The sequence below is a fragment of the Humulus lupulus genome, chromosome 2 (genome assembly GCF_963169125.1).
Source record: "Humulus lupulus chromosome 2, drHumLupu1.1, whole genome shotgun sequence".
Classification (NCBI taxonomy): Eukaryota; Viridiplantae; Streptophyta; class Magnoliopsida; order Rosales; family Cannabaceae; genus Humulus; species Humulus lupulus.
This window is the reverse complement of record NC_084794.1, coordinates 90962743-91034831: the sequence shown is the minus strand read 5'-3', so window position 1 is coordinate 91034831 and position 72089 is coordinate 90962743. Positions and strand designations below refer to the sequence as shown.

General features: G+C 36.6%; 1 protein-coding gene and 2 non-coding genes across 3 annotated transcripts; all 3 read right to left on the bottom strand.

The window, feature by feature from the left end:
- Positions 1-22656: 22656 nt before the first annotated feature.
- LOC133820277 (small nucleolar RNA R71) lies at positions 22657-22763 on the bottom strand. The gene has a single exon (XR_009886697.1). It is a non-coding gene; the product is annotated as a small nucleolar RNA R71 (small nucleolar RNA).
- A 10144-nt stretch (positions 22764-32907) lies between these two features.
- LOC133814510 (uncharacterized) lies at positions 32908-36271 on the bottom strand. The gene is made up of 3 exons (XM_062247459.1): positions 35364-36271; positions 34429-35176; positions 32908-34278 (listed from the first exon to the last, which is right to left on the bottom strand). Exons 1-3 carry the CDS (start codon positions 36269-36271, stop codon positions 32908-32910), a joined length of 3027 nt encoding a protein of 1008 aa, XP_062103443.1.
- A 31365-nt stretch (positions 36272-67636) lies between these two features.
- On the bottom strand, positions 67637-67743 carry LOC133820665 (small nucleolar RNA R71). The gene has a single exon (XR_009887068.1). It is a non-coding gene; the product is annotated as a small nucleolar RNA R71 (small nucleolar RNA).
- Positions 67744-72089: the final 4346 nt, after the last annotated feature.

Genomic DNA, 72089 nt, shown 5'->3' with positions numbered 1-72089 from the left:
TCCACCGGGCTGGTTGTTCTGTGTGACATTTTGGGTCGCTGCCACGACCTCCGTCCCCACTCCAGCGGGCTGTTCGGGGACCTGGCTGGTTCCCGCAGTTGAGGCTTCGGCTTCCTCTAAGTTTATCCATTCTTGGGCCCTGTTAAGGAATTCGTTAACCGAGCTGACTCCCTTTCTTTGTATATCCTTCCAGAGATCTCCTCCGACGAGGATTCCAGTTCTCATGGCCATGAGCTTGGAGCTATCATCTGCGTCTCTGGCTCGAGCAGCGACGTTCACAAATCTACTCAGGTAGGCCTTCAGAGTCTCACCGGGCTGCTGCCTCACGTTAGCCAGGGAGTCGGCCTGAACACGGGCGGCCTGGGAGGCTCGGAATGCCCTTTTGAAATCTGCCGAGAAAGTCTTCCAGGAGCTGATTGACTGTCTTTTACTTTGCTTGAACCACTGCTTGGCAGGTCCAGTCAGTGTGGAAGGGAAGATTAAACATCTCAGCTCTGGGCCAATGTTGTGGGCCATCATTAGGGTGTTGAACATCCCTAGATGGTCCGATGGGTCTTCGTCCCCATTGAACTTTGACAGGTGCGGCATACAGAAACCAGATGGGTATGCCGTTGCTGCTATGCTGGGGGCGAAGAGCTCCATCTCGTCCCCTGAATCATATTCATCTTTTTCTTTTTCTGATAGGAACTTCCTCATCAGCTCTTCCATCCGAGCCAGGCGCTCGAGGGTTTGGTCCTGATGTTCGTTGTTATTCCGGGGTTGTTCAACAGCTCCGACCCCATTGTACATATTTGGTGGGTTATTGCCCCTCTTATCTTGAGATAGGTTATTTGGGGCATTCCCTCCGTTACGTACTTCAGATAGGGCCCCCCCTGAGCGAGCGTGGCTGTCTCCTCCTACTTGTTCCCCCCTATGGGAGTTAAGGCGGTCCCGTAGGTCGCTCCCCTGGGTGACTTGAGGACTTTGCGCCGAACTCAGACGCTGACACAGGTCTCCCCTAGAGAGATCACTCCGGCGACTGCCGGTCCAGTGGCTCCTACTAGAGATATTTGGAGCTCGCCTTTGGTGCTGAGGATCTGGGCTTTCCCTGGGCACCCTGCTACGCCAGGAAGGTCCAGCTGATGGCGGATCTCTCCTGCTACTTCCATAGGAAGGAATATCTCGAACAGGCCAAGGAGGAGATGGATATCTGATTGGAGACGGAGGATGCCTGACTGGAGAGGCGATCCTAGTTCCGTCAGGACGGATCAAGTTTGGTGGGGGCTTTTGGCCTTGCGCCTGGCGATCTGGACGAGGCGCAGGACGGTTGTTGGGGACGGGCTGATGCTGCGGGCCCTCACCGGATCTCCTTCGAGAATTTCCTCGAGCTCCCCTGGGCGCTCTCGAGGATGGTTGGGAGCTAGGAGTCGACGTTCTGACCGAACGACTATACTGCTGTTGTCCGGCTCTAGGCACTTCTTCGAAGTTTGCCTCTCGGTGGTGTGATGAAGGAGTGGAGTTGGCTGTCGGAAGTCTATCTGAGCGGCTATGACTGGACCAGTTACCCCGGTGAGACTTAGGAGCCTCGCCTTGCCTCTCTCCGACGTTAGCGTCGGTTATGAGAGGGGGTAGTCGGGCTAGCACATCCTTGATCTGCTGGTTAGCTATTGCTAGCTGGCTCCTCACCTGAGCGTTCTCCATCTCCACTGCCGTGTAATAACACGGGTTTGGATTAGGTGGCCGGGGGGCCGAACTTCCGGTGTCATCTTGGCCCACCGGCTGCTTTCCTGGCCGCTGCTGGGTCTCAGGAACTTGTTCACCAGGGGTGGCAGTATGATGAGCCTCCTGCCCATCATGCTATTCTGTCTCGTCACCATGCCTGGATCGAGTAGTCACCATAGTTGGACGTTTGCGACAACACTAATCGAACTTGCTCTCAATGAAAGCACCAAACTGTTGACGCGGTTCTTCGCCAACAGGTAATTAAGAAAAGAAGAGAAAGGGATTAGTGCTAATGTTGAACCGAAACAGATATAAGATCTTAGAAATGAAAAGATGACTCAAAACACGTTTTTTAAGTGGTTCAAAGGTTAAAATCCTTCTACTCCACTAGTCAGTATTATTGCTATATACTGGATATTTGATTACAGGGTATTTCTTACAAGAGAGAATCCAACCCTTATTAACTCCCAGGGTCTCCATATTTATAGGAGAAGGCACCTGGGAGTTGGTAAGAAGGTCATCCCGTGACCTTCTTACCTATCTTATCAACTCTGTGACATTCATGATTAATTCCTAAACCTGACACATAAGTGTGGTCAAATCAATAGGTAAGGAGATAATGGGCCGCACGGCCCAACCCAGTTGTGGGTGTCTGAATACGCACGTTCCTGCTGCGTGTTCGAGAAGTCAGGGGCATATCAGACACGTGATGTCTGATATATGCACGTTTACCTTGCGTGTGTTGACTTTACAAAGAGTCATAGCCTCCAAATCTAGCTCGTACCACGAGCTGGATACCTAACTCGACCTTCGGCCTTCAGAGTCTGGACTCAGTTCTTAGGCAATCTTGGCGAACCCTTGGGTTACCTCGAGCTAAGGAGGTATGATCTTATGACGGCAGCTCCGGTTTTGGGGATATCCACGAGGTAATCATGATTAGGCCGCAGCTCAGCTCGCTAATCAGCCCGTGGGAAAATCAGGGTGTACAAAGTTATATTATAGTGTCTTATTATTTAAGATACTCTTACATTACATTTAAACTTATTTTAGGAACTAATGAGTTATAATTAGGGCTGAGCATAAAATCAGAAAAACCGAAAAAACCGTATACACCGACCTTCCGAATACCGAAAAAACCGAAGCCCATTAAACCGAACACCGAAAAAACCGCCACTATTCGGTCGGTTTGAAAAAAATTTCCGGACTGACCGGCGGAACCGAAACCGACCGAACAATATAATATATAATATTATATAATTATTAATTATTAAAATTATTAAATAAAAATAAAAAAAATGAAATTATGTTCTATATATTTATGTTTTAAAAATGCACAAAAATTGATTCCAACAATCCAAAAATTTTAGTTTTTTAACTAAAACTTTCAAAATTTTATTTTAAAAAAAATAAGAAATTCGGTTTGGTCGGTTTAACCGATCAAACCGCGGTCCAAAACAGTCGGTTTTTTCTTTTAACTGGTTTGGTCGATCGGTTTTTGGATTGCACCAATCCAGACCAAAAACTGAATTCTGGATTTTATGTTATGAAAAAACCGCCCAAACTGACCAATGCTCACCCCTAGTGTAATGACCCACTACTCTAGACTTTGGACCATTAACGAAAACTATACATAGACCCTAATCTTTAATAGAACTTACAAGTGAAAAAGATCATATTTTATTAAAAACTTGTAAAAAAACCAATGTTTAAACTTACATAACTCAAAGCAGGATATGGGATCCCATTGTTTTAAAAAGAAAACATATCTTAATTGAAATGAAAAGTGATTACATAAATAGGTGCGAAAAATACACATAAACCATAAATAAAGACTACATCCTCGAAATCGAACTCTCGACTCCTTGAATCCATTCATCACCAATACACATTCCCCAAGCATCCACGAACCTTACCCGCCACTATAGCTATTTTCCTGCACATATAAACAAAAAGGAATGAGCCTAATGCCCAGCAAGGAAAATCTACCACATAGTTCATATACATAAATTTCATAAGAAACATAAAAACATAACATAACATAACATAACATAACACTTATATCATACACATATTATAATGGTCATTATTACTTGGGGTCCCATAGACTAAACAAGTCATATGCCCATTAGATTAGTGGGGTCCTACTAGCTAAGCAGGTCATATGCCCATAATCTATTTGGGGCTTGTTAGTCATATGGGTCATATGCCCAAGCTTACATAAATACATAACATAACACATTTCATAACATAAAAACATAAGATAACATATAAAACATATAACATATGAATTCTACCCTATTTTCCTTACCAAAAATACCGGGATAAGATGACAGAGTTGGGACTTTGGAACACTCCTAAGAACCATTTGAAAAAGAGTGAGTATAGTGAAGAAGAGAAATGAAAGGAATGGAAGGACTAAACCATTGAGAAAATACTTACCAAAAACTTATGTGCAAATTCTTAGATTTCCTAACCAAAATAAGAATAAGGTTAGAATGAGTAAAAGGCTATGAGAACTTAAAATAAAATAATACCAATGAACTAAGGTGTGGAAATACCTTGAAGACTTGTAAGACCAATCTAAACCTCGAACCGAAATACTATAAAACCTTACTTCCCAAGTGTTTGATAAGCTTATGATGATCAAGCTTATGATTCCCAACCCAAGTGTTTACACTCTCACACTCACCTAGCAACTTGCAGCCTCTGAACTTAGAGCAAAAGATGAATAATAGCTGGGTACTAGGTCCTATTTATAGAGTTTAGGAATGAAAGGATCTTAATTTTACTTGAATAAAAATAATGGCTTTTTAGGTGAAAATAATTTGAATTGTTGTTCAGCAGAGGCTGAAGACTCGTTCAAAAAGGTGCTGGACTTATCAAGAGGTTGAAGGGTTGAATGGAAAACGATTTCAAAACTTTTCAAATTATGCTGAGAGGGGCGATATATCGCCCCCTGTAGGCGATATATCGCCTGGGCCAGTATGCCCGAGGCAGTCGTGCATCGTTTCGTGTTTTCCGTATCTACGTGCTGCGATATATCGCCCCCTATAGCTGCGATATATCGACATACGTTGAATATTTAAACACGAAATTATACATTTTTAGCTTAATTCAAATTGAGTAAACAGCCTTGACTAAGCCCTCAAACGTTTTCAAAGCTGCTGACTGACCTTAGAGCATCAAATTTTACCTTATTAAATTAAATCCTCAAAATACTTAATCCTTAATCACCCATACATAACATGTGCTTAAAATCCTATTGGTTCTTATCTAAACCTTATAGTATAATAAATATTATCCTCAATATCAGCCATATTAATCAAACCTTAGGTTAAAATTAATATTCTTAAACTATAGGTTAAACTTAGAAAATCTACAAGTACTACTATGAGTGTCCAAATATATCCCGGTCTGAACCAAAAATCCACAATCATAAAGATAATACTACTATAATACTACCATCTAACTTAGCTAAGTAAAGTTCTTGGAATCTACACCTAGTTATAATAAAGTATAACAAATTACTATATAACTTATCATCAAAAATTAGTATACTATATAGTAACTTTTTTTAGTAAAAAGTTTTAATTCACTTTTTAGTCATTAATGTAATTTACATGTAAATAATATTGTTTCTTTTATTAATCAAACAAAAAGAAACTTAGAAGTTACTTTCAAATTAAAAAAAAAATACACATTTTTGGTTTTTTATCATGAATTTTGTTTAACCAAATTAAAAAAAGTAACACATAAATTACTTATTACAATAACTAAAGATACCTTTCTGTATATATATATATATATATATAACCAAAGTAGACAGAGAAACTTTTTGGTTAACCAAATATAAAAGAAATTGAAATATTACTTTTAATTCCGATCATCTTCTCCAACAACAGTGAAAAAACCTATGTTTCCCACATATCAAAACGATCATCTTGAAGAGTAGGTCGTAATGATATCACTCTTGAGTCCAAACGACCAGTGGTGTGGTTATATTGCACGTTGCTTGCATCTAATAATATTATATATATATATATAGTTATCCATAGAATTCTGATAGTTTTGTAAATAAAAAAAGTGACGTTATTATTGTAAATAAAATTTATTGTTTGCTGTAAATTTCTCTTTCGCAAAGTTACTCTTGGTCTCTCTTTGTAAAAGATATTTTGTTATTTAATTAAAAGCTACTTGTGGTCATTGAATTCAGAACATTAAAATCTATATAATGTCATTTTTAAGTGGATGTAGATGATTAAATAAATGAGTATACTATTTTAATTGATACTTGATTAAATATTATTGTATAGATGTATTTTCAATTTTGATTACCAGGTTGACTAAGTTAACTAAACTTAAACCTAAACCTAATGAAGAGAACATAAATCAATAAACTAAACCTAATGTCTATCAACTCGACCACAAGTTAGTATGTATCTACAACAGTTACCAAACTATACTTTTGGGAAACTCTCAAGTTCATACAAGTCTTAACATTCATCCAAATTGATTTTTAAGTTATAATAATAAACAAACATATTTATCTGAGCCAAACCCCATTAGCAAGAAATAAATAACTGAAAAAAATGACGAGCATTCATAAATATATACATTCATGACTTCACTTAATCAAACAAAACAAAATATAAGAAAGAATATGTGACTTAAATAAGAAATTGTAACGCCCCAACTCCAAGGACCGTTACAGTGTGCCTTGTAAACAGTACTAAACTCGCTAATCGAGTCATTTGGACAAAATCGTGTAACTAAGTATGATTAGCAGTTTAGGGATTAAAATTTTTGGTTAAGATATAATGTTTCATTAGAACATTTATTATATACATTGGGACCCCAAAAATATAATTTAGAGGTCTATTACAAGAAAATATTTACAAGCAGTCGATCTAGGCGGCAAAACAAGGTTTAACCCTAGTTCCCCTACAAACCTCGGCCGTGGTGGTCGAGCAGTTGCATATGTACACGTCATCACCTAAGCTCTCCAACTCAAGGATGGTCCAGCTTTCTTTTGCCTTTACCTGCACCACATAGCACCCGTGAGCCGAAGCCCAACAAGAAAACTTAATATACTCATGAACAGTAATAACATGTCATCATCATAAGGCACACGCCTAGCAGATATAGCCCTATTCAAGCAGGCAAATGAGTCCACGTAATGTTGATTATAACACATCAACCAATGATCATAATAATCATCCAGGGCTTTTAGCCCCAAATAGCAGAGTGACAGTTGTAATAGTCACTAACGTGGGTTTATTCCCAATAGCCATGTGATGATAGGGTCACCGGGGCTTTATAGATAAGTGAACCTTTCACTAGCTTAAACAGGATAGGTGCATGATGACTAGTCATCAACATAACCTTCCTCATGACCCTAGAGTCATAACTATGGAACACTGTTCCCTAGCCATGTGACAAGCAGTCACCTAGGCCTTAGGCCCTAGCTCTGAGTAACTAGTCTTAGACTAGCCAAACGCTTATAGGTTTCATCGACCTTAGGTCGGTCCAACGTTAATGCCTTAGAGTCATTCAACGCTGATATCAATTAGATCTAATCTTCATTTGGCCCTGCGTTCAGGACGCTTATGCCATTTCTGACTCTTAGGTTAGTATCCCTGACTAGTCAGTACCATATACATGTAACCAATATTCGCTAGCATTTAATATGCAATCCATGTCCACATTTATCAACCAACATACCTCAACAACAACCATGCATGTCATATACACAGGGTGCAGTTTTCTTACCTCGGGTTCGAGCAAGAATTAGTAAAAGAACAACCCTTGAGAACGATCAATCCTTTGATCCTTTAGCAGTCATCTAGTCATGACCAAATATGGAATCCCATCAATAAAATAAATCATAAAAAGGTTTATAATCTAAAACCATGCTCTCGGGATCCATCCCACACTCTCAGGACTCTCAATCTACCCAGACGGGGTAAATGAACCCATCCCCGAGCCTTAAAAGTCATCTCGAGCCCTAAATTAGGCTTGCTGGAAAATGGACCAGTGCTGCAGCCCTATTAAATGGCGCTGAGGCGCTATTTCAAGTCAGAGAGGCCCAGCTCTCTGCCCTGCCTAGCGCTGCTGCGCCAACTACAAACCAGAAACTTTCTGGTTTTCCCTCCTTGCGATTTCCATTGAAACCAACCCTTCAAACCAGCCCCAAACATGCCACTCAACCCCTAAACTTCATACATATCAAAACCTCATCAAAACCCAATCAATCTTACTCAAAACTTCCACTAATTCCTAACTACCCACATCAAAATCTCCTTGACTGAAAACTAAAAGAAAAACAGAGTAAAGCTTAAAGTTCATGGATGATTTCTTACCTCAAGCTGGTTTTGGGTCCTCTTCAATGAATGAATCAAGTTTATAGACTCCAAACTTTGATCTCCTAGCTTGTTTCTTTAAGTTAGCTTTCAAAAATCAAAAGGAAGAAGGAGAGAAGAATATGTATGGGAGGGAAAGATATGAGGATGATGATGCTCTATTTTCTTACATTTTCTACAACATCAAGGATTGATATATATATTAGGGGTGAAAAGACCATTTTTCCCCTAGGTCAAATAAATCCCTCTAAAGACTTCCAAGGGTAAAATCGTCCTTTCCCACCTATCTCGTTAATTATAATTAACACCCTCCAATTCCTGTTATTCTCAATATTCTCAAATGCTAATAATTCATATCCCGTTACCCTTTAATTCCCGGCAGCGTTCTAATCATTAAAACATCCCGAGACTCACCTCGAGCCTTGAACTTAATCCCGTTATGACTAGACCAATAACTTGCATTCCATGATCGTCTCATGCCGAATGGCTCGAACCAATCCACATATAATGTGGTATTATCTATAATTCACCCACATGCATGAAAATACACAATCACGCCCTCAACGGGCCAAATTACCAAAATGCCCTTATAATAAAATGTGGACCCATATGCATGCATTTATCATCATATAATAATATAATTCACATAAACATGCACATTAACATTAAATAGCATAATAAATCAATTATGGCCCTCCCGGCCTCCTAATCAAGGTCCTAAACCTTATTAGGAAATTTGGGAAATTTGGGGTGAAGCGCTTTTAACCGCTTGTCACATTCTTAATCGAATACCGATGAAGAAAAATGAGATATCTCCATATGAGTTATGGAAAGGAAGAAAACCCAACGTAGGGTACTTCAAAGTGTGGGGGTGTCTTGCATATTGCAAGAAAAACGAACCTAATAGAACAAAGTTAGGTTCAAGAGCCATAAAGTGTGCTTTTGTTGGTTATGCCAAAAATAGTAAAGCTTATAGGCTATTAGACTTAGAGTCTAATATTGTGATTGAATCTAGAGAAGTTGAATTTTTTGAGAATATGTTATGTGACAACAATTCTCAAGCTTCAACATCTCTAAAGGAGAATTTGTTATATGAGAATAATTCTCATGCTTCTACATCCAAAGTTGATTCTCAAGAGGAGAATTCTCAAAAGGAGGTAAAGCAACCCTTTGAACCTAGAAGAAGTCAAAGGCTTAAAGATCATAAAAGTCTAGCAGTGGATGAGATATATTCTCAACGAATTTCATTCTACATGGTAGAAGGAAATAGAGAGAAAGTCATTAGGAAAATTCCTATTGTACTTCTCGTTGAGGATGATCCTAAGACTTATAGAGAAGCTATGCAATCGAGAGATAGTGCATTTTGGAAAGAAGCCATCAATGATGAGATGGATTCCATTCTTTCCAATAACACTTGGGAATTGGTAGATCTCCCACCGGGGTTTAAGTCAATTGGGTGTAAGTGGGTATTTAGGAGAAAATACCACACTGACGGCACTATCCAAACCTTTAATGCTAGATTAGTAGCTAAAGGGTTTAGGCAAAAAGAGGGTATCGATTATTTTGATACCTATGCGCTTGTTGCAAGAACAACTTCTATAAGAATTTTGTTCGCTTTAGCTTCTATACACAACTTGTATGTTCATCAAATGGATGTCAAAACGGCATTCCTTAATGGTGACCTCAATGAGGAGGTCTATATGGAACAACCCGAAGGGTTTGTCCTACCAAAATATGAACATAAAGTTTGTAGACTTGTAAAATCCTTATATGGATTGAAACAAGCTCCTAAGCAATAGCATGAGAAATTTGATCAAGCCATCATGTCTAATGGGTTTAGACATAACAATGGAGACAAGTGTTTGTATTCCAAAACTTGTAAGGGATATGTGATCATTGTTTGCTTATATGTGGATGACATGCTTATTCTAAGTAATAGCATGAAAGGGATAGATGAAATGAAGAGGTTTCTATCATTAACCTTCAAGATGAAAGATCTTGGAGAAGTTGATACCATACTCGGTATCAAAGTAAAGTAACATAGTGGGGGTTTTGCGTTAGGGCAAGCCCACTATGTTGAGAAAGTATTGAATAAATTTAACCATATCAAGGTTAAAGATGCCAATACTCCATTCGATCATAGTGTAAAACTAGAGAAGAATGAAGGAAGAGCGGTGGCTCAATTGGAGTACGCTAGTGCTATAGGGAGTCTAATGTACGCTGCCCAGTGTACTAGACCTGATATAGCATTTGCGGTAAGTAAACTTAGTAGGTTTACAAGTAATCCAAGTGTGGATCACTGGAAGGCAATTGGAAGAGTCCTAGGTTATCTCAAGAAAGCCAAAGGACTAAGCCTTCACTACTCCAAATTTCCTTCGATATTAGAAGGATATACAGATGCAAGTTGGATATCCAATCTTGGGGACAACTTGTCCACAACTGGTTGGGTATTTACACTTGGTGGAGGTGCAATTTCTTGGGGTTCCAAGAAACAAACCTGTATATCTCATTCCACTATGGAAGCAGAGTTCATAGCTCTAGCTACTACCGGCAAAGAGGCCGAATGGTTAAGGGATCTGTTGATAGAGATTCCCCTAATCAAAGATAATGTATCTACTATATCGATACATTGTGATAGCCAAGCGACATTGGCTAGAGCATACAACAGAGTGTATAATGGGAAGTCTAGACATATTAGTCTAAGACATGGATATGTAAGAGAATTGATTCAAAGAGGAGTCATCTCAATATCCTATGTGAGAATAAGTGAAAATCTGGCGGAGCCTTTCACTAAGCCACTAACAAGGGATTTAGTGGCTGCATCATCTTGAGGGATGGGACTTAAACTCCCTAAAGATATTCACGATTGATGGTAACCTATCTTAACACTAGTTATTCAACTAGTGTTAGGTTCAATAGGTAATAACAAGTCAATCAAGTGAATATTAGTTGTACTCAAAACAAGTCCCATATGAGATATTGAGTACTTGTGTGTTACCAAGTGGAGGGTTAAAACCGAAAGATTTTTTAATAGAATTCAGTCTTGTAAAGACAAGTATTTTTGGTAACAAAATACTGTAAGAATTCTACCTATATGGACCTAGGGGTGGTGTCGCCTCTCATGAGAATTGGGAGTATTCTCAAGAACGTCCATGAATGGAAAGTGCACATGGCCATTAACGGTGCAAAGCGAGACATAGAGGTCTCAAGTGAACATCACAAAGGTGTGTATGTTATCACCGATTTGTTATCATGAAAAGATGGTTCAATGCCTAGTGCAACCAAATTTTCGACAAATTTTGTGATAATTACACTATAGTAAAGTTCAAGTTGAAAAATACTTTGCTTTATGCACTAATGCAATGACTCCTATAAGAGAGAGTTCTTATTTAATCAAGTGGGGGATGTGTTATATTTCAATATATAATGATTGATTAGATAAGTGTTACAATAGATAAACTATTTAATCTAGTGGGGGAATTTTATATTATTTTATAATATAATGTAATATTATATTATATTATAATATAATGTTTTAGATTAAATAAATGTGACAAAGAGTGTCACATATTGTAACATATAATAGAGAGTTACAATATTCAGATATATGAGATATATCCAAATAATGTAACATATTTGGTGTTACAAATTTGTAACTTCCAAATATTACCATTTATTGTGTAAATTTGTTGTTACACAATATTGAGATGAATTTCATAAAACCATACGTGAAATGGCTGTTAGAGATATGATTTTAACCCCAATAATGTGTTTTGGGAATTACAAAATCATTTGGGAGGGTTTTGAACCATTTGGAAAAACATCACATTTTTTGTGCTGAAATTGGTCGGTGGCCGTGGCCACTGAATGTTGGTGGTCGTGACCTGTGGGACAGAGACTAGTGGCCACGGCCACAGGCCAAAAACTGACCAGTTTTTCAGTTTTTTCAATCTTTGTTGAACGGCTCAAAAAACCCAAATAACTCCCAAATCTCTTTTTTAATTCCATATTAATCTAATTAAACATTGGTAACAGCCATGGGGGTTGGTGGAATTTGAAATTCAAAGGGTGTCTCTAAATTCTATAAATAGGAGCCTATAGCTCACTTGTAAGACACAATTTTTCTATCCATTAGAGCACTTGGCTAGAAACACCTTGAGGCTTGATAATTCCAGAAAGCTTTTCCAATATCTGTGAGAGATCCCTTAATGCTTGAGTTAGGGGGAAATAAGATTTTGGAAAAAGGTTTCAAACCTTGTTCAAGTTGGTGATCCCCAACACTCTTCACTTTGGTTGTGTGAGTGAGAGTTTATTGTTTTCATTCTTGTTCTTATTTTCTTCCATTTGCTTTTCTACTATTTCTTCTTGTTCTATTTACTTGTACCTTTTGTTTAAGAGTTGTAATCTTTTTAATTCCTTTTGTTCAAACACTTATAGTTTATTTGTATCTTTTGTAATAGAGTTGTATTTTCTATTTTTATCATCTTACATCTCCTTCTTCTTTATTTGTAATTTTCAGTTATAGAGTTGTAACTCTTTTTAAATCAATCATTATTATTTGTAATATATTGCATAGATTTGTAATATTATTATCAATTTTCATTGAGGCAAATCTATTTTTTCCTAACAATAACTACAGAAATAGTTACCATTCCCTGAGTGAAGCTATCTTCAGTGACGAGTGTACATGCCCAGCTTGTCTTTAGGAACCATAAACCTTGGCTCGCTCTGATACCAAAGTTGTAACGCCCTAACTCCAGGGACCGTTACAGTGTGCCTTGTAAGCAGTGCTAAACTCGCTAATCGAGTCATTTGGCCAAAATCGTGTAACTAAGTATGATTAGCGGTTTAGGGATTAAAAATTTTGGTTAAGATATAACGTTTCATTAGAACGTTTATTATATACATTGGGATCCCAAAAATAAAATTTAGAGGTCTATTACAAGAAAATATTTACAACCGGCCGATTTAGGCGGCAAAACAGGGTTTAACCTTAGTTCCCCTTCAAACCTCGGCCGTGGTGGTCGAGCAGCTGCATATGTACACATCATCACGTAAGCTCTCCAACTCAAGGATGGTCCAGCTTTCTTTTGCCTTTACCTGCACCACATAGCACCCGTGAGCCGAAGCCCAGCAAGAAAACTTAATATGCTCATGAACAGTAATAACATGTCATCAAATCATAAGGCACACACCTAGCAGATATAGCCCTATTCAAGCAGGCAAATGAGTCCACGTAATTTTGAGTATAACACATCAACCAATGATCATAATAATTATCCAGGGCTTTTAGCCCCAAATAGCAGAGTGACAGTTGTAATAGTCACTAAGGTGGATTTATTCCCAATAGCCATGTGACGATAGGGTCACCGAGGCTTTATAGATAAGTGAACCTTTCACTAGCTTAAACAGGATAGGTGCATGATGACTAGTCATCAACATAACCTTCCTCATGACCCTAGAGTCATAAGTATGGAACACTGTTCCCTAGCCATGTGACAAGCAGTCACCTAGGCCTTAGGCCCTAGCTCTGAGTACTAGTCTTAGACTAGCCAAGCGCTTATAGGTTTCATCGACCTTAGGGTCGGTCCAACGTTAATACCTTAGAGTCATTCAACGCTGATATCGATTAGATCTAATCTTCATTCGGCCCTGCGTTCAGGACACTTATGCCATTTCTGACTCTTAGGTCAGTATCCCTGACTAGTCAGTACCATATACAAGTAACCAATATTCGCTAGCATTTAATATGCAATCAATGTCCACATTTATCAACCAACATATCTCAACAACAACCATGCATGTCATATACACAGGGTGCAGTTTTCTTACCTCGGGTTCGAGCAAGAATTAGTAAAAGAACAGCCCTTGAGAATGATCAATCCTTTGATCCTTTAGCGGTCACCTAGTCATGACCAAATATGGAATCCCATCAATAAAATAAATCATAAAAAGGTTTATAATCTAAAACCACGCTCTTGGGATCCATCCCGCACTCTCAATCTACCCAGACGGGGTAAAGGAACCTATCCCTGAGCCTTAAAAGTCATCCCGAGCCCTAAAATAGGCTTGCTGGAAAATGGACCAGTGCTGCAGCCCTATTGAATGGTGCTGAGGTGCTATTTCAAGTCAGAGAGGCCCAGCTCTCTGCCCTGCCTAGCACTACCGCGCCAGCAATGGCGCTGCTGCGCCAACTACAGACCATAAACTTTCTGGTTTTCCCTCCTTGCGATTTCCATTGAAACCAAACCTTCAAACCAGCCCCAAACATCACCCAAACATGCCACTCAACCCCTAAACTTCATACATATCACAACCTCATCAAAACCCAATCAATCTTACTCAAAACTTCCACTAATTCCTAACTATCCACATCAAAATCTCCTTGACTGAAAACTAAAAGAAAAATAGAGTAAAGATTAAAGTTCATGGATGATTTCTTACCTCAAGCTGGTTTTGGGTCCTCTTCAATGAATGAATCAAGTTTATAGACTCCAAACTTTGATCTCCTAGCTTGTTTCTTTTATTTAGCTTTCAAAAATCAAAAGGAAGAAGGAGAGAAGAATATGTACGAGAGGGAGAGATATGAGGATGATGATGCTCTGTTTTCTTACATTTTCTACAACATCAAGGATTGATATATATCTTAGAGGTGAAAAGACCATTTTGCCCCTAGGTCAAATAAATCCCTCTAAAGACTTCCAAGGGTAAAATCGTCCTTTCCCACCTATCTCGTTAATTATAATTAACACCCTCGAATTCCCGTTATTCTCAATATTCTCAAATGCTAATAATTCATATCCCGTTACCCTTTAATTCCCGGCAACGTTCTAATCATTAAAACATCCTGAGACTCACCCCGAGCCTTGAACTTAATCCCGTTATGACTAGACCGATAACTTGCATTCCATGATCGTCTCATGCCGAATGGCTCGAAGCAATCCACATATAATGTGGTATTATCTATAATTCACCCACATGCATGAAAATACACAATCACGCCCTCAACGGGCCAAATTACCAAAATGCCCTTATAATAAAATGTGGACCCATATGCATGCATTTATCATCATATAATAATATAATTCACATAAACATGCACATTAACATTATATAGCATAATAAATCAATTATGGCCCTCCCAGCCTCCTAATCAAGATCCTAAACCTTATTAGGAAATTTGGGACATTACAGAAATGATATATGAATATTGGGGACCTAATTTTATCTCATTAGAAGATGCATTTTGTTCACCCAATAATAACCATCAATCATAGTTCGATTGATCAAACAATTATTACTTAATGTAAGTCTAACTACAAATTGAGCTGAAATGGTCTCTTCTCACAAATAAACAACTAATAGCGTTTGAAACTTAACCTAGCTGGATATAGAAGCGTAAAATATGATGTATTAAACCATGATATATACACAACCTGCCCATGTTCCTAAAATGGACGTCGAGCTATGCCCTCCATTTTCAGGGAAAAGTTGAAAACTACCAACTTTTAGGAGTAGTTAACTAAAATTAGACACTAAATATATTTAGTTGAACTTTATCCATTATTATCATGAGACTTCTCAAATTACTCTTATTTGAGCACATGGTTCTAAGTGTTGTTATAATATGTATTATATGTGTCATATTATAGTTAAATTGGAAATGCATTCTAATTGTAGCGTGTTTAAGGAGAAAAAAAAGCATGTAATTGAAGGGATATAATGGGTACATTAATTGAAAATTTGGGTACTTAAATAAGAGTTAAAATTAAAGTGGATCATTTAAAATGGGTACCGGGTCTAATTTCCACCCCTTTTCATGACAAGCATTAACATTGGTCTTCTATAAAACAAAAAAAATAATATATATATTTTAAGAAATTATGTAAATTTGAAGCAGTGAAAATTATGTAATTTATAAATCAAATAATTATAAATAAATAAATTTACTTTTGATATTATTTAAAAATACAGAAGTTATATACATACGTCAAACAGACCAAGAAAAGACTTTTGCTAGTGCAAAAGTCCACAATTGCGTCGACAAAATTCCATACACTTTTCGTGATGTGTTTTTGTATCGACAAAGACCGTTAGGAAAGGTTTGTCACTTAATGTACTTTTTCCAGCACAAAATACAATGCGTTGGCAAAAATAGCTATCACTGATGTGTAAACGCATAAAGAAAAATAACACACGATCAAAAAAATTCATAGCTGAGATTGTGAAAAGGACCTTTACAAGTGCATTTTTGTGCCGATAATTTTACACACTTTTACCGACGCTATTAATTTTGCACGCAGGAAAAGATTCTCAGTAAATTTTTTCTAACAATAAAAGTTGGCCCAATGCAAAAAAAATGTTGGGAAAAGTCGCTGACATTAGACTTTTTCCAGCACAAAAAAATGCACCGGTAAAAGTATGGTCTCCGACAAAAAAATAAGTGGCTTTTCTCGGCGAAAAAAAGCATCGGGAAAAGCCTTTGATTATTTATTTTTTATACTTTTATGAAAAATACCAATTTGACCCTGTGATTTTTCCAAATATGCGATCGGCCCCTATATTTTATTGAATGACAATTCATATCTTGTGTTTTACAAAATTGATCAAAATAGTAACATAAACTCAATTTTGGTCAAAATATTTTCAAATATAAAATTTTTTCTCAACTCCTTAACCACCTTCTCCGCTTCTCTGAACCAATCACATTGCCAATGACCTAAGAATTGATCTTATAATTGAAAATATTTTGATCAAAATTGAATATAGGGTACTATTTTGATCTATTTTGTAAAACATACGGTCCAAATTGTCATTTAACAAAACACATGTTGGTAGCATCATCGTCCTCATCATTGAATTCTAGTTGGGTGGATACAACATCATCGAACTCTAGTAAGACATTCACGAATAATCTTTGACGAATGACCTCGATATCACTCGAGGCCACATCATGCCAACGTGTGACTATCCGGGATATGGTATCTCACATGAGTCGAACAACATAGTTGTTAAACCACTTCCCGTAAGTCTTTACAACTTTTCCGGTGTGTGGATTTGATAACGCCCAATAAACTTCTAAGTGGTCGCGATGATAATTGGGCTATGTCGTATCCTAGAGAGACAAAACATAACTAAAGATTAGATTAGTAAAGTTAAAGACAAAAATTGAAAAGAGAAAAAAAAAGCTAAAAATAATAAAATGATAGATGAAAAAGATTGATCAGATAAAGAGCTTGATAATGTATGCATTACTGTAAATCCTATTTAACATTGATATTAATTCAAAACACAGTTGCAATTCTACATCATTAATTGCATCTGGAAGATGTATATGTTAAAGACACAAATTAATTGAACTCGATTAAATTGATTCTAACTTTTAATTTGTCAGGACATCATACCATATATAAAAAAGCGGCAAAATACCACTGGCAGAATGCTGTAATATACATACAATATGATGAATACACCAAAATTAATAAACAATCTAAGTTACATAAAAAATGTGTGACTGGACTTATATAAAAGATGCTCACGAAAATAAGAACAATTTAATTGATGAGATGTGAAAATGAAGCATGAGAAGAAAATGAAATTACATGTTTTATGGCTTTTTTTTAACAAGTATACAAAAATATGGCTTTTTAAAAAAAAAAAAAACTTATTTTATGGCTTTTTTTTAATGAATTTTCAATTTTATGAATTTAATTTCCCATATTTTTGTATAAAAATTGTTTTATGTCATAGTTTTACTATTAATTAAGTTTATTTAAATTAAGAAATTATTTTAATTATTTAAGTATTTTTCATTTGATTGTTTTTATATTAGTTTCATTATACAATATTGACTTGGTATTTTAAAAATAGAACTTAATTTATTTTATTGTTTTTATATCGTTTAATGTTTATTTTTCATAATTTAATGTTACAATTTAAAATCACAAATACATTTTCACTTTACTATATTTAGTTTTCATCTCTTCAACTTCTCTTCTCTACGACGTCTTATTTCTCCTCCCTCTTTGTTAAACCTTTTTGGAAAAAGCTTCTTATTCAATCACCTCCCCTTCAACTCAAAATATTTATTATCATTTTTTTACTACTGTACTTATTTTTTTTACTATACATAAAAAAATCAAATTAATTTTTTTGTTCTAGCTTTTTTTTTACATTTTTTTTAAAGACCGTGACTATTTTTTGCTTATTTAGGTTAAGTAACTAATTACAATCACGTTTTCAGATATGATTTTTTTTTCAAATTTGGATGTTCCCATCAGGATAACCGGGTACCCATTCACATTTTCATATCATTTTTTTTTAATTTGAATGCTTACATTAGGGTAACATTCATGTTTTTTATATCTATTTTTTCTTTCCGAATTTGGACGTTCCTATCAGGGTTACTGGTTACCCATTCAAGTTTTCAAATCTATTTTTTTACCAATTTTGGATGTTTCCACTAGGGTAACTGGTTACCTATTCATATTTTTATCATATTTTGTTTTTCTGCATAGTTGAATGTTCCCATCAGGGTAACTGGTTATCCATTCACGTTTTCATATCTATTTTTTTCTTTCCGAATTTGGATGTTCCTATCAAGGTTACTCATTCAAGTTTTCATATATATTTTTTTCTTTCCAGATTTGGATGTTCCCACTAGGATAACTAGTTACCCATTCACATTTTCATGTAATTTTTTTTTCTAGATTTGAATGTTCTCATCAGGTTAATTGGTTATCTATTCATGTTTTCATAGTTTTATTGTTTTTTTCCCAAATTTGGATGTTCCTATAAGAGTTACGGTAAAAAGAAAAGGCTACAAAAAATTGATTTGAATTTTTTTACATATAGTGGAAAAAACTGTAAGAAATAATTACAATAATAAAAGAATGTAAATAATAAAATAGTAAGATAATCATGTAATGTTAAACTAAACGTGTGAAAAATAGAAAAAAAAAAATTGAAGGAGAAAAAAATAAGTACAAAAAAAGAAGAAAAATGGAAGTGATAAGTATCGAATTTGACTATTTTTAATTCATTATTCTTCTATAATTATGCACTTTATTATTTATTTATATATGTTTAATAAGTTTATTTTGTGTTTTTAGGATTTTCAAGTTATTTGGATGAAAAAGAATGAATTTGGGATGTTTTTACAAGCAATGGTTAAGCTCAGAATTACAAGTCTGAAACTTCACACTTTATTTTGATAATTTTTTAATACTTTTTGAAAATATTTCTAGAAATACAAGTTTGATATATTTTTCTTAGCTTTCCATAGATTTTTAAATTGTCTAATTCCGAGTTATATCGAGGAAGTTATGGTTAAAATATCGTCAGGGGTTGCAGTTGAAGAAACACAAAAAAATGAAGAAAAATGTAAGCACGCTGGAAAAGTGTGCTGGCCGCGGCGAGGATTATTCCAGGCCCCAGCCTAGGAGTCAAAGAGTGGTGGTCGCGGCCACCATAAACCCCTGACCATGGCCGATTTATTAGTTTTAAAGTTCAAAATAAATTAAGTTTTAATTAGTATTTTCATGAATTTATTGCAATATTTTTTTATTGGAAAATATTAATTGTAATTTATTTTGTGTTTAATTTTCAGGAATAAATTGCATTTTTGGCATTTGGGAAAGTAAAAGAACTGAAATTATTAAAACTGAAAAAGAAAAATGAAAAAATGGCATTTTCGTGGTCCAAACCCAACAAGAATCGACCCAAAGCAGCCCCAGGCCCACTACTTCTCCTCTGCTAGTAGCGCGCCATGGTGCTCTGCCTGCTCGCCACCTGTCCATGCTGCCAGCAGCCCCACGCCCGGACCGACCCGCGAGCAGCCCTGCCTGACCCGGACCCGTGTCTAACCCAGCCCGCCTGCCTTCTTTTTTCCCTTGCTAACAGTCGCGACACGTGGCGTTTTTCTATTGGCTGCGACTTGGTCAAAGTTCCAGCTGCCACCTTCCAGCCCATTTTGTGTGCACTTTGGGCCTTGGACCCTTCCATTTTGAGCTTTAAAGCTCATATTTTGTATTGATTTAGAAAAATGGGCATGATGACCATTCACTAAAATAACTAGGTTAATATTAATAATAAGATTTGATTTTTCAAAATCATATTTTATTATTAATGTTTCAGATTTATTTTGTAAACCCCATTTGTAGTTTAATTTCTTTTTAGTCATTTTCTTCTTCTATAAATATGGACTTTTCTTTCATATTTGGTATGTAATTTTTGGAGAGTAAAGAAACTATAGCAAAATTTCTACTCACTTTCTTCTCATACTTTCTTCTTAGAATTTTGTGAGACTAATCTTCCTAGGAAGGTTAAGAATGATTCCATATGCTAGAGGTGTTATTTTGCTACTTTGATTTACTATGTTCTTAATATAATGCATTTGAGTTGTTTATGTTATTTCAATCTCATCTTTATTTTGTTATATTTATTTACTTGTGCTAATGATATATAGGATTAGTCATGCTCTTTTTATATGTTTCTAATTAGTAAAAGTAATATTGATATATAATTTTATTTCTAATCTTCTATTACATTATTGCCCTTGGGTATTTTGTCATTTTATATTTTTCATAAGATTAACATTGTGCTCCTAAAGTAAAGAACTTTATAACTCAAATGGACTTTTGTTAGAAAATAAGATGGACTTTAATGTTAGACTTTCCAAGTAAATGTTGGGATGTGACTTATTTACTTGTGTAGTTTTGTAAATCAAGTAACTAAGTAACTAAACAAGCATATGAATGATTCTTGAAACATTTCTACTTTTCAACTCTTGATTACATCTTATTTTTATTTCACTTGTCTCATTTTATCATTTCATAAAAAAGACAACAAAAAAAATCTCAAATCTCTATTTCCATACTTTGTACTAATCTTTTGTGTTTATTTTTCTACTAATACTTTTGTTCTTACCTCCTTGTGGAATCAACAACCCATATACAGTACAACCACTGCTTAGTGGATGGACGTTTTGGGCGTTAATCAAATTTTGGCATCGTTGACGGGGAGGTAGTTTTTCAAGAGTTTTAGTGGAATTTTTACCAAGATGTTAGTAGCTTTACTTATATTTTTGTTGGTATTAATATTGTGTTAGCGTAGTGTTCTTCCTATTGTGTGTGTGTGTGTGTTTTTTTTTCCTATTTGCTAATCTTTGGTTAATTTTAATAATGTTAAAACAAATTAAAAAAAAAAAGAGAAAAGCGTAAAAAAAGAGAGCAAAAATATATAGTTATTTTCTTTCTTTCTTTTCGGTTACATAAAAAAAAACTATATAAAAAACTTATATTTTTTTTTCTTTTTAGTTAACTCTAATTTCATTTTTCTTTCTTAATTTTTAATTTTAATTTTTTTTAAGTTTAATAAATATTTGTAAAAAAAAATTAAGCTTGTTATTTTATCTTTAAAAAATTACATCTTTCTTGATAAATATTGTTAAGTAGATTGCTTTCTCTCTTTACTTTATTTTTGTGTTGATTATTTTGTTGCTTTAGGTTTCTTAGTTTAGACTTTACATTCTCTTTGTCTTAGCTTTCCTTAAAATTTAGTTCCCCCTTGAAAAAAAAAGCATAGAATTGCATAAAATTGTTCATAAAATTTCAATCATAAAACGCTTAGTATTGAGAACAATTGTGTAATATTACAAATGGTAAAAACTGATATTGTTTTGTTTAGAAAGATTGGTTGTTAAATAAGGTTTGTGATAGTGTTACCCTCCACACTTACCTAAGAACCTCAGGGAGTTCTGTCTAAGGAAAGTGTGAGTCTAAAGTGGTACCTTAACAACCTTCCCATTCGGCCTGGGAACATTTCGAGCAAATACATTTGCACTGTTAAATTTTTGAACTTATTACTATAAGAAAATCAAGCTTGTTCTGTCAAAATAAGCAATTTTACTCTGCTTAAAAATTATTTGGTCGAAAATGTTTAACTTCTGATCCACCATAATTACTTAGTAACCTCGGGGAGTTCTAGTAAGGCGTTGGGGATCACCCCAAAACCTCCAAATCTACCTGGGAACAAGTTCAACAAAAAAAATTAAAAAAATAAAAACATAAAATAAATTTAATTCTCATTTCTGATAATAGATGAATCATCACGAAACTTCTAGTGAAACTTCTTCCAATTCATCCACCACTCCTTCTGAACTCCTTCCACCATTTCTGCTTCTCCACACACATTAGTTGATAATAATCCATTTGCAATGGCTCACAATGATGAAATCCAACCAAGAACTCTCAATGAATACCTCTATCATACTCACACTTCCACGCCTTCATGCATTATATTCCCTCCTAATATGCCTGTGTTAGACTTTAAACCTGGCATGATTCAACTCTTGCCCGCATTTCATGGAATGGAAAACGAAAGCCCATACGTGCATATTAGAGAATTCGAGGAGGTGGTAGCCACGTTCTATAACCAAGATGAAAATGTCAATTCTGTGCGACTAATGTTCTTCCTTTTCTCCTTGAAGAACAAAGCCAAAAGCTGGTTATACTCTTTGAGACCTAGGTCTATTGGAACATGGAAGGAAATGACCAAATCTTTCTTTCTGAAATACTTCCCTAGCCACAAGACCAAAAGTCTAAAACGACCGATTTCCACATTTTCCCAAAAGGACAATGAAACTTTCGATCAAGTCTGGGAAAGATTCAAGGATCTGTTGAATTAGTGCCCGCACCTATGAGAACTGGCGTTTGGTCAGTTACTTCTATGAAGGCCTCACAAGTTGTGAGTGCTAGTTTGTAGAAATGTTATGCAATTGATTCCTTTAAAAAGAGTTAGATGATGCTCTTGAATATCTCGAAGAAACCGCAAAAAATCTCACACCTGGACTATTGGTCCAAGTGCGACTGATAGCACCAACCGACATAAACCATTTGAGATCTATCAACTTTGAGAGGAAGATAGTGTTAAAGCCCAGCTCGAAGCTTTGAAAAAATAGTTTGACATCTTAGTGACAAAAAATGGTTAGGGGCATATAACAAGCCATTCTCCCATACATATAACCCTGGTTGGAGAAACCGCCCAAATTTCAGTTGGAGAGATTCTAACCAAGCTCAGTTGTCCAGAAACCAATGGAGAAACGATCTTCAAGCTCAACCACCAAAGGCGTATTCTGCACCTCAATACAATGCTCATCCACAACAAAATTCTCTCAAGAATACCCTTCATGCATTCATAAAGGAACAAACAAAAATAAATCGCCAAATGATGGAGGAAATCAAAGAAATGAAATGACAATTCTCAAAATTGACTGAATCCTTGGCCATTCCGGAAAAAGGAAAACTTCCTTCCCAACCTAAATTCAATGTGTAAGGCCAACACATGGCCCAATCCTCCAACTCCAACGATCAAAATGTTAAGGAGGTCAATGCCATCACAGCTATAAGTGGTAAAACTTTAGAAGATACATCCATTAAGACCACTACTTCAAGCATTCCAAATGATATTCCTGTGAGTGCACCAACCAATGCTTCTGCAAAAGTTCCATTTCCTCAGGCTTTGAACCCTATTGGGAAAATTCTTGATAACCGAGTTGAAATCCTTGAGCACTTGACACAAGTGAAGATTAATCTTCCTTTGCTTCACATCATAAAACAAGTGTCGGCTTATGCCAAAATCATCAAGGATCTATGCACTGCAAAAAGGAAGCATCATGTCAAAAAGTCTACTTTCTTAATAGAACAAGTGAGTGCGGTAATTGAGCAAAAGACACTGCCAAAATAAAAAGATCCGGGTTGTCCCACCATCTCTTGTCACATTAGGACCCATGAAGTCAGTCGAGCCTTACTTGACCTTAGTGCGAGCATAAAATCTCATGCCTTATTCTATGTACTCGCAACTTGGTCATAGAGAAATGAAGCCAACATCTGTTGTGCTACAACTTGTTGACCGCTCCATTAAAAAGCCTTAGGGTATTGTTGAGGATGTTTTAGTTCAAATTGAAAAATTCTATTACCCCATGGATTTCCTTGTTCTTGATACTCAATCTGTGGTTAATATGGAGTCAAATATTCCTATTATCCTTGGAAGACCTTTCCTTGCTACTGCCAATGCTCTCATAAATTGTAGGAATGGTCTAATGAAAATTTCATTTGGAAATATGACTCTTGTAACGCCCTACTTCCTTAGAGCCGTTACTAAGTGAGTTTAAAAACGTGCTTTCATCTCGCTAATCGAGGTTTTAGATCAAACAGTGTAATTAAGCTATAAACAGAGGAAAAACCTTAGAAATATTAGTTTTCATAAAAAGATCATAAAAGGTTTACACTTGGGATCCCAAAATACAGTTTAGAAATGTTTACAACATATTAATTAAACCAAGTCGACTAGACGACAAAATCAGAGTTTATTTACAAGCATCTCCCAAAATCCTCTGGCCGTGGCAGCCAGGCTGGCCAAACATGTACACGCCGCCCCACGCCTGCTATACTCATGGTTGGTTGCTCTTCTCTTTACCCTTACCTGCACCACAGAGCATCTGTGAGCCGAAGTCTAGCAAGAAAACCCACAAACAAATAACAAATGCAACACATATATCAAGCATATAAATGGGCCACCAGTTGGCTAAACACATACGGCCTAGTCGTCCCAGGCGTTTACCAAGCCTTGGATTCGCGGACCACGCCGTGAGGATATCCCAGGTATCCTTCTAGGGACTCGCCCTGGCAACTCGCACCCCACGTGCTCAACGCTACTCCCGGCCCCTTGTCATTCTTGGCCTTGCACTCAACGTGCCTGACGCCGTTCCCGGCCCCTTGTCGTCCTCGGTCTACACCGTTCCCGGCTCTTGCCGATCACTCACATAATATCATACATGATATAACAACAAGTACAGAATTCTAGCATAAACAGATAAAGAGCTACGCTCAGCAGTTCTAACATATTGGGCTCGGCCCTGCATATCAATCCATTCAAACACATTGGGCTCAGCCCTGCACATAAGCTCTATGGGAACAGGGGTTTTCTTACTTGAGTCCCGAGCTCTCCGAGCACCGATGTCCTGAGCACAGTCCTCTAACTGGAGCCTCGCCGAAATCCCTAGTCACAACACATCACCAATATCCAGTCATCAAGTTCTAATCCAATGAATAACTTCGAGCCACAACCCTAACCTCTGGAACCTTGAATTCTATCAATCCGGGTGATAAAATCCATCCCGAGCCTTAACCATTGAATTCTCAAGCCTAAACACCCTTAAAAATGCAAACTGGCACTAAGGGCCGCGGCCCCACCCTCAAGAGCCACGACTAGCCTCGAAACAGAGGCTAGCACCTCACTGAACCCCACACGGGCTGCGGCGCGCCCACCAGGCGCTGCGGCGCGCATGAACCTTCTCGGGCTCCCATGGCCGCGCGCGCACATGGGCCGCGGCGCTTCCCACCGAACCCAGATTTTCCACCATTTTTCCACACCTTTCCTCAAGTTAATTCACCCAAAACTCACCTATCAAACCCAGATATTTAACACATACATACCAGCTCAATATCAACACTAAATCCCCATCAAAATCTGCTCCAAAACCTATCTAAAATTCTCAAGAACATGTCAAACTTATCTAGCATGCATATTCTAGCAAACCAGTAACAATTCTCAACATAATCCCAATAATTAAAGCTTACCTTGCTGAATTCAATCCCTGTAGTTGATCCTCAAGCCTTAAGCTTCAAGCTCCTATAACATCACAACTGAATTTCCCTAGACCTTCAAGTTGATTCCCTTGGTTTTCCTTGTGTTTATCTTAGAGAGTGAATGAGGAAGGAAGAGATAAAACTATCCTTAACTGAAAGAAGAGAGAGCAAGTCGGTTTCTATAGCTTCTAAATATTTCCCCTTTTTGTTTTATTTGACTTAAGTCTAAAGGGTTACCTCAAGGCTCGGGGTACCAAAACGTCCCCGAGGGCAAAATGGTAAATTTCCCCAATATTCCCGCCTAGACATTCTATCCTCAAATATATCTCCAAATATTTATTTTCATGTCCCGATAATCCCATAACACACCTAGTACCCAAATTACCCCTCGACTCGCCCCGAGTCGGAATCTCAACCCTGTTGCGACTCTCTGGCTAACCGCTCCCCAGGACTGTCTCGGATCGTGCTGCACAGACATTTCACATATATACATAACATACATCACATTCATGCCCCTAATATCCAGACGGGGCCCGCATGCACATTTAACTCATTAAACATGCATCACTATCATATATTCACATTAATTCACCCATTAACATATTAAAGTATATTAAATCATTTATTGCCCTCCAGGCACACTAATCAAGGCCCTAAGCCCGATTAGCAAATTCGGGTCGTTACAACTCTAGAAGTCAATATCTTCCACATCGGGAAACAATCCCAAGAAGATGATGAATGTTATCAAACATTCATGATTGACACTTTAATTCTTAAGGAGGTTCAATTGCGAAGCAACTTCGATAATCTTGAACTCCTCATTTTGTCTGACAATGAAAGTCCCGGTTCTATTGAGTCCACTCTTGCATTATCAGATCACATAGACTCACGCAGTAAAGGGACTAAGTTTGGGCAACCTCGCTTTGAAGAGCTACCTCGTGAGAAGTCACAACCAAAAAATTCAGCTGAAGAGGTTCCAATTTTTCAATTGACCCAACTACCTGAGGGTTTGAAACATGTCTTCTTGGGAGACGGTGAAACCTTTCCCATTATCATCTTGTCTAACCTTCAAAATTCTCAAGAATTGCAGTTACTTGAGCTATTGCGAACGCATAAATCTGCGATAGGTTGGACGCTTGCTGATGTCAAAGGTATTAGCCCTTTAATTTTCTCCCATCGAATCAATTTGGAGGACAAGGCTATCCCTCGAAGAGACCCTTAAAGGAGACTGAACCCTACAATGAAAGAAGTTGTAAAAAATGAAGTTTTGAAATTGCTAGATACTAGTATTATTTACCTAGTAGCTGATAGCAAATGGGTCAGTCCAACTCAAGTCGTGCCCAAGAAATTGGGTGTCATTGTGGTTCAAAATGAAAAAGGGGTCCTTGTCCCCACAAAAATTGTGACAGGGTGGCGCATGTGCATTGATTATAGAAAATTAAATGCCGCCTCCCACAAAGATCATTTTCCACTCCCATTCATAGATCAAATCCTTGAACGTGTAGCTGGTCATCCATTCTATTGCTTTCTTGATGGCTATTTTGGCTATTATCAAATTGAGATTGCATTAGAGGATCAAGATAAGACCACTTTCACTTGTCCCTTTGGGACTTTTTCTTTCCGGCGAATGCCATTTGTCTTGTTTAATGCACCATCAAGATGCACGATGATCATCTTTAGTGACATGATAGAAAAATCAATGGAAGTATTCATGGATGACATAACTATTTTTGGAAATTCCTTTCTCATCTTGAAGCTGTTTTAAAATGCTGTATTGAGAAAGAATTTGTGCTCAATTGAGAGAAATTCCACTTCATGGTATCTTCTGGCATAGTCTTAGGCCACATTGGTTTTGAAAGAGGAATTGACGTTGATCAATCAAAAGTCAACCTTATTTCCAACATGCCTAGTACTAAGACTGTCAAAGACGTTAGGTCATTCCTTGGTAATGCTGGTTTCTATAGCAGATTCATAAAAAAATTTCAAAGATTGCTCGTCCACTAAGCAACCTCCTCGCCAAAGATGTTAATTTTGAGTAGACACCTAAGTGTGAGGAATCATTTCGAACGTTTGTAAATTCATTCACTTCCATTCCCATCATTGAGTCACCAGATTGGAGTCTTCATTTCGAAATCATGTGTGACACCAACAAATTTGTTGTGGGAGATGTGTTAGGACAATGAAGGGAGGGGAAACCTTTTGTTGTCTACTATGCAAGCCGAACTCTCAATATTGCTTAAATGAACTATTCCACTACTGAAAAAGAGTTACTTGCAATGTTCTTTGTTCTTGAAAAATTCTGAGATTATCTGATTGGGTTCCCTATTACGATATTCATAGAACACTCCGCCCTTAAGTATCTCCTTTCCAAAAAGGATGCTAAGGCACGATTAATACGGTGGATACTTCTCTTGCAAGAATTTGATATAACGATCAGAGACAAGAAATGTGTTGAAAACGTCGTCGCGAACCATTTGTCCCGACTTGAATTCAGCGATCTCGCTGATGGTCCACCTATTCATAATGATTTCCCCGATGAACAATTGCTTTTTGTTACTAAGTTACCGTGGTATGCTTACATTGTGAACTGCTTCGTAGCAGGTGAACTTCCTTCTGAGTGGAGGTCACAAGATAAATGCAAATTTCTGGTCGAGGTGCGCAATTTCTTTTCGGATGACCCATTCTTATTCAAGTATTGCCTCGACCAAATCATGCGAAGATGCATCCACGATGATGAGGTGTCTAGTGTGTGAATTTTTTCCACAATGATGCTTGTGGTGGTCACTTTTCTGTGAAGAAAATCGTTGCAAAAATCTTACAATGGGGTCTTTGTTGGGGTTTTATGCCCTAATTAAAACCCAAATTCTTTGTAATCTCATGTTATTATCAATAAAAGAATAGAAATCATTTTTTGACTTGGTCAATCACTTTGCTCACATGTTTTATTTTCATGACTATTTGTTTAATATAAACTTTTATTAAATCCCGAGCATATAGCTAACCTTATTTATAGTGACGTAATCACAGTGGAATATAAATATGATCATATGTTCAAAATAAGTTAGTACTAAGATTAGTCAGTGCACAAGATTTACACTGACTTGCCAATCTACGATATGATCTACTTACACATTACAGTGTTATGTTCTTTCCAGAACATTAGCAAAGTAGATAAGATCGTATGTATTTGTTACATCGGACAGGACCGATATTGACAGTTGATAAGATAAGTAAACATACCGTTATTATCTATTCTAGTCATATCATATAGTTGACCATAGGTCAATTCAATCTCAATTCTGAGTAGTTAGTATTCTAACTGATTGTATTATTTGAGTTCTTTGACTTGTTCGTTACCAGCTTATCCTACGGACATGCCCATACTTACATCTTGGGAACTCGGTAGTATAATTGAGTGGGAGTGTTAATCATAGATATGGACATCTATAGCTTCTGATGAAGAAGTGAAACGATGGTTTCCTTTTAGTTTGGTTCAAGGTGTTAAATGATAGAGATCTCATTTAAGTAATTAAATTAGTTTACTGAAATATCATTTATAAGGAACTAAGTGTTTTAAGGATAAAATACAATGAAGGGTAAAACGGTATTTTAGTCCTATCTCATTGTAGACTGTCTATAGAGGATTGAATGACAATTATGGTTGTAACAATGGATAATTAATAGCGTATCTATATTTGTTATAGAGCATTCTATGAATTCAAGAGTGCAATTCCGAGTCTATAGTGGAGTCACGAGGAATTAATAAGTTAGTAAATTTATTTGTTAGATTTATGATAACTTATTGGGGCTTGATTTCATAGGCCCGTGGTCCCCATTGTACCTTGGATAAAATCATCTAGATAGTCTCAATTAATTGATTTAATTATCAATTAGAATTATCAAAGTTGACCAGGTTAATTTTGGATAGTTTCACAGAGTTGTGTAATTTTGAAAAGAAAAGAGAAATTATGGCAGATTTATTAATTAAGATAAATTGGTATCTAAATTAATAAATAAGTTTAAATCAAGGTTCAAATTATAAATAATTAATTTATAAAGGATTTAAATCATTATTTAATTAATTAAATCAATAGAAAATAATACAGGCCTTGATTTTAAGTCCAATGGGCTTATAATCAAATGGGAAATTTCACAGGCCTAAAGCCCATGATAATTTCGACCTAGGGCTTTAAAATGGCTAAAATTTTATTGATTTTTTAATTAAATTAAATGACCTAATTGAGTCTATAAAAGAAGTGCTTAGAGAGAAGTCATCAGTGAAGATTTCTGAGACGACAAAGAAGTTTAATCACTGATTTTCTGATAGTTTTAGATTCTCTTTAAATACAAGTCCTTTTTCTAAGCCTCTTTGTTATTTTCTCTTCTTCTCTCTATATCTATCTCATGTGTTCAGAATTGCCCACAGTAGTCTAGGTGATTCTAAGGATACATTGGAAGATTGTGAAGAAATAGAAGATCAGTTCAGTTTCTTGATAATACTCTATGACAGAAAGGATACAAGAGTTAGAGAAACTGAAGGAAGGACTCTTTAATTCCGCTGCGTATACTGTAAGTATTCTATTCATTGTTTCTCTTTGAATTCAATTTTAGAAACATGTTTTAGGCTATCTCGTATTAATTTATTTAATATTAGATATACATGAAAATAAATAAAGATCCTGTATAAGTTTTCCCAACAGTCTTTACTGGCCCTCTTTGTTCAAAGACACCAATGATTTCTGTCGTTCTTGTATAAGGTGCCAAAAGTTAGGTTCCTTGTCCTGTCGGCACATGATGCCCTTGAACCCAATTCTTGTTATCAAAATATTTAATTGTTGGGGATAGACTTTATGGGACCATTTCTACCTTATTTTGGCTACCTTTACATTCTTCTCGTTGTGGATTATGTTTCAAAATGGGTCGAGGCCGTACCCTGTTGAACAAATGATAACGCTACAGTTGTCAAATTCTTGAAAGAAAATGTGTTATCAAGGTTTGGTACTCCTTGTGCCATCATCAGTGATTAATGCACTCATTTTTGCAACAAATCTTTTTAGGCTCTTATGCGTAAGTACGGTGTACTTCATAAAGTTACAAATGCCTATCATCCACATACAGATGGGCAAGCTGAGTTAGCCAATAGGGAAATAAAACACAATCTGGAAAAGATGGTAAATCCCGACCAAAGATTGGTCTACACGTCTTCTAGATGCTCTTTGGGTATACAACACTGCTTTCAAATCCCCTCTTGGGATGTCTCCCTATTAGCTTGTCTTTGGAAAAACCTGTCATTTACATGTCAAGCTTAAGCATAAAGCTTATTGGGCTATCAAAGCCCTCAACTTTGATCTTAATACCACAGGTATCAATCACAAACTCCAATTGTCCGAAATTGAGGAGTTGAGAAACGACGCATATGACAATTCTAGGATCTATAAAGCGAAGCTGAAAATCGCTCATGATAAACAAATCTTGCGAAAACACTTTGAGCCAAATCAGAAAGTGCATCTGTATGATTCTCGTTTGCAATTGCACCCTGGTAAACTGAGATCGCGATGGACTGGTCAATTTGTTATGGACTGGTCAACTGGTCAATTTGTAGTGAAACAAGTATTTCCCAATGGTTCTGTTGAGGTCGTGGCCCAACCGATGGGAGAATTTTTTGAGTCAATGGCCAAAGACTGAAGCATTACATTGAGCGTGTGAGTCACGTTGAAGAGGTCCTTCTTAAGGACCCAGTTTATACACTCTGAAATTCTGAATGGTTTGTTTGTTTTTATTTTACTTTTATTTTTCTGTCTTTCTTTTATTTTTGTATGTATTTCGTTCTTGTATTTCATTTGTTTTGGGGTATTGTTATTAGGTTATTTTAACTCTCGCCTCATGGACATTGTCATCATCCAGGTGTTCTCTTTCTCTATCTTTTTCATTGAGTATTTATTTTGACATTGAGGATATTGTCTCGTTTTTTGTTGGGGGTGGTGGGCATTTATTAACATTCATTTGGAGAGTCTTATTGTCTTGTTGAATTTTCTTAAGTCAAATTTTCTTAAAATTATCCGAGCATGAGTACAACTTGTTGGCTTGAGTCAGTTTTTACTATGTTTAACTATTAAGAAGTGATTTCCAGAGTTCTTTTGTGCACTTTCCAAACATGTGGAAAATTGGTTGTTAACACAAATAGTTGAGAGAAATTTCAAGTTTAAAGTTTTTCATTTCTTGGTGAGTTGTGAGAGTTGAGAAAACAACTTTTTGAACTTTTATTGATCATTTGAGTTGGCAAAAATCAATGTTTTGGATTTAAAACATGACATTCACCAGAGGGATAATTTTTGTTTAAAAGAGCCTTTGATGTAATCTTTTCATTTACTTGTATTTTTCTTTATTTATATGTTGTCTCTTATCGAAAAAATACTATAAAAAAGAGAAAAAAAAAGAAAACATATATATATATATAAAGAGAATATAAAAAAAAATAAAAAAAAAGAACAAGAGCAACATTTCTCATTTTCCATCTTTTGTAGTTTTGTTGAAATAAAAAAAAAAAAAAAAAAATATATCAACATTACTACATTTGCTTTCAATTTATGTTAGAAAAAAAAAGTTGTGTATTTTTATTTTTCATTCTTGGTTCTTAGTGTTATTTTGTAAATCCCAAAAGTTTTTATGTCATTTGAATTCCAATTAATTGATTAACCTATCATTTGATCAATGCTTGTTAAAATTGTTTGTCCTAAAAAGTTTATATTCTCTTATTTGAGCGTTAATTGTTACATTTCCAACTCCAAGAGTGCAATCCATCCCATTAAAGTTCTTTCAATGCCCGTGTGGAGTTTGGATTTTAGACCTTTTTACTTTTGAGATTTTTTGATACTATTTGTGTTATGACTTGCTGTAATGTCCCGAAAATGATAATAAGGTTTAGTGCCTTGATTAGCGTGCTGGGAGGGCATAATTGGATATATTTGTGATTAATTGATTAAATGCGTGACTACGTGGCATGCATGACTTATATAATAATATGAGTATATTTATATGCATGTTTTTTTTTTGATCAAAAGAAAATTTTTATTGATCAACAAACAAGTACAAAGCCAAAGGATGGAAATAGAACCACCTCAGCAAACAACACAACTAACAGCAAACTAAATCAAAAACCAGTGGCTGGGCACAGAACACCACCACAACAAAACCTCAACTTACAGTAAACTAACAAAATGCAGCATTTGTTTTTCTCTGGGAGAACAATTACAACCAACTAAATTCATAATTCTTACTTTAATAGAAAAACGAATCAGTTGATCAATCCTATGCACCGGGATGCAACTTTTCTCAATCCAACACTTATTTCTATTCATCCAAATGAGGTAGACAGAGGCAGCACAAGCTGCAGTGATCACCTTCGAAAACCAGCTAGACTGAGGCAAGGACAGCCAAGTAATCCAGTTCTGGAATTGAACTGGCCAAGCAAACCCTCTCAGCCATTCTTGGACTGAATGAATCACTTTCCTGGAGAAAATACAATCGAAAAACAGATGGGAATGGCTTTCCTCTGCTTGAAAACAAACTGGACAGTTCAAGGAAGTAAGAGGAATATGACAGTAATTTAGCCAATCTCTAGTAGGCAATTTCTGATTCACTGCAAGCCAGAGGATAAATTGATGTTTAGGAGCCGAGAGCCTACACCAAACAGTCTTGTCATAGTGCACCAGGGAGCTAGGAAAGACCACTGAATATAGTCTGCCCAGCTGAAGCTTACCATTCCTCACAGCAGTCTCCAACACAGATTTTGACAAAAATTGACAGAAGTTAACTATTTTCCTCCAATACCAACTAGTATCATGCTTCAAAAGATAATCCCAAATTGAAGATCCTTTGAGATAAATGCAGTTGATCCATTTAACCCAAAGCATATCCTGCTTGGAAGAAACAGCCCAAATAAACTTAGCCAACATTAACTTGTTCCAAGAAGCACTATCTTTGAAACCCAAACCACCACAGCATTTCGGTTTACAAACAAGATCCCAAGAGACCCTGTGAAATTTACTTCTGTTATTCTTCTCACCCCAAAGGAACTTTCTACAAAGACAGTCTATCGCTTTGACTACTTTCTGAGGTAACAAAAAGATATGCATCCAATAAGCTCGAATCCCCATCAAAACTGAGTTAATGAGTTGAACCCGACCAACATAGGAAAGATGGCAATTAGCCCAACCAGACAGCCGAGATCTCATTTTATCAATGATAATTTCACAATCAATGGCTCTCCATTTTGTAGGTCTCAAAGGAACACCTAAGTAGTTCAGAGGGAATTGCCCTTCAGACAGGTTAGAAATCTGAAGCAAAGATTGTTTGTCCCCAGCAGAAATACCACCAACAAAGATTTTAGACTTGCTATGATTAATAGACAGCCCCGATGCCTTTGTAAAATCTGTGAACACTTGCTGCAATATTTTGATTGAATTCGGGGTAGCCTTGGAAAATAGAAGGAGATCATCGGCAAAATAGAGGCTGACCAGATTTAAGGATTTACATAAGGGGTGAAATTTGAACTCTTTTTCCTTAGAAGCCTTTAACAACAAGCGAGTTAGATAATCCATTACAATGACAAACAATAAGGGTGAAATTGGGTCTCCCTGTCTAAGACCTCAGGCCCCTTGAAAATGGCCTTGAATGCTTCCATTCATCACCAAGGAATAGGAAGTACCCCTAAGGCAAACCATGATCCATCTTATAAACCTCTTCGGAAAGCAAAAAGCATTTAGAAGATTCTCCAAAAAATCCCAGTCAATTGAGTCATAAGCCTTGCTTATATCAATCTTCATAAGATACCTAGGGGAACAATTCTTCCTGTTATAATCTTTAAGCAAGTCTTGAAGTATAAGCACATTATGGGCTAGAAAATGATTTTTAACAAAGGCCCCCTGATTCTGGTTTATCAACAAAGGCACAACAAGATTAAGCCTATTGCACAACATTTTAGATATACATTTATATATAGTGTTGCAGCAAGCAATAGGCCTAAAATCAGAAGCAGTCATTGGTTGGGTCACTTTCGGGATTAAAGATAACAGAGTATTATTTAATGGCTGAGGAATACTAGATGTCTCAAAGAATTCCAGAACAGCCAAAGCAATTTCCTTACCAATATCCTTCCATAAAGCTTTAAGAAAACCTGCTCCATAACCATCCGGACCCGGGCTTTTAAGAGAATGGATACTAAACATCGTAGCTTTAACCTCTTTAACAGTGAAAGGCTTTATCAAATTCAGCTGGGCATCACTGTTCAAAACTGAGCCAAACCTTATAGCTTGAATATCAATAACCCCTGTAGCATGACTGGGAGTACCCAAAAAACTTTTAAAGTGCTGCAGAAAGTGAGCTGTAACTTTATCATAATCATCTACAATCTGTCCTTCAGCAGTAACAAAAGAGACTATTCGGTTAGCTAACTTCCTTTTCCTTAAACTAGCATGAAAAAAGGAAGAGTTGTCATCCCCAAACCTCAACCAATCAATTTTACTTTTTTTGGTAAAGAAAGCTAGCATACACTTTCTCTTGTTTTTTAAACTCAGTAAATGCTTCATAATCCTCTTTACATAGCATCAAATTTGAAGGGTCAGCAAAACATTTAGCATGAGCTTGTTGATATTACTGTTTACTCCTCTCATAGTTACAAGCTACATCCCCCATTGCCTTCCAATTAAACTTTTTCAATATATGCTTCAGCCGGGTGAGTTTCCAGCAGATTTGATCTAGACCTCTACCCTTGAATCTTAAAGATTGCTTCCAGCTAGATAGAACTTTAATTCTAAACTGAGGGTGAGTGATCCACATATTATAAAATCGAAAAGGTTGCACCCCAACTCGTAGAGCAGGCATATGCTTTATCAGGATTAAAGAATGGTCTGAACCAATCTCCCATTGAGAATAAGCCGTGACTGAAGGGAACTGTTCCAGCCAAGTATCGTTAATGAAAACTCTGTCCAACTTGGAAAAGATGCGAGATTCTCCTTCTTGATTATTAGACCAGGTATAGAAAGGACCCATAATCTTCATTTCTTCAACCAAACCAAGATCATACCATTGCCTAGCATCATCCATTTCTTTCACAGTGATTGGCCTGCCCCCCAACCTGTCTTTCAGAGTAAACACGACATTAAAATCCCCAAGAATCATCCAAGCTTTACTAGGACAAATCAACTGAGATAAGTCATTCCATAAAATTTTCCTAATCTCCAAGCTATTAGAGCCATAAACAAAAGTAAGACATAAATCTGTTTTATTAGAAAATCTCACTTGACAGTGTAAGAATTGGTCGCTCTCTTGCAACACTGCAAGCTGCACCAAATTAGATCTCCAAATCACTAGAATACGACCTTCCACAGCCTCACTACTGTAAAAATCCCAACCAAAAAAAGTAGAACTCATAATTTCTTTAATTTTAGCTCCCTTGATTTTTGTTTCAAGGAGAGTCACAATCCCAACTTTATTCATCCGACAAACTTCCATAACCATCTTCTGTTTATTCAACTTATTCAGTCCTCTAACGTTCCAACTCATTATGTTGCTACTATCCATAATTCTTGGATGAAGAAGTCCTTGCATTTGCTGGTTTTTGACAGTCCTGCAGGACGTTAAATTGATTTAAGTCCTGTTTCACCGAAATCTGGACTCCTTGCTTTTTGACCCTAGCTGTTTTTGGAGAAATCCATTGAGCTTCAGCCTGAGAAGGAGAAGGCTGAGGAGTATCTGACTGAGTAGTATGATCTTGATTAATGACAGCAGTAGAAGCCGCTCTATTATCTGTTGTAGATTCAGGAATTTTTCCACTTGATGGAATTGATGTCTTCACCTCAGGATGGTCTGTATTATGATTCCCAGAAATCCCTACCCCTTGGTTCAGATCCTTCTGCTTCCAAACAGACCCAGAGACGAATTTACAAGAAGAGACAGAGTGTCCCAATTTCTTGCAGTTGGAACATTTCGTTGGAAGCCATTCATAGTCTATGACCTGTTCCACAATTTGGCCCTTCTCATTGAAATATCTAATAAAATTTGGGAGAGTATCAGTAATCTCCATCTCAACTAGAATGCGAGCAAATTTTATCATTGAACGATTCTGAGTTATTTTGTCAATCATGATAGGCTTACCTATTGTGCTAACTAGAGCACTTAAGCAATTCACTCCCCAGTACTGTAATCCAAGATCAGGTAGCCGAATCCACACAGGAACAGACTTAATGGATTTCAATGATTCGATGTCAGTAGTCCATGGGCGAAGAACTACTGGTTTCTTGTCAAAATGCACCACTCCTGATTCTAAGACTAAGTCCCTCGTTGCTTCGTCTCTGAATTTCACCATAGTAAACCCAGCATTCATTCGGGCAATACTCACGATTCCAAGATTTCCCCAAATCCGCTTTACAAATCCTTCAAACACTGGCAGAGGTGGATTCACCCCTATCACTACACATATCACAGCTGATTTCCAGAATGAAGCCTCTACTTCAATTTCTTCCATGTTCAATTTCGCAATGACCTGGCCATCCTTTTGATACGGTTCCGAGTAGTGAAGCTTTGTGCAACCGTGAGATGGTAGGGATTCACAGAATTTTGCCCAAGTTTCCTTAGCTGAATCCAGGAAAGATTGATCCTCAACCTCAGCCGCCTAGTTCGATTTCGCAGGTGCTGTAGCAAAATCGAAATCCTTCTGTGACCCATCACCCAGACTCTTGATCTCACACTCATACTCTTCTGTAACTCCTAGATCATCATTCGTAGCTATTACAGGTTGGTGAAAGACTGATTCCTCACCATTGGATGAAGGAAGCTTCGTAGCTATTGCAGATTTTGCAAGCTTCAGCCCAGGCTTTCTTCTCCTCGCCATGGAAGAGGGAGAACCTGAGAATCACGCTTTGTATTTATATGCATGTTTATAAGTATTAAATATGTGTGTGGGCCTGTTCTTGTTTATAAGGGCATATTTGTAATATTGGCCAGTTGCGGGCATAAATGTGATTATATGCGTTAAATGATTGAGACCACATTATTATGTGGATATAATTGTAGTATTCGACTTGAGGCGATCCTAGTGAGCGGATTAGCGGAATAGTCACAACAGGGTTTAATACCTAACTCGGGGTGAGCGTAGGGGTATTTTGGGAAACTTAACGTATATTTGAGATTTATCGAGTAACAAGTAGATATTTGGTAATTAGTTGGGCATGACGGGATTAATTGGGAATTTGTAGGACGACTCGAATAATTGGCGGGAATTGGGGCTAATGACCATTTTGCCCTCATGGGTAATGAAGAGGCTGGGTATCTGTAACGCCCTACTACCTTAGAGCCGTTACTAAGTGAGTTTAAAATGTGCAATTAACTCGCTCAGCGAGGTTTTTAGAACAAAAGTGTGATTAAACAAAAAGACAAGGCTGTAATCTTTAAAAGTACTCCATTTCACTAAAAGTTCCAATAGTTTAACATTTGGGATCCCAAAACGAGGTTTGTAAAATATTCACAACTCAAAATAGATTTACAGTTGACAAATTATCAAAAACAGAGTTTGGTACAGCCATTTCTCAAAAATGCCCCTAACCAAAGCAGTCGGATAGGCCAAACATGTACGTGCCGCCCCCACGCTCTCCGTACTCATGGCTGGTTGACTTTCTCTTTGCCCTTACCTGCAACACAGAGCACCCGTGAGCCGAAGCCCAGCAAGAAAACTCATACGGCACACAATATATGCATATCGTACAATTACTATAGCAGATAACTCATTTCTAATCAGATAGTCCATAAGATTTAAACACATATACGACCATGTCGTCCCAGAAGCGTTACCAAAGCCTGGGATCTCGGTCTACACCGTAAGGATATCCCATGTATCCATTGGGGTCTCACCCTAACCACAAGAACTCCATGTGCTAAGTGGTATTCCCGGCCCCACTGCCGTTCTCGGCCCTTCGCCGTTCCCGGCCCCTTTGCCGTTCACTCTGCTATTACCACATTTAGCATTCTCAAATAACAACCAATATATAATCATTCATTTAAAGCTACATCCTAGCAATGATACAATCTAGGGCTGCGCCCTACAACAATACTATGGGCCCAAGCCCTGCTCTATGGGTGCTACAGTTCTCTTACCTGTACCCCGAGCTTCACAATGCACCAAAGCCGCGAGCACGGTCCTCTATCCCGAGCCTCTCCGAAGACCTAGTCACAACACATATAAAACATTCCTTTAATACTAACCAATTCAAAACTACTTCCCGGAACCAATCCCACACTCTCGGAATCCCCAAATTCCTAAAACAACGCATCGGAAACATCCCTCGAGCCCCCGGAGCAAAAGCCCAAAAATGCAAAATTCCATGTTCTGAAAATAGCCTAGCGCCGCAGTGCTGCCCTAGAGGGCCGCGGCGCCCAGCAAGTCAGAGAGCATTCCCCAGCCCTGAAGCAGCCTTGCGCCGCGGCGCCAAAGAACAGGGTCGCGGCGCTCCTTCGCGAACCCAGAAATCTGGGTTTTCCCCTGCATTTTCCCCGAGCCAAAACACTCCCAATTCAACCCAAACACATACCTAAACCCCAAAAACAGTTTAAAACCCCAAATAAACCATTTAACAACCTATAAACATCAACAACAAGCTCAATTACACGATTACACCCAAAATCCATTCTTGAGTTTCAAATTCCTGAAACTTAAACCATGGCTTCCAAGACTTAAACCAGAGCTTGAAAACTATAAATCATGCCTCTAAAATCTTAAACCACATTAGATACAGAAATTAAACATGCTAAGGATTCTTACCTCAATCAAAACTCAGCTTGAACTCCTCTCAATTCTAGCCTCCAACCTCTTTCCTCTTGATTATCCAACCTGAATTCCAAGTAAAACCAGCCATCTTTCCTTTAGGTTCCCACACAAAATCCTTGAAAATCAACCTTGAACTCAAGCAATAACAGAACATAATCCTTACCTCTGAGTAGTCCTAGCTTAAATTTGACCTTGGTTGTCTCCAATCCCTCTTGAATTTCCTCCTAGGTCTCCCAACTTCAGCCCCTTCTTCTTTTCCCCTTTCCTTTTGATTTTCTTCCAATTTCAGCATAAACCAACATATGGCTAAGTGTAATACGTATTCCCTTTTCCTTCAGCTGAAGTGATCTAAATCCCTGCCGAATTACTATTCTATCCTCCCATAATTATCCTCTCCTAATTAAACCTCAAGGGCACTCTTGTCCTTTCACCTATATTACAATTCTACCATTTTTCCACCTAAACTTGTTACTCTCAGCAGTTACTAATGGTTACTCAGGTTACTCCATCACCAATAACCATTAACCACAAATTCTCAACTCAACTCACAAATTTCCCCAAAGTACCCTTAGGCTCCTCTTGAGCCGGGTATAAAATCCCGTTGTGACTTTTAAGTTATCTAGCTCTCTAGGACCATCTCGGCACGTACATCACATTAATAACACCACACTCACGTGGTACAAATCACATAATACCATTAACACATTTATGCCCTCAGCGGGCTAAGATTACCAATTTACCCCTAACATACAAACGGGGTCCACATGCATATTTATACCACGTAAACATGCATTCTAATTACATATTCATTCAAATTCATATATTAACATGTTAATTCACTTATTGCCCTCCAGGCACGCTAATCAAGGTCCTAAACCTTATTAGCAAATTGGGGTGTTACAGTGTCTTTAGGGGCATATTGGTCTTTAAATTAAGAGACATAGTTAGAAAGTTTCAGGAATAGAACATATCAGAACACTTCTCAGTTCCCACTCCCCCACTCTCACGTTCTCTCTCTCCATCTCTTGTGCTTGGAGGCTTAGGGGAAGCCGTTGAAGGAAAATCTTAAGAATTGAGTTGGGAAAATTTGGGGAATTAAGCTAAGAGCAGGCAAGGGGACAACTGAGAATCAAAGTTTCCACTGAGGTAAGGTTACAGACTCTAATCTTTGAATTTCTGGTTGGGTTTTGGGCATGCTTAGGGATACTTGAGAGAGTGTCTGACTTTGGGATTTAAGGAAGTTTGAACTAGTGTTTTAGGCTATATGTGTTGTTTGTAAGGTGATATTGAGAGTCCTGGACTGAGTAATGGCTTAAGTATATGTTTAAGTGGAATTCTGTGGCTTTAATTTAGGGGAAGATGTAGGAAAAATCCAAGGATTTTTGGGTTCACGGGGGCGCGCCGCGACCCAGTTCATGGGCGCCGCGACCCGCGTGACCCTAGAAGCCCTAGGGGCTTGCTGTTTCGAAGACGTGCCGCGACCCTAAAGGGGTAGGTCGTGGCCCACCTACCCCTAGGAATGGAGGCTAGCGCCTTTAACTTGGAGGAGCGCTGCGACCCTTAGGGCCAGGTCGCGACCCGCCTAGGCAGTCTTAGCCAAAATGGGATTTTGGGCTCGGGGACTTAAACCTAAGCGCTCGGGACAAATTCTACTACCCAGTTTAGTAGAATTCAAGGTCCCAGAGGCTAGTATTTTATTCCAAAGCATTTAATTGGATTAGATTTTAATAGTTTTCCATTTTCTCTTGTGACTAGGGTTACCGTTAAGGCTTGGAATTGAGGATCGTGCTCGGGACCGCTATATATCTTCAGCTCGGGATCTGAGGTAAGAAAATTGCACTGAGTTGTGATTGGGGCTGAGATCCCCTGTAAATGGATATATGTGAGATTATAAATGTATTTATGACTGGAAATATCTGGATAGGCAGGTTAGCTTGTGCTGCTATCAATTGCGTGCTTCACAACTTGTATGTCTGCTATGTTTGATGTGAAAGTCCGACCTAAGGGAGTCGGGGATGATGTTGAGCATATTGAACGCAGCTTGACCTAAGCGAGCCGGGATTAGCTAAATAACTAGAGGGCTTAGCCTAAGGGCACCGACACCTAATTAATTGTATTGAGTTTGAATTATATGTATGAATTAAACTGTTATTGTTGTCTAGCTTATTACTCGTATTTTGCTGTTGTTATCTATACTTGTTGAATTTAGTTTTCTTGCTGAGCCTTGGCTAACGGGTGCTACGTGGTGCAGGTAAAGGCTAGGGAAAGCTGGACCAGCCATGAGTTGGAGAGCTTTGGGGGTGAAGTGTACATCGGCAGCTGCTTGACCGCGACAACCGAGGAATTTACAGGGACTAGAGCCAAAATTTGTATTTTGCCATTTAGGCTGGCTGTAGTTGTATTTACTTTTGAGGGTTGTAACCACCATTTAAACATTATTTTGGGATCACATGTATCAAACTCTTCTTTTAGTGAAAGTCAACCATTTTATGATCAAAATCTTTCAACCCTAACCTGTCAGTTGACTTTAGGAACACGTTTATGTTCAAATGACTTGATTAACAAGTCTTGCACTATTTTAAACACAGTGTAACAATCTTGGTTACCCAGGGCGTTACAACTTGGTATCAGAGCAGTCTAGGTTTAAGGGAACCTGAAGACTGGTTGGGCATGTACACTCGCCGCTAAAGACAATCTTGACTCAGGGTTCGATAACCATATATGTGATTATATGTTTGAGTGTTTAAATGAAATATAAATGCTTTAATAGCATGTTCATTAGGAAGCATGAGATATACTGATAGGGCCTGGCCCTTGACTGCTGATTAGTGGTGAAAAATACACATTTATTGATTTTAATAGTTAAAATAAATTAAGTTTTAAATAATATTTTCATAGAATTAATATGATCTATTTTATAAATGAAAATATTTGATTATGTTTTAATTTATTATTATTTTGTAGGAATTAAAGTTTTATTTTGGCACTTTGAAATGGAGATAAAAGAAAACAATTAAATTTGAAAAAGAGAAGAGAAAAATGGCATTTTTCTTGAGATAAAGCCAGCCCAATCCGAAGGCCCAAGCCCAGCAAAAATCTGCCTTTTTCTCCTTGCCCAGCTGCTAGGTGTCATCATCCAAGCCCGCCAGGCGTCCGTAGCCTTGCACCTCTCAGCATCCCAGAAGGCCCAATAACCTTCAGCCAGCCCAATGCAGGCCCGTCATCACTCCAGCAACCTTCCGCGTCCAGGCCCAACAAGCCCAACGAGCCAAGCTCTCCTCTCCCAGCCAGCGCCTACATGGCACTTCCCCATTGGCTGGGAATAGGTCAAAACCCACATCTGCCACTAGCCACCTTCAACCCATATTTTGTGGGTATTAGGCTTTGCAAAATTTCCATTTTGAGCTTTAAAGCTCATATTTTTTGGTGCTTTAGAAAAAGGGCATTTTGACCATACACCAAAATAACTAGGTTAATATTTATAATAAGATTTGATTTTTTAAAATCATATTTTATTATTAATATTTCAGATTTATTTTGTAAACCCCATTTTGTTGTTTAATTTCTTTTTAGTCATTTTCTCCCTCTATAAATAGGGACTCTCATTTCACATTTTGTATGTAATTTTTAGGTAGCAAAACTCTACCAAATTTTAGTCTCATTTCTCATATTTTCTCTCTAGAATTTCATGAGAATGTCTAGCATAATAGGCTAACCTTCTTAGGAAGGTTAGGATGATCCTATATGCACTATGACTTTGTTTGGTATTTTTGATTCACCATGTGCTTAAAGTTTATATATTTGAGTGATTTATTTTCTTTCATCTCTATTCCTTCATCTTGTTGTCTATATTTATGTTTACTAATAGTATATAGATTTTGTCAAGCACTTTCTATGTATTATCAAATTAGTGAAATAATATAGATAATATCTTTATCATTTTCTCCATCTCATTCATATATATTTACTTTTGCTAAATCTATATAGAATTAGTCATGCTCTTTCTATGTATTTTATAAATAGTAAAAGTAATATTTGTGTTAGGTTTTATGTCCAATCTTTTATTGCATTATGGCCAATGGTATAATGTCATTTTTAGATTTCTCATAAGATTTATCTCATCTTTCCATGGTAAAGAATAATAATCACTTGAATACATTTTTGCAAACACATATTTGTGCTTCAATGTTAAATCTTCCAAATGAATAGTTGGGATGTGAACTTCTAATTTGTGTAACTTTTGTGAATCAAAGATCCAAATAAATAAGTATGCATATTGGTGGCTCTTGATCCTTCCTACTTGTTACCTATTGTTACATCACACTTTATTCTATCTTTTTTTTTCTAATCTTTAAATTTCAAAAACAACAAAAATATCACTTGTTCTATTTTCCTCACATTATTTATCTCTAAACTTTATTTATTGATTAACTTTATTTCTTTGCCTCCTTGTGGAATCGACTGCCTGATCTATACTAGAACCACCACTTAGTGGATGCACGTTTTGGGCGTTAAACAAATTTTGGCGCCGTTGTCGGGGAGGTAATAGTGAAAAAAAAAGTTTTTCAATAAATTTTGCAAAAGAGGTAAGTAATTCTATCATTTTCTTTTTGTGTTATTTCTCTAAGATTTTCTTTTTTAGATTTTCCTTATTTACTTTAAAAAGAAAAAAAATCACTATCATTATTTTTTTTTATTGTTCCTTTTTAGTTAGTTTTTCAATTTTTTTTACATTGTTCTGCTATAAGAAAAAAAAAGAAAAAAAATATTAATATCATTTCTTTTATAGGATTTGTTAGTTTTATTCTTAGTTTATTTTGTTGTTATTTTTCTTTTGTTAATTTTTTTTTCTCTTTCTCTTTTTATTAAATATTGTTGTAAATTTTTTTAAAAAATTAAATAAAAATAAAATGCTTTTTGTGTGAGTATTTAGTTTTTTTTTCTTGTTAATTTATTTTTGATAGCTTGTTTTATTTTATTTCTTTTTTTATTAAAAAAAATTGGTTGTTTATCTTTGGCTAGTTTAGTTTTCATTTATTTATTTTTATTTTAATTATTTGTGTTTAGGATTTGTTACATTTTTTCTCTATCTTACTTTTGTGTTTTTTTATGTGTTTGTAGGATTACTTTAAATTTTTTTGTTACTTAGTTAGTCTTTCCTCATATTTGAAGAAAAAAAAGTTACTTTCTTAGAATTTATTAGTGTTTTTGTTTTCCTAAAATTTCTTTTTTCGGTTTTGTGAGCATCTTATTTCTTTTGTTTAAATATTTTTTTTTGTTATTTTCTATTGTTAGATTTGTATCTTTATTTATTTATTTTTTATTATTTTTTTTTAGGTTTCAAATCTTAAAAAAAAAAATCATAAAATACAAAATAATAATAATAATAATAAAAACAAAGTTTGTTTTGTCAACATAAGTAATTTTTGCTTAAATGCTAATTTGAGTAAAGTTCCATCCATGCTTACTTAGTAACCTCGGGGAGTTCTAGTAAGTGTTGGTTGTAAGAGGACCATTTTTGTGAATTGTGACCCCTCCACAATTATCTAGCAACCTCGGGGAGTTCTAGATAAAGTGTGGGTCTTAAGGGGGACCGTTCTAAAAACCTCAAATCGACCTGGAAACAAGTAAAACAACAAAATCACAAAAAAACAAAAATTACAAAAAAAAAAAAAGAATGAAGAAGAAAAGAAACGTTTTGAGATGTATTTTCCAATGTATTATTCTTCATTCGGAAACAATCATAATTCTAGTGCTACTGAGGGTACTAGCAGTTTTAGGAGTGCATGCAAACTTAGTATAAGAGAATACCGAGAACTTGAGGTCTTAGAAACTAAGTTTGAAATAGAAAGTTACGAGGTTCCCGAGATAGATTATGATGAACGTTATTGTGACTTTGAAAGAGTCGACCATAGGAATCATAATTCTAGTTGGACCAACCCCATAGATTTTAGTTGGAAGCCTGAGTACAACTACCATGCACCGCCTCACATGAATTTTGAGCAATTTTTTCCTAACTTCCCACATGCACCTCCATATAATGTATGCACTAATGCAAATTCCTTAGAGGACACTTTACACACATTTATAGAGGAGCAAAGAGAATTCAATAGACAATTTGTGGAAGATTTTAGGGAAACTAGTACTCAACTTTCAGAATTGACCAACGCTATTATTTCACATAATTTAAGTCAATTCCCGTCCCAACCTGAGGCCATAACACCATCCCCTACTCTCAGTTCTACACCGGATGAGGATGATGCTATTACCATTTGGAGTGAAACTCTTTCCCATATCGAAATCCTTCCAACCACTCCAAAGAAAAATGAGAGATATCATACTAATGTGATAGACTTAATCATTGAGGAAATCATACGCATATTTGCAATGAAACATTCACCTAATTTCCTCCATGATTTTTGAACCCAAACATTTTCTTTATCCTGAAAATGTTACTAACACTTCTATTTTTGAGACGCAAGATAAAAGAAAATTCATTTTTGATACAGGACAGTACGCAAATATGCAGTTGGTAGACTTACTTGAGAGCGATTGCTTTTGTCTACCAAAGACTAATCAGGTTCTATCTTTCTTTTTAGTGTGCTTTATTTTAATTTGTGTCTTTATTTTATGTTGTGAATTTTACTTTTTGGGGTTTTGTTGTTTCTTTGTTAGTTATCATATTCCCTTTTTCTCGCACACTGAGCTTAACGTTAGACATTGAGGACACTGTCTCTGTTATCCAAAAAACAGGCATGGATGACATGGCAAACGTTTAGTACACGTGGCTGACATCTGGCAAAAGTCTTGTTCGACCATCGACCAGAAAGATGTCTATAGCGCAACGCTCATTCTTTATATACGACCAGCTTGGTCGTATACTCGCTATATTTGGAGAAAATCTTATGCAGTTATAATCATATCCGAAATTATCTCCCATGATTTCCTGAGTATCCGATTATTTAGGAAAGAATATCTGTAACAAATTAATGTAATCTTCCTTGAGCCTATAAATAGAGAAAGATAGCTCAAGGAAGGGACTTTTGGCTTTCTAATTATCTGAGATTAGAGTTTTACGAGTGTATTAGAGCTATCATATTTGGTATATTGTTTTGTTCTTCAGAGGTTGGTGAAACTCATTGAACCCTAGTTCTTTGATCACTCCTTTGAAATATTATATCAATAACAGCTCAAGTGGACGTAAGTTATTACCAGATTCTGAGGCCGAACCACTATAAATTCTTGTGTGCTTTACTGTTTTTGTCATTGCTCTCATTTCAACATATCTGTCTACATCAAGCAATTTTGACTCCGTGTCAGTTGGCCAAAATCAGGGTCAACAGTCTCATTTAAAGTTGGGAGTGAGTTAAATGTTTGCAAAACTCATGACAACATAATTTTTGTGAGATAGTTTTTGCTATTTTTACTATTGGGAAGTAATTTCATGCACAACCAAACATTTAAAAAAAAATCACACATTCAATTGAGAAAAATCCTAAAGTTTAAAGCTTTTAATTTTTGTGAGATGTGAGAATGAGAAAACAACTTTGAAAACTTTTATTGATCATTTGAGTTGGTAAAATTAATTTTTGGAATTTTAAAACATGACATTTACTAGAGGGATAATTTTTGTTTTAAAGAGCCTTTGTTGTATTGTAATTTTCCTTTTAATTTCTTGTATTTTTATGTTGTCTCTTGTCAAAAAAAAAAATTATAGAAAAAAAAGAAGAAAAATATTATAAAAAAAAAGGAAAGAAAAAAATATATAAAAAAATGAATAAAAAAAAGAAGAGAAAACAAGAGCAACATTTTTCATCTTCATCTTTTGTAGTTTTGTTGAAGAAAAAAAAATTGTCAAATAAAAAAAATTAACATTACTACATTTGTTTTCAATTTATGTCATAAAAAAAAAAAAACAAAAGAAAAAAAAGTTTGTGTATTTTATTTTTTGTTTTGTTCTTTATTTTGGCTCTTAATATCATTTTGTAAATCCCGAAGGTTCTAATGTTATTTAGATTCCAATTAATTGATTAACCTATCTTTTGATCAATATTCGTTAACATTGTTTGTCCTAAAATGATAACATCCATTTTTGAGTGTTAATTGATAAATTTCCAACTCCAAGAGTGTCAAACATCTCCCATAAATTTCAATTCCTTTGTGAGGATTTGGAGTTGAGACTTTATTCTTTGATGATTTTTCAATATTGTTTGTGTTATAAATTATGGGAAGATGAATATGGTCTGATGCACACACACAAAGCTCTTGAATTACAACTTTGATAGTTTTAAATAGCATTTTCTAAATTCTCACTAAACATTTTGTTAAATGATTTTGCATAATTTAGCTCACTAATTCATCTTGGTAATAATTTTTATCCGCTTGAATTGCTAGGGACTAGCAATAAGCTAGTTGGGGGTTGTGATTAGTGGTGAAAAATACATATTTATTGATTTTAATAGTTAAAATAAATTAAGTTTTAATTAATATTTTCATAGAATTAATATGATCTATTTTATAAATGAAAATATTTGATTATAATTTAATTTATTGTTATTTTGTAGGAATTAAAGTTTTATTTTGGCACTTTGAAATGAAGATAAAAGAAAAAAATTAAATCTGAAAAAGAGAAGAGAAAAATGGCATTTTTCTTGAGACAAAGCCGGCCCAATCCGAAGGCCCAAGCCCAGTAAAAATCTTCCTTTTTCTCCTTGCCTAGCCACCAGGTGTCGTCATCCAATCCCGCCACGCGTCCGTAGCCTTGCACCTCTCAGCATCCCAGAAGGCCCAACAACCTTCAGCCAGCCCAATGCAGGCCCGTCATCACTCCAGCAACCTTCCGCGTCCAGGCCCAACAAGCCCAACGAGCCCAGCTCTCCTCTCCCAGCCAGCGCCTACATGGCACTTCCCCATTGGCTGGGAATAGGTCAAAACCCACATCTGCCACTAGCCACCTTCAACCCATATTTTGTGGGTATTAGGCCTTGCAAAATTGCCATTTTGAGCTTTAAAGCTCATCTTTTTTTGGTGCTTTAGAAAAATGGCATTTTGACCATACACCAAAATAACTAGGTTAATATTTATAATAAGATTTGATTTTTTAAAATCATATTTTATTATTAATATTTCAGATTTATTTTGTAAACCCCATTTTGTTGTTTTATTTCTTTTTAGTCCTTTTCTCCCTCTATAAATAGGGACTCTCATTTCACATTTTGTATGTAATTTTTAGGTAGCAAAACTCTACCAAATTTTAGTCTCATTTCTCATATTTTCTCTCTAGAATTTCATGAGAATGTCTAGCATAATAGGCTAACCTTCTTAGGAAAGTTAGGATGATCCTATATGCACTATGACTTTGTTTGGTATTTTTGATTCACCATGTGCTTAAAGTTTATATATTTGAGTGATTTATTTTCTTTCATCTCTATTCCTTCATCTTGTTGTCTATATTTATGTTTACTAATAGTATATAGATTTTGTCAAGCACTTTCTATGTATTATCAAATTAGTGAAATAATATAGATAATATCTTTATCATTTTCTCCATCTCATTCATATATATTTACTTTTGCTAAATCTATATAGAATTAGTCATGCTCTTTCTATGTATTTTATAAATAGTAAAAGTAATATTTGTGTTAGGTTTTATGTCTAATCTTTTATTGCATTATGGCCAATGGTATAATGTCATTTTTAGATTTCTTATAAGATTTATCTCATCTTTCCATGGTAAAGAATAATAATCACTTGAATACATTTTTGTAAAACATATTTGTGCTTCAATGTTAAATCTTTCAAATGAATAGTTGGGATATGAACTTCTCATTTGTGTAACTTCTGTGAATCAAAGATCCAAATAAATAAGTATGCATATTGGTGACTCTTGATCATTCCTACTTGTTACCTATTGTTACATCACACTTGATTTTATCTTTATTTCTAATCTTTAAATTTCAAAAACAACAAAAATATCACTTGTTCTATTTCCTCACATTATTTATCTCTAAACTTTATTTATTGATTAACTTTATTTCTTTGCCTCCTTGTGGAATCGACCGCCTGATCTATACTAGAACCACCGCTTAGTGGATGCACGTTTTGGGCGTTAAACAATTGCTATGTGAATATGATAAGACGTGCTTATTAGCATTGCTACTATATGTGAATGATTGCTTAAATACCTGCTTGCATTATGATTGTGTGCTGTTGGTTGAGTTTCGGCGTTGGACCGTGGGGTGATTATAAACCTGTTATCATCGCCTGACCAGCCGAGTCGTTGATTGTAGATAAACTTGGAGAGTTATGCCTCCAAGGTGATCAATTCGACTAGCCGGTATCGGGGTTGAGGCTAAAGATGATGAGCAGGGTCAGAACCCTCTGCTGGTTCCTAAGAACTTACATCAGTTGCTTGCTGATATACAAGCTAGACTTCAGAGCATGAAGAAGAGATTTGCCTTTTTGATGAGGACACCAAGACTAAAGATCCAAGTCTAGTTCCAGTTGGTCTGGTGACGAGGGCGCGAGCCAAAATACTCAGTTTAGGAGCTTGATGAGTCTTATTGTATTTTGTCATCTTGTATTTTTTATTTAGTCTTTGTTTATTTTGTGAAAAGTCAAACACTTGACTTGTGTGAGTCCAAGAGTCCTTTTTGTCCTTAATATTCGGTTTTAATTAGGAAGACAAAGGGTTGTCTTTAAATTTCAGTTTTCATTAGGAAGACAAAAGGTTGTCTTTATTTTTCGGTTTTTAGGAAGACAAAGGGGCTTGTCTTGATGTATTTTTTGGCTATATAAGGCCTTGAAAACATTTGGAAAAATCAGATTATGATGAAATGAAATTTGTGAGTTTTTTTCTTCTTGAGTTCTTGAAGAAACTATTGAACTTATCAAGGGGTTCCTTGTGGCGTTCAACCTGACTTATCAAACGGATTCCCATCCCCGTTTGTGGCGTCTTCCTCATACCAAGGTTCGTGCTTTGTTAAGCATAGGGTCGCGGTTTACCATTCCAATTTCGTGTGTTCTTGGTGGCTGCCATATTTGGTGTTGGGTTTCACCACAATCGTTGGTGTGGTTCGTATCACTTTTGAGGCAGCAGGCACCGCCAGGGAGTGCTGGACTTAACTTGCCACTTGCTGTGGCACTAGTTGTACAACCGCTTGAGATTGGGAACAGGTGGGAGCCATTTTATGAAAGATTTAGGAGACAACATCCTCCAATCTTTGAGGGAGGACCAGATCCACTTAAGGCTAAATAGTGGATGAGTATGATTACCTCCATCCTGGATTTTATGAGGGTGGAAGGTAATGACAGGGTGGCCTGTGCCACCTATATGCTTAGAGAGGATGCCCACTTTTGGTGGGAGGTGGCATCCTAGACTCGAGACATTTCTACTTTAAGTTGGAATGAGTTTAGAGATTTGTTTAACCAGAAATATTACAACATTGCTGTCAGGGCAACAAAGGTGAATGAGTTCACTGGGTTGGTACAGGGCAGCATGACAGTTACTCAATATGCCCTGAAATTTGATAGGCTAGCGAAATTTGCACTTGATCTAATGCCTACAAATCTAGCTAGGCAGGACCGGTTTGTTCGAGGGCTTAATGCTATGATAGCTCGAGATGTTAAAATCATATCAGTACTTAGGGAGACAACTTATGCCCATGCGGTTGAGAAGGCCCTCACTGCTGAGGAGGCAGAGAACAAGATTTGGAGGGAGAACACTGCGAGACGGGATGTTCGTAGGACAATGCCTCCACTTACAGGGTCTGGTAGGGGCGGAGGCCCCAGTGATTAGAAGAGGAAGACCCCTGACACCTCGACCACTACTGGTCCTGATAGGAGGGGCTGGGGTGTTCAGGGTGGCCACCAGGGAGGCGATGAGACATGGAGGAGTTACTCGGAGTGTGCTAGATGCAGGAAGCGCCATCTGGGTGAATGTCAGGCAAAGGCCTGTTACTTGTGCGGGGTTGTTGGAAACCTCAAGAAAGATTGCCCGACTTTAAAGAAAGAGGAACCAGGGAAGGCGGACAGCTTGACTCTAGCTCGAGTGTTCGCCTTAACACAGGCAAAGGCTGAGGCTAGTCCCTCGGTAGTGACAAGTCAGATTTCTAGCGCTGACTCTTCATATACTATATTGATTGACTCTAGTGTTACACATTCATTTGTTTATAGTAAAGTGATTGATAGATTCTGTAGGCCTAGTGAGTATTATACTGCGGGGTTTGGGACTATACTGCTTACAGGGGAACTGGTAATTTCTAGGAGATGGATTAGAGCACTGCCAGTGATGGTCGATAGCAGGAAACTATCAGTAGATTTGATTGAGTTGGGTATGGATGATTTTGACATGATTTTGGGGATGGATTGGCTAGTCAGATATGGGGCCACTATAGATTGTAGGAAAAAGATGGTGACTTTCGAGCCAGAGGGTGAGGACCCCTTTATTTTTGTGGGTACTGTGCATGGACCCTGCATTCCTATAATATCAACGTTGAGGGCTAGGGACCTATTATAAGGAGGTTGTATAGGTTTTCTAGCTAGTGTGGTGGATACCACTAGAGTCATGTTGGTGGGGTCAGGAGAGACTATACTGGTATGTGAGTTTTTGGACATGTTTCCTGAGGACCTACCGGGACTGCCGCCGTACAGGGAGATTCAATTTTTCATTGAGTTAGCACCAGGTACAGAACCGGTGTCAAGGGCACCATACAAGATGGCTCCGGCAGAGCTAAAGGAGTTGAAGATACAATTGCAGGAGCTACTAGATTTGGGATTTATCAGACCTAGCTTCTCACCATGGGGCGCTCCAATTTTATTTGTGAAGAAGAAGGATGAGACCTTGAGAATGTGTATAGACTACAGGGAGTTGAATAAGTTGACCATCAAGAACAAGTACCCATTACCGAGGATAGACAACCTGTTCGCTCAGTTGCAGGGTAAGACGGTATTCTCGAAGATTGATCTTCGATCTGGTTATCACCAGCTGAGGATCAAGGACGAGGATATTCCGATGTAGAGTTCCAGAATGTTTACTTAGTTAGCTAGTTAGTAGTAGTTGTAGTATTTTAAATTTCGTGGATTTTGGTTCAAACCAGGACTTAGTTGGAAACTCCAAGCAATAGTTATGGATTTTATAAGTTTAACCTATAGTTTACGAATATTAATTATAACATAAGGTTTGATTAATATTGCTGGTCATAAATATAATATTTATTATAACCTAAGGTTTAGATAGAGCCAATAGGAATATGATACTTGTCATAAGCATGATTATTAAGGAATTAAGTATTTTAATGATAAAATAAGGAAATATAAGCTTTAGTATTCACCAAAAACTATTAGGGTCGTATTTTGACTCAGTCAAAGTAGTTATCCAACCTTAATTATGCTGAAAAAGTGCAATTACGTGTTTAAAATATTCATGTATGCTGATATATCGCAGCTGGGAACCGATATATCGCCTGACGAAGAATACAGAAAACACGTTGACATTGCACGATCGTACGAACGGAGGCTCGGGAATAGGGCAGAGCCGATATATCGCCACATAGGGGCGATATATTGCCCTAAGTTATATTTTTTTAATTTTTAAAAATCAAGCCTTGAATACTTAGACCTACCTCTGAATGTTTTGACCGAGTCTTCAGCCTCTGATTGACAAAAATTCAATTCTTTTTCATTTTAAAATCATTATTTTATTCTAATCAAAATGGGGTTAGTTTCACTCCTTACCTCTATAAATAGTACTTAGTACCCAGCCCTTCCACTCACTCTTCAAGTTGTGATCAGAGACTCCAAGGTGCTAGTGATTCCATAGAGTGATAAACACTTGGGTTGGGAAAAAGCTTTGCCATTCTTAAGCTTTATTAAATACTTGGGAAGTGAGGATTAGTGTATTTCGGTATTGAAGTTAGACCAATCCATAAGGCTAACTAAGGTATTTCTATTCTCTAAGTCCAGTTCTTTAAACTACTTTAGTTTTTCTTTAGTTCCTTTCATTCAGATCCTAACTTTTGATATTGGTTTTTGACTAGGTTTTTGAAACTTAAGAATCTTTCTCGGTAAGTTTCTTTTTGAAGGTTTAGTTCCCACATTTATTCTTTACTCTTTAGAAATTCTCACCATTCTTATTGTTGGTTTTAGGAGTGTTCCAAGTCCCGCATTTGTTCTCAAAAATCCCGGTTAGGATAGATCTTGTATGTTGTATGATATGTTATGTTATATGTTATGTTATTTTATGTTGTATGTTAACATTATGTATAGTATGTTTATAGACCTTGGGCATATGACTTGTCTAGCTAGCAAGCCCCAATAATTTATGGGCATATGACTTGCTTAGCTAGCAAGCCCCACAAATCTATTGGGCATATGACTTGCCTAGTTAACAAACCCCAAGTAGTATAATGGCCATTGTAGTATTATATGACGTATGTTTATGGTATATGTGGTTATGATATAATTTATGTATATGTTTTATGCTGTTAGTAGTTTTCCTTGCTGGGCATTAGGCTCACTCCTTTACTTTTAGTTTGATGCAGGAAAATAGATACAAAGGCGGAAGGATTCCTGGAAGCTTGGCATGTGTGGTGAGGTGAATGGAGTGGATGGGCTGTGTGTTGATTCGAGGACGGCGTTATTTTCTTTAGTCTCTTAAAATTACGTTTTTATGTATTTTCTGCATTTAGCTTTGTAAACAATTTCATTTAAAGTTATGTTTTATTTTAAACAATGAGCTCATTTATGTATTACAAATATTATTTTAAAGTTTTCAATAAAGTTATGAATTTTTCTCATGTATGTTCTCTTCAAAGTAGTAGTTATGTCTAGTAGGTTTAATGATCTAAGTCTTAGAAATAGTTGGGTCATTACATCCGAAGATGGCCTTCTGTACAAGGTATGGGCATTATGAGTTCTTGGTCATGTTGTTTGGATTGACCAATACCCCAACAAAATTTATGGATCTGATGAATAGGGTGTTCAAGGATTTCTTAGATCAATTTGTGATTGTCTTCATCAACGACATCCTAGTATACTATTGTTTAGAGGCAGAGCATGAGCATCATCTCCGACGGGTAATGCAGAGATTGAGGGAGCATCGATTGTATGCTAAATTTAAGAAGTGTGAGTTCTGGTTACCAGAGGTAACATACCTTGGAAATATTGTCGTTGGAGATGGGATTAAGGTGGATCCGGCCAAGGTAGAAGTAGTTAGGGATTGGCCGAGGCCAAGGAATGCCTTGAAGGTTAGGAGTTTCCTTGGATTAGCTGGGTATTACAGACAGTTCATGGAAGGGATTTTGAACATTGCCACACCATTGATTGAGTTAACGCGGAAGAATCTGAAGTTCATATGGTCAGACAAATGCGAGGGTAGTTTCCAAGAATTGAAGCGACGATTGATTACTGCTCCGGTGCTGAGTCTTCCTTCAAATGGGGACAAGTTTGTAGTGTACTACAATGAATCGAGACTGAGATTGGGATGTGTGTTGATGTAGAGTGGGAAGGGTATTGTCTACGCATCACAGCAACTGAAGGAATATGAGCAGCGGTACCTTACCCATGATTTGGAGCTAGCAGCGGTAGTATTCGCACTAAAAGTATGGCGACATTATTTGTGTGGAAAGAAGTGCGAGATATACACCGATCATAAGAGTTTGAAGTATTTCTTCACCTAGTAAGACCTAAATATGAGACAAAGATGTTGGCTAGAGTTGGTGAAGGATTATGAGTGTGGCATCCTTTATCACCCACGAAAAGCCAATGCAGTGGCAAATGCTTTGAGCCGGAGGGGCCCAGGACAATTGTTTAGCTCGAAACAAATATCAAAAGAATTGGCAGAGAAGATGACCAGAGCGGGAATAGAATTGGTAGTGGGCCAGTTCGCCAATATTAGTTTATAGTCTACCCTCTTGGAGAGGATAAGAGAGGGCTAGATGGGTGATACGCAGTTGCAGGAGGTTAGGAGGGATGGCCTAGCTGGAGTGGCTAAGGATTATTCCATTTCAGAGACGAGTTTGCTGAGATATAAGGATCGGATATGTGTTCCAATGGATATGGGTATTAGATGAGAGATTCTTGATGAATCCCATACTACACCACACCCACTCCATCTAGGTACCACGGAGATGTATCAGGATTTACAGACTTTGTATTGGTGGCTTGGGATGAAAAAGGATGTGGTTGAGTACGTAGCCAAGTGTTTAACTTGTCAACAGATAAAGGTTGAACATCAGCGACCAGCAGGGTTGTTATAGCCTTTTGGTATTCCCGAGTGGAAGTGGAAAGATATTACCATGGATTTTGAAGGAGGTTTGCTCAGGATGGTAGGGCAACACGACTCAGTGTGGGTGATAGTAGACAGGTACACCAAGTCAGCTCACTTTCTGCCAGTAAGGACGACCTATACTGTGGATCAGAATGCGGAGTTGGATGTGAGGGAGATTGTACATCTCCATGGAGTTCCTAAGTCTATAGTATCGGACCAGGATCCTAGATTCATCTCCAAGTTTTGGGGTGGTTTGCAGAAGGCTATGGGAACTTAGTTGAAGTTCAGTACATCCTTTCATCCTCAGACAGATGGGCAGTCTGAGAGGATAATTCAGATATTGGAGGACATGCTTAGAGCATGTGTGCTAGACTTCGAGGGGTCTTGGAGCAAGTACCTCCCGTTGATTGAGTTCTCATACAACAATAGTTATCAATCAAAGATTGGAGTAGCTCCATACAAGATGTTGTATGACATGGGGGAGATGAAGTATTTGAGGCCGAAGATGGTTAGAAGACTAATGAAGCTATTGAGAAGATCCGAGCTCGAATGCTCGCTTCGCTTCGCAGACAGAAAAGCTACGCTGATCCTAAGCATAGGGACGTGGAGTTCCAGGTAGGGGACCACATATTTCTGCGAGTTTCGCCATTGCGAGGGGTAAGGAGATTTGGGAAAAAGGGCAAGCTGAGCCCTAGATTTGTAGGACCTTTTGAGATCCTGGAGAGGATCGGGCAGGTAGCCTACAGATTGGCTTTGCCACCGTCATTGTCAAGAGTTCATAATGTGTTTCACATCTCAATGCTTTGGAAGTATGTCTCAGATACGACCCATGTTTTGGGATATGAGGATCTAGAGCTGCAGAACGATTTATCGTATGAGGAGTGACTAGTTCAGATCCTAGATAAGAAGGATAAGGTTCTAAGGAACAAGACGATTCCTCTAGCCAAAGTCTTGTGGAGGAATAGCAGGGTCGAGGAAGCGACCTAGGAGCTAGAGTCAGCTATGCGGGGTCAATACCCCGAATTATTCAGGTAAATTTTGAGGACAAATTTTTTCAGTAGGAGGGGATAGTTGTAATGTCCCAAAAATGCTAATAAGACTAGTGCCTTGATTAGTGTGCCGGGAGGGCATAATTGGATATATGTGTGATTAATTGATTAAATGCGCGACTACGTGGCATACATGACTTATATGATAATATGAGTATATTTATATGCATGTTTATAAGTATTAAATATGCGTGTGGGCCCGTTCTTGTTTATAAGGGGATATTTGTGATATTGGCCCGTAGCGGGCATAAATGTGATTATATACGTTAAATGATTGAGACCACATTATTATGTGGATATAATTGCAATATTCAGCTCGAGGCGATCCTAGTGAGCGGATTAGCAGAATAGTCACAATAGGGTATAATACCCGGTTCGGGGTGAGCCTAGGGGTATTTCGAGAAACTTAATGTATATTTGGGATTTATCGAGTAACGGGTAAATATTTGGTAATTAGTTGGGCATGACGAGATTAAGTGGGAATTTTTAGGACGATTCGAGGAATTAGCGGGAATTGAGGCTAATGACCATTTTGCCCTCATGGGCAATGAAGGGGCTGTGTTATCTTTAGGGGCATATTGGTCTTTAAGTTAAGAGATATAGTTAGAAAGTTTCAGGAATAGGATAGAACATATCAGAACACTTCTCAGCTCCCACTCCCTCACTCTCACGTTCTCTCTCTCCCTCTCTTGTGCTTGGAGGCTTAGGGGAAGCTGTTGAAGGAAAATCTTAAGAATTGAGCTGGGAAAATCTTACTGATACTTTGAAAATGTTTAGATGGTTTTGTTTGATTTTCTTTTTCGCTTGAATTGCTAGGGACTAGCAATAAGATGGTTGGGGGTTGAGATTAGTGCTAAAAAATGTCAATTTATTAGTTTTAAAGTTCGAAATAAATTAAGTTTTAATTAATATTTTTATGAATTTATTGCAATATTTTTTATTGGAAAATATTAATTATAATTTATTTTGTGTTTAATTTTCATAAATAAATTGCATTTTTGGTTTTTAGGAAAGCAAAAGAACTAAAATGATTAAAACTGAAAAAGAAAAATGAAAAAAAATGCATTTTCGTGGTCCAAACCTAACAAGAATCGGCCTAAAGCAGCCCCAGGCTTGCTACTTCTCCTTTGCCAGCAGCGTGCCATGGCGCTCTGCCTACTTGTCACCTGTCCGCGCCACGAGCAGCCCCACGCCCGGACCGACCCATGCCTGACCCGTGAGCAGCCTCGCCTGACCCGGACCTGCGTCTGACCCTGCCCGCTTGCCTTCTTTTTCCTTGCTAACAGCTGTGACACATGGAATTTTTCTATTGGCCGCAACTTGGTCAAAGCTCCAGCTGCCACCACCCACCTTCTAGCCCATTTTGTGTGCACTTTAGGCATTGGACCCTTCCTTTTTGAGCTTTAAAGCTCACATTTTGTATTGATTTAGAAAAATGGGCATGATGACCATTCACTAAAATAGCTAGGTTAATATTAATAATAAGATTTAATTTTTCAAAATCATATTTTATTATTCATGTTTCAGATTTAGTTTGTAAACCCCATTTGTAGTTTAATTTCTTTTTAGTCATTTTCTTCTTCTATAAATATGGACTCTTCTTTTACATTTGGTATGTAATTTTTGGAGAGTAAAGAAACTATATCAAAATTTCTACTCACTTTCTTCTTAGAATTTTGTGAGAATGATTAGCATAATGGCCTAATCTTCCTAGGAAGGTTAGGGATGATTCCATATGCTAGTGATGTTATTTTGCTACTTTGATTTACTATGTTCTTAATATTATGTATTTGAGTTGTTTATGTTCTTTCAATCTCATCTTTATTTTGTTATCTTTATTTACTTGTGCTAATAATATATTGGATTAGTCATGTTCTTTATATGTGTTTCTAATTAGTAAAAGTAATATTGATACATACTTTTATGTCTAATTTTCTATTACGTTATTTCCCTTGGGTATTTTTTCATTTTTATATTTTTCATAAGAATAATATTGTGCTCCTAAATTAAAGAACTTTATAACTCAAATGGGCTTTTGTTAGAAAAGAAGATGACCTTTAATGTTAGATTTTCCAAGTAAATGTTGGGATGTGAACTATTTAGTTGTGTAGTTTTGTAAATCAAGTAACAAAGTAACTAAATAAGCATATGGATGATTCTTGAAACCTTTCTACTTTTCAACTCTTGATTACATCTTATTTTTATTTCACTTGTCTCATTTTATCATTTCATCAAAAAGACAACAAAAAAAATCTCAAATCTCCATTTCAATTTCCATCACTTTGTACTAATCTTTTGTGTTTATTTTTCTACTAATACTTTTGTTCTTATTTACCTCCTTGTGGAATCGACCGCCCATCTACACTACAACCACCGCTTAGTGGATGCACGTTTTGGGTGTTAATCAGCGCGTATTTTGCCCATATCAGTCCCGTGGTTGCGACCACTATGAATCACTGCCCGCGACCAGCAATAGAATTTTCTCTTAAATTTTGATTTTTAAATGTAATTTTTAAGGGGCTATAAAAGGGATTAGGGTTAACTTCTAGAAAAACTTTGGATTGCGAATTTTAGAGTCTATAGCGGGAGAGGAGAAGAAAAGATACCATCATCTACATTCTTCAATCTAGTTTTTCTTTCTTTTCAAAACTTCTTTATTGTCATTGAATATTTATGTTTGTGAATATGAATGTGATTATCGAGTAGTTTTCTTTGTAGTTGGGGGTTATTTCAAAACCCTAGACATGAGATCTTGAATGCATTGATAAATCTTATTGTTTCTATTCCCTTATATTAAATTGCTTCTATTTTTCTACTTGAATGTCATGGATCTTGTAAAATCTTGTTTAGATGGCCGCTAATTAGGGTTTTGTATTATTCTACTATCATCTTAGGATTGTTATTCACCTAATAGTTTAAGATTCTAAGTAGAGTGTTAAATTGCAATTAGGGTATTGTGACGAGTATCTTGATTGTGATGAAAAATAGAACATAGGTTAAATGAATTGCATGATTAATAAATTTGTTGCCTAGATTAACCTGTTTCCATAGAGTGCAATGCTTTTCCTAGGTTAAATAGATCACATGCTTAATGTGTTTATTCCTTGGTAAAAATGATTAGTTAAGAGCGCTTAGCTTTAATTAATTATAATAGGAAAACTGAGATAATTGACTGCTTGAGTGTTATCTGCGAGGTTAATAGTTTAATTAGGAATAAGGAAATATTATTTATCTTTGTTGATAGATTGATTGTCGAAGGTGGAGAGTAACACTTGAATATTTATTTAAAGTTGCAATTTCCTTAGTTCTTGAATCGTTAATCGTTAATCTTTAATCTTTACTCTTTTAATTGTTATTTAATTTTATGTTATTATTCTTTAAAACCAAATCCCCCAGTTAATTTCTGTTTATTTCTTATTTTGAATAATAATTAGAATCATAGTCCTCATGGGTTCGACCCTTATTTACCGCTATATTGAAGTAGCTGGTATAAGTGATTAAAATAATTCGTTAAATTTGACACGACATACGACACATGTAAAATTTTTGGCACCGTTATCGCTATACTATTGTAAGTCTTTTATTATTCAATTTAATTAACTACATACTAATTAGTTTAAACTTTTTATTGCAGGTGTATATGTCTGGTGACGATACTCAAGAAAGACTACAACTCATAAAGCAATATCTTAAGACATCGTCGCCCGCTCTTCAAGGACTATCACTGACAATCAACTTTTTCAACCTTCAAGGAAAGTCAATCCCAATACAAATACCATTACCATTACCATCTGACGATGATTATGACTCTGAAACATCAGTTAAGTCTCAGATGGCTCAGGAAAGGACGTTGAAAGAGTTTGCGGCACCGAATCTAGACCATCAACCTCTATGTATTCAATATCCGGCATTAGATGTTAACTTTGAACTCAAGTCGGGCCTGATTAGCGCCCAACATGTGACATCCACTAGCGGTGGTTGTAGTATAGATGGGTGATCAATTCCACAAGGAGGTAACTAAGAACAAACAATATAAGTGGAAAAATAGACACAAAAAGTTAGTGAAAAATAATGGAGATGGAGATTTGCGATTTTTGTTTTTAAAGATTTGATGGTTAAATAAGTGAAATAAAAATATGATGTAATCAAGAGAGAAATAGAAGGGTATCAAGAGTCACCTACATACATTGTTCATTTGTTTGACCTTTTTAATCAACAAAACATATACAAATAACTAGTTTAGGAGATTTATCATTGAGCACATGAATATATTTCACCAAAATGCTATTTGAGTAACAAAATTATTTACCTTTGAAGCACAATATTAATCTTATGAAAGACCCAAAAATGACACTATATCTATAGGCAATAATGCAACAATAGATTGGTCATAAAATTAACTATCAATATTATTTTTCTTACTAAAAATATATAGAGAGAGCATGACTAATTCTATATATAATTAGTAAATTTAAATAAAGATAGTAGCACGAAGAAGATGGAGAAAAAACATATATTAATCAAATATTTAAATAATTAAACCATAATGAATAAAAAGTTACAAATAAATTCACTTTGCATATAAGATCATCCCTAACCCTCCAAGGAGAGTTAGCCTATTATGCTCATCATTCTCACAATAATCTAAAGAGATTATATGAGAAGAAAAAGTGAGACAAAAATTTTCTATAGTGTTTCTACTCTAAAGAATTACATACCAAATAGCTAAAATGAGCTCCTATTTATAGAGTCCCAAAAGGGGTTAAAATACAATTTAAATTAAATTTGGGGTTTACAAAAGAAAACTAAAATATTAATTATAAAATCTAATTTAGAAATCAAAATTATTATTATTAATATTAGTTTTAGTGTTATCATTACTACTATTGTGAAGACTAATGCATTTATGTGGCTAGGAGGCTTGGACTGCTAAAAGTGGCTCACACGGAGACTGAGAAGCGCACAAAAGAAGCTGCAGCAGCTGGCGCGTCAGGCGGGTCCGAGTGGTTGCAGGTGGGCTGGCAGGCAGGCCTGGGGGTTAGGGGTGTTCATAAAACCACCCACACCGCACAAACCGCCTACACCGCACCGCAATTTGCAGTTTAGAACCCTTCGCGGTGCGGTTGCGGTTTGTATTTTTGCCAAATCGCGTGGTGTGGTGCGGTTTGCGGTTTTAAATTTTATAAATGCGGTTCAAACCACACCGCACCATTATATATATTAACTTTTTTATATTATTTTTTTCAATTTTACTACATTTAAAGTTAATGCATAAATATTTATATAGTATAATATAATATACACATTATCTAGAAAAAAATATAATGTTTCATAGGATGCTAACACATATTCTACTTCAATCTAAATATATTCCTCCTTAATTAAAATAATATTTATTTTTATATTATATTTTTTCTTTGTTATTAGTTTGTTATATTTTTATTGTTTTGCTTAAAGTTTATTAGCTTGTTGTACATTTAATTATTTTGTTAAACACTCTATGGTTATGAGATTTATTATGAATTTGTCTTAATTATAATATTTAATTGTTAAATTATTTGGCGATAGGTATAAACCGCCCATACCGCACCACACCACACCGCATTTTTGCGGTTCGATTTATGCGGTTTGAGGTCTATCCGGTGCGGGTTGCGGTTTGGAAAATTGTTCAAACCGCATATGCGGTTCGGTCCAAAAAATTAGAGAAAAACCGCACCACGAACACCCCTACTAGGTGTGGGTCACCAGGTGGGCAAGCGGGTCGGGTGGAGGCAGCAGCTTGGGCGATGCATGTCGAGTTGCGGGAGCGCCATGTGGCGCTAGGACCCATGGGGGAGAGAGAGAAGGCCCATCGGGCCTGGAGTGTTCTGGGTTTGCGTTTTTGGGCTTCTCTCCTCAAAATTACCATTTTTTTCATTCTATTTTCAGCTTTGTTTCTTTCTTTTTTTTCTTTGTGTCCAAAAGCAATTTATTTCCTGAAAATCAACACAAATTAAGTTAAAGTTAATATTTTCAATTAAAAAATATATATTACAATAAATCTAAGAAAATATTAATTAAAACTTAATTTATTTTACACTTTAAAACTAATAAATTGACATTTTTGAGTACTAATCACAACCCCCAACCAACTTATTGCTAGTCCCTAACAATTCAAGCGGAAAAAAAATTATTAAGTTGAATAATCAAGTCAAACCAAGCAAAACTATCTAAGCATTTTCAAAGTATCAACAAAATATAAAAAATTACTAACAACGCTACTTCAGTTGCAATTCCAAAGTCCTTTGTGTGTTCACCAAACCATATTCATTTTCTTTTATCACAAGTCATAACACAAATAGTATCAAAAAATCTCAAAAGTATAAATGTCTCAACTCCAAATTCCTCACGAGCATTAAAAGTATTTTTATGGGAAGGATAACACTCTTGGAGTTGGAAATGTAACAGTTAACGCTCAAATGAGAAAAGATAAACTTTTTAGAACAAACAATTTGAATAAGTATTGATCATAAGATAGGCATATCAACTTATTGGAATTCAAATGACAAACAACATTTGTGATTTACAAGAGAAAACTCAAAGAATAAAGAGTCAACTAACTAGAAACGATAAATAAGAAAAGGAAACTATAACTTTTTTTATATATAATATTTTTTTATTCATAAATATATTTACACAAAAGAACAGAATAATAATAGAAATATTTTATTTTATTTTATTTTGTTATACAAAATTACAAAGTAATAAGAAAAAATGTTGCTCTTGTTCTTTTTTTTCATTACTTTTTTTGGTACTTTGCTTTTCTCTTTTTTTATTTATTTTCTTTTTTCTTTTCTTTTTGACAAGAGGCAACACAAAAATAAAAGGAAATTACAAAAACAAAAAAAAAAATAGAACACAAATTTAAAATTTATTACAAAGACTAATTCTTATATGAAAATTATCCCTCTAGTAAATGTCATGTTTCAAATTCCAAAAATGTGACTTTACTAACTCAAATGATCAATAAAAGTTTAAAAAGATGTTTTCTCAACTCTTACAACTCACCAAGAAATGAAAAACTTTAAACTTGAAAATTTTCTCAACTATTTGTATTAACACTATTTTACCACATGTTTGAAAAGTGCACAATAGAACTCTGGAAATCACTTCTTAATAAATAAACATAGTAAAAACAGACTCAAACCAACAAGTTGTACTCATGATCGGATAATTTTGAGAAAATATGACTTTAAAAATTCGACAAGTTGATAAGATTTTCCAAATGAATACTAATGAATGCTCACCACCCCCAACCAAAAACCAGACAATGTCCTTAATGTCAAAATGAATATTCAATGAAAAAGATAGGGAAAGAGAAAACTTGGATGATGACAATGTCCACGAGGCAAGAGCTGAAATAATTTGATAACAATACCGAGAAACAAACAAAATACAAGAACGAAAAACATACATAAATAAAATAGAGATAGAAAAATAAAAGTAAAATAAAAACAAACAAACCATTCAAAGTGTATAAACTGGGTCCTCAAGAAGGACTTCTTCAACGTGACTCACACTCTCAATGTAATGCTTCAATCATTGGCCATTGACTGAAAAATTTCTCCCATCGGTTGGGTCCTCGACCTCAACAGAACCATTGGGAAATACTTGTTTCACCACAAATGGACTAGTCCAGCACGATCTCAGTTTATCGAGATGCAAGTGCAAATGAGAACCATACAGTTTCACATTCTGATTTGACTCAAAGTGTTTTCGCAGGATCTATTTATCATGAGCGATTTTCAACTTTGCCTTATAGATCCTGGAATTGTCATATGCATCATTCCTCAACTCCTCAATTTTGGACAATTGGAGTTTCCGATTGATGCCTGCGGCATTAAGATCAAAGTTTAGGGCTTTGATAGCCCAATAAGCTTTATGCTTGAGCTCGACAGGTAAATGACAGGCTTTTCCAAAGAAAAGCTGATAGGGAGACATCCCAAGAGGGGATTTGAAAGCAGTACAGTATGCCCAAAGAGCGTCTAAAAGACGTGTAGACCAATCTTTGCAGTTGGGATTTACTATCTTTCCCAGAATATGTTTTATCTCCCTATTGAATAACTCAGGTTGGCCATTAGTTTGTGGATAATAGGCATTTGTAACTTTATAAAGTACATTGTACTTACACATAAGAGCCTTAAAAGATCTGTTGCAAAAGTGGAAGCCTTGATCATTGATGATAGCGCGAGGAGTACCGAACCTTGATAACACATTTTCTTTCAAGAATTTGACAAATGTAGCATTATCATTGGTTCGACAGGGTACTGCCTCGACCCATTTTGAAACATAATCCACAACGAGAAGAATGTAAAGGTAGTCAAAAGAAGGTGGAAATGGTCCTATAAAGTCTATCCCCCAACAATCAAATATTTCGATAACAAGAATTGAGTTCAAGGGCATCATGTGCCAATGGGACAAGGAGCCTAACTTTTGGCACCTTATACACGAACTACAGAAATCATTGGTGTCTTTGAACAAAGTGGGCCAGTAAAGACTGCATTGTAAGATTTTTCCAATGGATTTCTTCACAGAAAAGTGACCACCATAAGCATCGTTGTTGCAAAAATTCAGCACACTAGACACCTCATCTTCGTGGATGCATCTTCGCATGATTTGGTCGGGACAATACTTGAATAAGTATGGGTCATCCTAAAAGAAATTGCGCACCTCGACCAGAAATTTGTGTTTATTTTGTGAACTCTAGTTAGAAGGAAGTTCACCTGTTACTAAGTAGTTAACAATGTATGCATACCACGGTAACTTAGTAATAGAAAGCAATTGTTCATCATGAATAGGTGGACCATCAGCAGGATCACTGAATTCAAGTGATTAGAGCTCAAAAATGTCAATTTATTAGTTCCAAAGTTTGATAAATGAGTTTTAGACTCATTTTAGTGTGTCTTTTTAGGAAGTTTTTGTAGTCAATTAAGTTTATTTTGTTCCATTTTATGCTGGTTTTGGTTTGTTTTTAAGGACTTGGGATGTTTTGGAATGAAAAGATGTCAAATTCGATAAAAAGACGAAAATCTGGCAAAAATGGTGATTTGAAGCATGTAGCGCGATCACGCTACACAGTGCCGCGACCGCGCTAGGTGTTGGGAAAGTGAGGATTTCTGTAGATTTCTTTAAAGAAGGGAAATTTGGTCATTTCACTTGGGGAGATCGTAGGGTTTTATATTTTAAGGAGATTTTTAGTAATAAACCCTAATTATGCAGAATTGGGGCTAGGAGAAGACAGCTGGAGAATATTTGCGAAACATTGGATCAATTAGAGTTTTTCTTTTTCTTATCTTATATTTCCTTTGTTTTCTTTTCATCTTTAGTTTATGTCAATTGTTAATTTCATGGATTTGAATTGTATTATTATGAACTAAATCTAGTTTATGGTTTTTAATTGAGCCTCTTGAAACTCTTCTATGAATTGATGCAAGTTTATGTTTTGTTCTTCTCATTTGAGATCTTTTCAATTAATAATTAATGCTTGTGATTTATTGGACATTTATTACATGATACATATGAATTTGTTTCAAAATCTGAAAGGTGAGATTCAAACATGCTATAATTGAATAGACATAGATTTCAATACTGAACGAAAGTATCAATATGGTTTATGTAGCTTATAAGTTCTTAAGCCTAATGCTTCATATATGTTAAGTTTATCATAGAAATATAGAAAATTCACACATTGGTCGAATTTTATATTTCTTAACACAAATATAGAATACTTTTGTAACTTACTATCTCATTTAGAAGAAAATCTTATGATAATAATGCATTAAGGAAATAGAGAGTGGAAAGATGATGAGATTAAATTCCCTAATTTTCATCCTTTAATTAATTATCTTCATTGATATATGTTTAGAGTTTATAGTTTTTAATTGGTTTTTATGTTTATGTTTTAGTTTTCTCTTGTCAACAAATTTTCGTTAGCCAAATAGAGATTAGGAATTAAATATTGGTACTTAGTAATTCAGTCTTTGTGGGATGATACTCATGCTTGTGCACTATATTACTTGAAACGATACGTATACTTGCATTATCAATTTTTCACAACAAGTTGTTGGCGCCGTTGCTGGGGACTAAAAATTATTAATATCAATTCAGTTAATTTTTACTCTAATTTGATTGTTTATCTTCTAACTTAGTTTGTGTCTGAATTTTCTAATCTCAGGAAGTTTTGGTACATGCGACGTGGAAAGACATCTGAGATCATACCAGTGAATCTTGAGATAGAAAGAACCTACAGATAGAAAAGAGAGAAGAAGAGGTTGGAGAGAACTATGGCTGAGAATCAAGAGAATGCAACGAACAATGCTGCCAATAATGTTTATACGGCAGCAACTGCTGTTGAGATTCCAAATGTAGCAAAGGTTCCTGTGGAACAAGGACCAAGAACCGAGATTATGCTTCCCACTGTCATGGGAGTGCATTCTTGCATCACACCCCCAACAATTGTTGCAAATAATTTTTAGATTAAGCCAGGAATTCTACAAATGATCCAATCCACTGTTCAGTTTGGAGGCTTGCCTACAGAGGAGCCTAACATGTACATAGCTAATTTCTTGGAGCTTTGTGCGAATTTTAAGATGAATAGGGAGAGAGATGACGCAAACAGGTTGAGGCTATTTCCATTTTCCCTTAGGGACCGCGCAAAGAGTTGGTTGATTTCCCTACAACCTAACTCTATTACCACATAGGAGGAGCTCACTCAAAAGTTCCTTGCAAAGTTTTTCCCTCCAGGAAAAGCTACAAAGTTGAGAGGAGAAATTAATAATTTCTACCAGACGAAAGGAGAATTGCTGTATGATGCATGGGAGAGATTCAAAGAGTTGTTAAGGAAGTGCCCGCATCATGGTATAGAGAAGTGGATGCTGGACCACATCTTTTATAATGGGTTAAATGGTACTACTCGTACCATAATAGATGATGCAGCATGAGATGCGTTCATGAGCAAAAGTGCTAATGAAGCTTATGAATTGTTAGATGAGATGGCCATGAACAATTACCAGTGGCCTACTGAGAGGGAAAATACAAAGAAAGTGGTTGGGATGATTGAATTAGATGCCATCTCAATGCTTGCAGCTCAAGTGGCATCCTTGATGAAACAACTACAACATAATAACCTCACAACTCAAGCTATGCAATTACAAAGTGTGTGTGAAATATGTGTAATGGCACATTCAGCTAACCAATGTCCTGCAATGGATTTAAATAATTTGCCTATGGAACAAGTTCAAGCCATAGGAAATAGACAAAGGCCAGCCAATAACCCATATTCCATGTTCTACAACCAAGGATGGAGGAACCATCCTAACTTTTCTTGGAACATAATAATCAGAGTGTTCAGCAGCCTTTCCCACAACCCCATCAATCTTACCAACAACCTCCTTCTGGGTTTTATCAACCAAAAAATAGACCACCACAACAGCCAATACCCATGAAGCAACCTGAAGCATATCCTGATGTATTGAATCAACTTATGATCGAAACAAGGGCTTCTATAAGGAGATTGGAGACCCAGATTGGTCAATTGGCTACTTTAATGACAAACAGGGCTCAAGGAAATTTTCCTAGCACTACTAAAGTAAACCCTAAAGAACAGTGCCAAACCATTACCTTGAGAAGTGGGACACAGTATGAAGGGCCAAGTAAGATCCAGCCAGATAAGATGAGTCAAGAACAAAAGATACAGAGCACAATCGAAAAGAAGCCTAGTGAGGAAAAGTTACTGATAGCGTCCCAAAAAAACAAGTGGTACCTCCAGTAAGCTGTAACGCCCCAAACTCCAGGGACCGTTATGGTGTGCCTTGTAAACAGTGCTAAACTCGCTAATCGAGTCATTTGGCCAAAATCGTGAACTAAGTATGATTAGCGGTTTAGGGTTTAAAAACTTTGGTTAGGATGTAACGTTTCACTAGAACGTTTAATTTATACATTGGGATCCCGAAAATATAATTTCAGAGTTTATTACAGAAAGTATATACAACAGGTCGTTCTAAGCGGCAAAACAGGGTTCAACCCTAGTTCCACTTTAAACCTCGGCCGTGGCGGACGAGCAGCTGCATATGTACACGTCATCACCTAAGCTCTCCAACTCAAGAATTACTACACTTTCCTTGCCATTCAAGACTGCTCTTTAATTACTTAACCAATCCAAACCCTGGATCAAACCATAGCCAGTCATAACTAACTCATGAAACCAATGATGAATCCTTTCCATAACCCAACTTATCTCTTAAGTTTCTAATACTGTACTACTTTACCCATCACAATATAGCCATGTGATCTACATACACCATCAATATACCCTTCTCTATATACGTACCAACAAAAGAATAACATGGCGCCAAAGCCAATCAACATAATTCACATCTCAGAACTAGAAAACTGACCTGTCATCCCCTAGCCATGAATGCCATGGGCATGTTTGCAGTACTGAGATGTGAATTATGTTGATTGGCTTTGGCGCCGTGTTATTCTTTTGTTGGTACGTATATAGAGAAGGGTATATTGATGGTGTATGTAGATCACATGGCTATATTGTGACGGGAAAAGTAGTACAGTATTAGCAACTTAAGAGATAAGTTGGGTTATGGAAAGGATTCATCATTGGTTTCATGAGTTAGTTATGACTGGCTATGGTTTGATCCAGGGTTTGGATTGGTTAAGTAATTAAAGAGCAGTCTTGAATGGCAAGGAAAGTGTAGTAATTCTTGAGTTGGAGAGCTTAGGTGATGACGTGTACATATGCAGCTGCTCGTCCGCCACGGCCGAGGTTTAAAGTGGAACTAGGGTTGAACCCTGTTTTGCCGCTTAGAACGGCCTGTTGTATATACTTTCTGTAATAAACTCTGAAATTATATTTTCGGGATCCCAATGTATAAATTAAACGTTCTAGTGAAACGTTACATCCTAACCAAAGTTTTTAAACCCTAAACCGCTAATCATACTTAGTTCACGATTTTGGCCAAATGACTCGATTAGCGAGTTTAGCACTGTTTACAAGGCACACCGTAACGGTCCCTGGAGTTTGGGGCGTTACAACTTGGTATCAGAGCGAGCCAAGGTTTATGGTTCCTGAAGACAAGCTGGGCATGTACACTCATCACTGAAGATAGCTTCACTCAAGGAATGGTAACTATTTCTGTAGCTATGTGTATAGCTGTTTAAATAAAATGTGAATGATTTACCTGCACATTGTATTAGGGAGCATGAGATTCTGATAGAGCCTGGCTCTTGACTATATGATTATATGCTCCGTGAATATATATGTATATATGACTGTGATCATATGGATACCTGCTCTGTGAATCTATATATAATTGTGTTGTTTGCATGCTAGGATTGGAAGCATGGTTTGAGTATTGGAAGAGCAGGGATTATGAGTATGTATGAATGCCATGGGCATGTTTGCAGTACTGCAAGTGGTTTATGATTGTGGTGTGGTAAGGTTTATCCCGTGGGAAAAGCCCTTGATATGGTTATTGTGACTAATGGGTCAAGTTATTGACTACATATTTAATCAGCAGGTTTATACTCAAGGGCAGGTTATGAGGCCTGGTGATAGCTATACAGGGGCTGGGAGTTACAGCCAGGGTATCAGTTCTTCGTCTGCATCTTTGAATGTTCAGCAGACGCTTACAGACTTGCAATTAAGATTGCAGAGGCAGGAGGAAGAGATCAAGTATTTGAAGCAACAACAGAGTCTGTTGGGTGGTAACTCTTCCTTTCCTATGCCAGGGGTGGCATCAGTTTCAGCTCAGCCTAGGGTTGAGAATAGACGGGAATTTCTTTGTGGAAGATTCCTGAAGTTTTATCCTCCAATCTTTGAGGGAGGCCTAGATCCATTCAGAGCTGAGCAATGGATGGGTATGATCAGCTCTATTCTTGATAGTATGGGACTGGTGGGTCACGATAGGGTGATCTGTGCTACATGTGTATTGCGGGATGATGCCCGGACATGGTGGGAGGTAGTATCCCAGACACGTGATACAGTTGTGATGGACTGGAAAGAGTTTAGGCAGCTGTTCAATGAGAGGTATTACTGTGATGTAGCTAAGACTGCCAAGATGAATGAGTTCCTGAATCTTGTTCAGGGTAATGCATTAGTGACCGAGTATGTTACTAAATTTGATGAATTGGCCAAGTTTGCCTTAGACATGGTACCCACAGATATGGCTCGGAAGGAAAGATTTATTCAGGGGTTGAATCCTGGAATAGTTCGGGGCATTAGAGTTGCCCCAGTGCATGAAGTCTCTACCTATGCTCAGGTGGTAGAGAAGGCTCTTGCTGTTGAGAGTATAGTAGTTGGGCAGCAGAGTGCTGGAGAGCACAGAGCTCAGATAGTGGTATCTCCATTTATTGAGACGAGTAACAGGGAAAGCTGGAAGACCCGTCCAAAGTGCACTCGGTGCAAGAGGCATCATCTGGGAGAATGCCGAGCAAAGGCATGTTTCTTTTGTGGGATGGTTGGGCATCTTAAGAAGGATTGTCCGAGTCTAAGAGAGTTTAAGCAAAAGAGGATTGACAGCTCGATTTCAACTCAAGTGTTTGTTTCAGGACAGTCACAGTCAGAGACAGAGACTAGTTCCTCGGGGATGACAGGTCAATTTTCTAGTTCTGAGATGTGAATTATGTTGATTGGCTTTGGCGCCGTGTTATTCTTTTGTTGGTACGTATATAGAGAAGGGTATATTGATGGTGTATGTAGATCACATGGCTATATTGTGATGGGAAAAGTAGTACAGTATTAGCAACTTAAGAGATAAGTTGGGTTATGGAAAGGATTCATCATTGGTTTCATGAGTTAGTTATGACTGGCTATGGTTTGATCCAGGGTTTGGATTGGTTAAGTAATTAAAGAGCAGTCTTGAATGGCAAGGAAAGTGTAGTAATTCTTGAGTTGGAGAGCTTAGGTGATGACGTGTACATATGCAGCTGCTCGTCCGCCACGGCCGAGGTTTAAAGTGGAACTAGGGTTGAACCCTGTTTTGCCGCTTAGAACGGCCTGTTGTATATACTTTCTGTAATAAACTCTGAAATTATATTTTCGGGATCCCAATGTATAAATTAAACGTTCTAGTGAAACGTTACATCCTAACCAAAGTTTTTAAACCCTAAACCGCTAATCATGCTTAGTTCATGATTTTGGCCAAATGACTCGATTAGCGAGTTTAGCACTGTTTACAAGGCACACCGTAACGG

Coding starts and splice junctions, on each gene's coding strand:
- LOC133814510 (XM_062247459.1), bottom strand. CDS start 36,271: ATGAGTTGGAACGTTAGAGGACTGAATAAGTTGAATAAACAGAAGATG. Junction 35,177..35,363: donor AACTATGAGAGGAGTAAACA/GTAATATCAACA, acceptor TTTTCATGCTAG/TTTAAGGAAAAGGAAGTTAG. Junction 34,279..34,428: donor GGTTTATAAGATGGATCATG/GTTTGCCTTAGG, acceptor TTGTTGTTAAAG/GCTTCTAAGGAAAAAGAGTT.